Source organism: Temnothorax curvispinosus, unplaced genomic scaffold (genome assembly GCF_003070985.1).
Source record: "Temnothorax curvispinosus isolate PA1 unplaced genomic scaffold, ASM307098v1 QBEX01004657.1, whole genome shotgun sequence".
NCBI classification, from domain to species: Eukaryota; Metazoa; Arthropoda; class Insecta; order Hymenoptera; family Formicidae; genus Temnothorax; species Temnothorax curvispinosus.
In genome coordinates, this window is record NW_020214437.1 from 1 (window position 1) to 69,699 (window position 69,699).

General features: G+C 37.7%; 8 protein-coding genes and 1 long non-coding RNA gene across 18 annotated transcripts; 5 read left to right on the top strand and 4 right to left on the bottom strand.

Annotated features, from left to right (window-relative positions):
* Window positions 1–5: 5 nt before the first annotated feature.
* On the bottom strand, window positions 6–1,968 carry LOC112453745 (tankyrase-like; the record flags this gene model as incomplete). Its single annotated transcript, XM_025014654.1, has 7 exons — window positions 1,695–1,968; window positions 1,429–1,523; window positions 1,188–1,342; window positions 952–1,082; window positions 745–880; window positions 291–669; window positions 6–170 (listed from the first exon to the last, which is right to left on the bottom strand). Coding segments are annotated over exons 1-7 (1,140 nt in total), but the record flags the coding sequence as incomplete, so codon positions are not given.
* Window positions 1,969–2,169: 201 nt separating this feature from the next.
* Window positions 2,170–5,091, top strand: LOC112453738 (ubiquitin-like protein 7). Its single transcript, XM_025014646.1, has 4 exons — window positions 2,170–2,870; window positions 3,227–3,432; window positions 3,555–3,691; window positions 3,831–5,091. Exons 1-4 carry the CDS (start codon window positions 2,495–2,497, stop codon window positions 4,438–4,440), a joined length of 1,329 nt encoding a protein of 442 aa, XP_024870414.1. The 5' UTR covers window positions 2,170–2,494; the 3' UTR covers window positions 4,441–5,091.
* A 1,225-nt stretch (window positions 5,092–6,316) lies between these two features.
* Window positions 6,317–26,128, top strand: LOC112453735 (bumetanide-sensitive sodium-(potassium)-chloride cotransporter). 5 transcript variants are annotated; one of them, XM_025014638.1, is made up of 18 exons: window positions 6,317–6,404; window positions 12,784–13,265; window positions 19,873–20,032; window positions 20,109–20,204; window positions 20,575–20,766; window positions 20,863–21,039; window positions 21,152–21,291; window positions 21,557–21,856; window positions 22,055–22,280; window positions 22,363–22,484; window positions 22,569–22,704; window positions 22,780–22,991; window positions 23,068–23,309; window positions 23,392–23,540; window positions 23,642–23,966; window positions 24,042–24,196; window positions 24,320–24,428; window positions 24,529–24,664. In XM_025014638.1, exons 2-18 carry the CDS (start codon window positions 12,996–12,998, stop codon window positions 24,662–24,664), a joined length of 3,147 nt encoding a protein of 1,048 aa, XP_024870406.1. In that variant the 5' UTR covers window positions 6,317–6,404; window positions 12,784–12,995. The 5 variants fall into 5 exon arrangements, with proteins under 5 accessions (XP_024870406.1, XP_024870405.1, XP_024870408.1 ...); XM_025014637.1 differs by lacking the exon at window positions 6,317–6,404 and adding an exon at window positions 6,566–6,722; XM_025014640.1 differs by lacking the exon at window positions 6,317–6,404 and adding an exon at window positions 6,752–6,772.
* On the bottom strand, window positions 6,368–17,864 carry LOC112453737. Of its 2 annotated transcripts, none has more exons than XM_025014645.1 (3): window positions 15,284–15,409; window positions 14,169–14,290; window positions 6,368–6,572 (listed from the first exon to the last, which is right to left on the bottom strand). In XM_025014645.1, exons 1-3 carry the CDS (start codon window positions 15,346–15,348, stop codon window positions 6,391–6,393), a joined length of 369 nt encoding a protein of 122 aa, XP_024870413.1. In that variant the 5' UTR covers window positions 15,349–15,409; the 3' UTR covers window positions 6,368–6,390. The 2 variants fall into 2 exon arrangements, 1 of the variants encoding a protein (XP_024870413.1); XR_003040650.1 differs by lacking the exon at window positions 15,284–15,409 and adding an exon at window positions 17,643–17,864 and having other exon boundaries at window positions 6,489–6,572.
* Window positions 26,129–26,497: 369 nt separating the features above from the next.
* Window positions 26,498–29,659, bottom strand: LOC112453736 (N(G),N(G)-dimethylarginine dimethylaminohydrolase 1). 2 transcript variants are annotated; one of them, XM_025014643.1, is made up of 6 exons: window positions 29,302–29,659; window positions 28,978–29,080; window positions 28,763–28,860; window positions 28,029–28,085; window positions 27,184–27,279; window positions 26,498–26,992 (listed from the first exon to the last, which is right to left on the bottom strand). In XM_025014643.1, exons 1-6 carry the CDS (start codon window positions 29,557–29,559, stop codon window positions 26,738–26,740), a joined length of 867 nt encoding a protein of 288 aa, XP_024870411.1. In that variant the 5' UTR covers window positions 29,560–29,659; the 3' UTR covers window positions 26,498–26,737. The 2 variants fall into 2 exon arrangements, with proteins under 2 accessions (XP_024870411.1, XP_024870412.1); XM_025014644.1 differs by lacking the exon at window positions 28,029–28,085.
* Window positions 29,660–31,412: 1,753 nt separating this feature from the next.
* LOC112453741 (fukutin-related protein) lies at window positions 31,413–34,731 on the top strand. 2 transcript variants are annotated; one of them, XM_025014648.1, is made up of 4 exons: window positions 31,413–31,639; window positions 31,710–32,154; window positions 32,256–32,513; window positions 32,950–34,731. In XM_025014648.1, exons 1-4 carry the CDS (start codon window positions 31,581–31,583, stop codon window positions 33,718–33,720), a joined length of 1,533 nt encoding a protein of 510 aa, XP_024870416.1. In that variant the 5' UTR covers window positions 31,413–31,580; the 3' UTR covers window positions 33,721–34,731. The 2 variants fall into 2 exon arrangements, with proteins under 2 accessions (XP_024870416.1, XP_024870417.1); XM_025014649.1 differs by having other exon boundaries at window positions 31,414–32,154.
* A 17-nt stretch (window positions 34,732–34,748) lies between these two features.
* On the bottom strand, window positions 34,749–38,334 carry LOC112453739 (dynein intermediate chain 2, ciliary). The gene is made up of 14 exons (XM_025014647.1): window positions 38,080–38,334; window positions 37,881–37,997; window positions 37,614–37,815; window positions 37,466–37,549; window positions 37,187–37,359; window positions 37,015–37,098; window positions 36,640–36,826; window positions 36,409–36,570; window positions 36,195–36,338; window positions 35,901–36,007; window positions 35,623–35,800; window positions 35,330–35,561; window positions 35,039–35,272; window positions 34,749–34,936 (listed from the first exon to the last, which is right to left on the bottom strand). Exons 1-14 carry the CDS (start codon window positions 38,134–38,136, stop codon window positions 34,759–34,761), a joined length of 2,139 nt encoding a protein of 712 aa, XP_024870415.1. The 5' UTR covers window positions 38,137–38,334; the 3' UTR covers window positions 34,749–34,758.
* Window positions 38,335–38,751: 417 nt separating this feature from the next.
* Window positions 38,752–40,458, top strand: LOC112453742. 3 transcript variants are annotated; one of them, XM_025014650.1, is made up of 5 exons: window positions 38,752–38,837; window positions 39,136–39,251; window positions 39,449–39,527; window positions 39,648–39,831; window positions 40,041–40,458. In XM_025014650.1, exons 2-5 carry the CDS (start codon window positions 39,183–39,185, stop codon window positions 40,234–40,236), a joined length of 528 nt encoding a protein of 175 aa, XP_024870418.1. In that variant the 5' UTR covers window positions 38,752–38,837; window positions 39,136–39,182; the 3' UTR covers window positions 40,237–40,458. The 3 variants fall into 3 exon arrangements, with proteins under 3 accessions (XP_024870418.1, XP_024870421.1, XP_024870419.1); XM_025014653.1 differs by having other exon boundaries at window positions 38,797–38,852; XM_025014651.1 differs by lacking the exon at window positions 38,752–38,837 and adding an exon at window positions 38,859–39,033.
* A 648-nt stretch (window positions 40,459–41,106) lies between these two features.
* LOC112453743 lies at window positions 41,107–44,919 on the top strand. Its single transcript, XR_003040651.1, has 4 exons — window positions 41,107–41,659; window positions 41,808–42,305; window positions 43,435–43,522; window positions 43,680–44,919. It is a non-coding gene; the product is annotated as an uncharacterized LOC112453743 (long non-coding RNA).
* The last annotated feature ends 24,780 nt before the right edge of the window (window positions 44,920–69,699 follow it).

Consider the following 69,699-nt stretch of genomic DNA (forward strand, 5'->3'; position numbering starts at 1 on the left):
TCCGCAATGTTAAAAAGGTTTCTATTTACGATGCATTCGATCGTATTGTCGTTGAGCAGCTTGCCGCAACTAGGTTGCACTTCGCCAATCTTTACATCATGACCCAATTCCAGCAGATGAGTTCTGCTAATCTCCCATACGTCTAGTATTTTATGTACAGATTCACTGCCCTGGGGAATAATTTGTAAGCACAATAAGAATTTATATATGTAAAATTGAGAGAATTCTCTGTCAACAGAACAGAAAATTTTATGAATGTCTTAGAAGCGTCAGTGTATCCTGAATCTTACCTGTATTATTGATATAAAAAGTTCCTTTCCAGCGATAAATGGGGCCGTGAAGTTTTTCAGTTCGTTCACAGTCTTCGGTTGTGGCCACAGCAAGTTATAGATACTTCCTTTATCGGCGATAGATTTGCTAGGACTCTCTTTGCCTGCATCACGCGAAGGCACATCATACGCCGGATCCGACGACTTGGTAGATTCGACCGACAGTTGGCTCATATTGCACGTGAGACCCTGATAATAGTTCGTATCTGGGTACAACGTAGTGGCACTGTGTATTGTTTCGTTCTCATTCAGCATGAAATTCGATATAAATCTTAGAAGGAAAGAGTGTAGAGATTGCTTCTTTCTGGACAATTCGTACGGCGTTTTCCCCGCAAATGTTCTGTAAAAGAAATATATTGCCATTTTATATGTTTGCACACCTGAGAATAATATATTCGTACAATTAATCGCTCACCCTTTGGTAGCCCGTATAAGAGGATTTGCGCCAGCCTGCAATAGTTCCTGACAGATAGCGATGTCGCCACGATTCACTGCATCGTGTAACGGCGTTGCACCGCAACCATTCTCGGCATTTACATTCGCTCCTTTATCTATGATGAAGATTCTAACATGATGAAATGTTATTTTCAGGTGTCAGCCATCGCGTCTGTCTATACATTACCAAGTAAACACGCGATAATGTCTTTGTTCCCGTAACATGCTGCCCAATGCAGTGGTGTGTTCTTGCTACCCTGCGAGTCCCACGAATTAACATCCAATCCTGCATCTAGCAACTGCACTACTCTGTCTACTCTGTGAAAAGATACGTACCCATTGTTTTGCGATATTGATTATATAAGTTATACCTCACAATTGAAAAAGAAGACCAGGAAAATAAGGGTCGAGATATTTACGTACTCAGAAGCAGCTGTTGCCCTTAACATTTCATCTATATAAATACGTCGTATTGCATCGCTCGAGGCAACATCTACCGCATTATGTCCATTCGCGTTCTGCACAGCTGGATCGGCACCGCAATTCAGAAGAGTTCTCACAATGTCCGCCTGGTTAGTCTAAACATAATAGGCGTGATAATTCAAATGGAAGAATTCGAAGAGAAAGAAAATTGGAATTGCGACACTGAGCAGAAGCATATTACCTTCGAGGCATACGACAAGAAAGTCCCTTCTTCCAAGATCGGTTGATTCAGTATCTTGTCTCTCGTGATGCCCTCCGTGGCATTACCGTTCTCACCTGCGGCAGAGGAAGACCGACAATGTAAACAGCAAAAAACGAAGGACGTTCATATCCCTCCCGTTCGATCTATCCCAATACAAAGGCAGTTCGCGCGAAGTTTGAAGCGAAGGAAGGAAGGAAGGAAGGAAGGAAGAAACCGCGGCAAACACATATCCCTGAGATACGTACACGCGTCCAGGAGCGACCTGATAATGTCAGTACGTCCGTGTTCGATCGCCGTGCGAATGTTCTCGCAGATGCCTTGCATCTCTGCTCGGGTTCGGTCTGCAGCTCGGAGTACGGTGGGTCAAGCCGGCGCGTCGCCAGACGTCATCGGGCTGTCATCCCGCTGTCAGCTGTCAGAGAGACTCGCGCCGGTCGTATCGCCGAACTCCCGCACGGCATAGCAGCGGCAAGCGACGCGCCCGCACGCACCAGTCCACGCACACACGGCACACGCACCACGATGACGTTTGCGCGCGCGCAACCGGTGCAGGTGCACCGCAGGGCCGCCACGAACTGCACCTCCGCTCCGTCATATGTTTAATTACGAAGGAATTTATATTATTATTTATTTTTACAGAGTTACTTATTATAGCGATAGTAATATATAGACTATTAAATTAAATAAATTTTTTTATTAATAAATTGCATAAGTGCTAAACTGACTTGCACGTTTTTGAAAAGCGCACCATGTTAGTTTGAAAATGGCGGATGTGCAAACTTGTTACTTGAGGAATCATAACATTACATTTTTGGACGCATTGTCGACTGTGAAAATAAACGGGCATTCTCGACGTCGTCGATCCAACGGCTTGGAAGTATTCCTGTAGTGAGCATTATAAATCTCATTAAAATTAAGACAGCATTTACGAATGATGGGTATTCCCTAGAAAAGACGTCCAGCTATTTTCTTCTTGATCGTGCGGCGCAAGAAAAAATAAAAGAGTGTTCCCTAGGAGGCACATATACAGCTGCTTCTCTCCCCTATGACTCGTGGTGTCAACAATGACATTTGTTCGTTCGCCCGCATAATTTGCAAAACGGTAACCTCCGTACCAGCTCGTCGCGTGTGCATTCACCTCGGAACGGGAGAAAAGCGAGAGCCCAGGAGGAGATTCACGTGCTCTGGAACCCGAGAAGAGGCGGAGGAGTCGAAGATTGAATATCGTGTTCAGAGTAGAGTAGCCCTTGGAATCGAGTCAGTCTATTTAATTATGATAGCCATGGAGCTGTTGTTCGGGGTACAAATAAATTCCGAAATGGTCATGCCAATCACGCTCAGCGGCGTAAACCTGAAGACGAAAGTGGAGACGCTGAAGCAGGAAGCCGCGGAAAGGTGGAATCTGCCCAAGGATTCATTTGGTAAAAATGATTTTTGCTTTATTTGGAGATTGAGTCTTTTGTCACATGACTCTTTGTACTCTTTGTTTACTCGATCCTAAGTTTAACATCAGATTCTTTGAATCTCTGGTATATCTGAAATGTGTATCGAGGCATTTAGCTATTACAAATTTTGATTGAATTAGCTTTGTTTTCAATTCTTAATAGATTGGCCTTGTTTTTTTTTTAAGGAAAGATTAACTCTAATTTAGTAAAAGAAAATATGATTAAAATTTAGTGTCCTTGAAATATTCTGTTTAAAACAATCTGTTATAAAATAAATTCAACTAATCTTTGATTTAAACGTGATACTGATGATTGTCTTCTTTTTCCTGTAGAATTTATTTATTGTGGGCTTGTACTTGAGGATGACGCAACGGTGGAATCTATTGGATTGAAAAATGGATCTATGGTACATGCATTACAGAAGAAAGAACCAGAATCATCAATATTGAACAAACATATATCAGAAGATTGCATATTACAATTGGCATCGGCATTTAAGTCTTTCAATGAGACACCTGCGTTTAGAAGCGCTCTGCATGTAATTATCGTTTAAATAAAGATTCTGCTTGTTATGTCTTTTTATATTAAATTATATGATTAACTATTGTCATGTATTGTTAGAGGAAACTTTTATAAATAAACATTTTTGATGTGTTTCAGCGTTTAAGTAAAAGGCCAGAGGTGATAGACAATATAATTTCTTCTTCTCCTGGATTACACGAGGATGCAGTCGCTATTGCCATGTTACAGGATCCTGATTTAATGGCGCATTTCATAGATGTTGACACTGTCAGAAGGTGATTAGTGATTTTAATCAGTATCTCTCTGTGTTCAGAAATTTTATGCAAACAGCACGTTTCTCGAAGAAATACATTCTTATTTCACATCTGGTTTGTAGCGTGAATATGGATTTAAACTTTTTTTTCATATATTTAGAATTGCAGAACTGCATCCGGTATTAATTGAGGCGGCGCAGAATATCGCGGCGGCTGTGCACGAGGAAGCGCACAACGCAGCCTCCAGCGGCTCCTCCAGCAGTTCCGTGGCCAGTTCGCAGCCCACCACCGCACGTTCCTACAGTATGGATAGTATGAGCCTCGAAGAAGAAATGGCGCGTGACATCGCTCACTTTTTCGCTACGCAGCCTGTAAACGATAGCAATTTGCGTTTTCCTAACGCGTTGCCGGCCGCAAATTCACAGCGACCGGACAATCCACCGTCCTCCACATCCGAGAGCGCCAATCAACCCCCGGCCGAGAATCAGAGCACCGGCGTGATAACGTCGCAGATGTTCATGGAAGCTATGAGACAAGCCGCGCTGGCGACCAATTCGAATCCGCAGCAGCCGGTCACGTCGCCCGCGACCTCCTTGTCACCGGTGTTACCGCTATTTTCGCCACCGATCAACGATCTGCAGCGGCAGTTGGCACAGATGCACGAGATGGGTCTTCAAGACGACACCGTGAACATTCAAGCGTTGCAGTTTACCAATGGCGACGTGCAGGCGGCCATCGAACTCGTGTTTAGTGGTTTCTATGATAATTAATGGACAGGAACGATGAAACAAGGTAATATAAGTGATTACAGTTTGTACAAATGGTGTCTCAGAAAAAACAGTGTTTTCCAGATGAATCAGCTTGGACATGACACGTGTTCTCAATTTGTAACATAGGTTGATGCTGAGTCATAGAGAATGTGTTCAAGATGTTTGTGAAATATACTGCTTAACAAAGACTTTTTTATATAATTTTTAAGGTACATTGTTCATTGATGCTAATAATATAGAAAGATCTTTGAACTTTTATCTTTCAAGAACTCGTATAAAGACTTATTCTAATTTCTCAGAGTGCGAAAGAATACGATGTACTTCGTTATTAACATCGACGCAGAAAATATATCAAGAAAATTGATGTTATGTATATTAAGAAAGTTTTGTTTAATGAAATTCTACTTTTGCTAAATGCTATGTATGAATTTTTATATTTCCGACAATTTTGCATTTATGTATATTGTTCAAGCGAAACTGACTTTTACTTCTTCCATGTAACGTTTTTTTACTGTTACCATATGAATGAACCAATACATTCGGACATATCACACATATGTTGTAGTTATCTCCAAATTCTAATCATTACTGATATATAGTTTATGAAATTGTTATTTTTTTTGTTTTTTTTTTGCAAAGTCGTCAAATTCAATCGAATAACATAAATTTAACATATTTGAATAAAAATCAATGTAAATATACATATGTCTGTATGCGCATATATACGTACATATGAACTTTGATAAGTTTCTGTCTTTCTTTCTCCTTTTTTTATCTCTCTGTCTTTATCTCTATAACATTACTATCGTGGCAATTTTTTTATAGCATTGTTATTAATTTAAATGCCAAACAATTATATATATATATATATATATATATATATAAGAAAATTTTGCTTCACAGAACTGCAACGTAAAAATTAAAATTGTGATAGGGGTTTTTGTTCAGCACATGCGAGCCACGTGGAATAACGCTTCAATATGTAGATATATCAGTGCCAAATGCTCGGGATAAATGCGTCATGCATGACAACAGTGGTATAGCGCGGTTAACGCGAAATCGAATGCGTCGCGAAAACCACCCACACAACCACATGTAAGTGTCACATCTTTAAGTACCGAGTCATCATTTGAGAATCTGTAGGATTTTAAGTGACGTTATAAATGACGTTCAATTAAGACTTATCTGATTATTCACGAGAGATCTAAGAACAGTTACATTGGGAAATGCAATTCTGACATTATGCAAGTTGTGTTCTGACTCATTAATGATAATTTTATTTATCTCTGTAGGATATCTGTAGAATATGATTATAATAGTATATGAAATTCATGAGAAATGTATGTTATTGCCAGTTGGAGCAAATTCTACACAAATAAGAAATTCACTCGAGAAATTATTTGAATGTATTTTGGGAGATAGTTTATATATAAGTATATATAAAATAATCCACATGAATTTCAACGATTGACAACAATGACAACGTTTTCTTTTTAAAAATCAAGTTATCCTAGTTTGTTTTCTAGGCACATATATATACAACGTCTAATCCTATACATAGCATTTTGAATATTATACAATTTCACGCAAATTATCAATGAAGATATCAGACATGGTAGGACTGTATCTACAGATTGTGTAAAGAGCGAGTTCACATTACAGAATTTGCAAGAGGGGTGCAGTGCCCGCGCGATACAATACTGCCCACCGGCGACGCCGACGGTGCGTTGGTGCGTGTGCCGGTCTGCCGGTCCCTGCTCACGCATCGGAGCGAGTCAGCGAGTGTCGCGAGGCCCGAGGTAAAGGGGATTTCTGCAACGGTCCGTCACGTCAGTAAGAATCGGGATTTCGCGTGGTTCGGACGTGCAGAGACGGCGGAGTCTCCCCACAGTTCACAGTCGCAAGTGACACGAGCAGCACGTGCTCGCGACGTCTGGCGTGCACGCGCACTCATCGATTCACACGTACGTACGTCGAATACACACGCACACCCGAGGCACACGTGTCTAGTGTCGACCCTGCCGCCGGTCGGCGGTCAGTGCCGGTTGAAGAGACGCGCCAACAGCGAAAGGCTTTCAATCGGTAGTCCGTTGTTCTCGGCGCAATGATCGAGGTTTCGAAAAGCCCAGTAGCTGGATAGAGCACAGAAAAAAAACGATACATTATATCTCGACAGGAACTGGAGATAAATATATATAGGGTGCGAGGTTATGAGGAAGCCGCAAATCTGACGCTTGGGAGGATTCCTTGCCTACAGGATTGCGAGTTTAGCGAACGAGAAGGTGAACAGCCAAAGATCGAGTTTTTCGCCATGCATTCGACGCTAAATACGGTTTGCGGTTTCGAATTTTATCTTATAAATATGCAATTCTTTAACTTCTCCCTTTTAGCAGAAGACATATTTCTCTTCTGCTACCCAGAAATTTTACGCTCGGCTGACGTTTAGAGGCGACAGGAGACGGATGACCAGTCGGGACACTCTGGACTGGACCAACCGCGTTTAGCGTCGAATGCGCGGCGAGAATGCGGTCCCTCGATTTCGCCGGGGCGGGCGGCCAAACGAGCCGGTCGCGTGCGAGAGCGAACGCGTGGAAGCACAGGGCCGGTTTAAGATTTAAGATACTCTCTGTTATTCGTTGAGACACCGTTAAGCAACTTTCTGTTTTTTCCACTCCTGTTTTTCATTAGTAGTATCAATTGGAGATTAGACGATGACAAAACAGTTTGCTCAACCAAGATTATCCTTTGTTTACAGAATCACTCCTATTATACTTGTAGATGAAAAAATTATTCAAGACTGTATATGTCCTTTCTTTAGGATATCTAGATTAATATTATTATTGTTATGTGAAATGGTGTAAATTGATGTAAAAGTTTTCTTGGAAAAAGTCTAGCTCTTGCATCAAATTTTAACTAAACAACTAAAACTCAATATATTACTTTTTCGATTACCGTTCGTTTTCTTATGTCAAAAAAGACGGCTATATCGTTTGCTGTTAGCCTTGCACCGGCCCTGTGTGGAAACGTTTGCATTCGCAATAAAGGCCGCGGCACCGTTCGCGATCGGTCGGCGTTGCTAAGCGCGCCGACGATTTTTAAAAGTCCGTCCGCCTCTTCTAACATCCTCTGTTCCGCGATTTCGCGCAAAGTGATGTTTTACCCTGTCTCTTGTATCTCGTTTAATCTCTCAATTTTTATCTGGCGCAATCGAAAGAATATATTAATTGTCTCCAAAGAAGCGAACGAAGTGTTCGGTTTCTACGCTTTACACTTCTTTCTATCATCACAATCTTCATTTGAAAATTATATTATGAGATAACGTATAAGCAGGATGGTCTCCAAATTCTAGAATGTGCTCCAACAAGATGCAATGAATCTTTGATGAAATTCATGTTGGTTAGTTCTTTTTAAACAGATTTTTTATTTCCTTTGACTCGCTTTTCTTCACCAGTATTTTGAAACTATTATATGTTGTACAAAGAAAGATCGAGACCCTGTCAAAATTAAAGATTCATTTTTTTATAAAGCCACTTCGTAAATCTCGCTCGTACCTTGTTCTTAAAACAAAACGAGAGCCGAGGGAATAAACGATATGCAAACAGATAGAATCGGTTCGAAGAACAACCTTCGATTCGTAAGAGCGAAATCTGAAGAGCAAGCCGAAAGCCCGTAAAATCGTTTCGCGAGACGGAGAGCACTCGACCTTCGTTTATAAAGACAAAATTCGAAGAATCGAGCGAAAGGCCGCAAACTCGACGCCGTGAAGTCGACGCCGCGAAGTCGATGCCACGTAGAACACATAAGACGTGGATCTTTGATTGTAGAAACAATCCAAGGTACTGGCCTGCCTACGGCGATTGCAAACTTTCGAAATAAATGGTAGTTAGCAACGAGATCAAAGAACGACTGAATTTTACAGTTCTTAATGCCTCATCCATCTTCGGACTAGCGCTATCTGAGTTTAGAGTTTGTTTAGTAAATCATTGACCACTGTGAGTTACATTTTTAGCAAAGTTATATTTAACGATATGTATCATTTTTTCTCATTGTAATCTTTCTTCATTGCAGCTGTTTATACGATGCATTGCTAATTGTGGCCTGCACGGTGGAATTTTTAATGTCACTAGAATTTGGTTCAATTTCTTTTTTTACTTACATTCTCGGATAAATTTAGAAAATGAGTTCTATGGAAACTTTTGAAGATATTATTTATACTTATAACAAATTAGTTTTAGGTAGTGTCCATGTTGGTTGAATTTGATAGAAATATGCAGAGAGAGAGAGAGAGAGGGTCGCGTTTAAAGCCATTGCTACTAGGAATTTCGCGGTCGAATCGTTGGGATAAGATTCTTATCTTACCTAATGGGAAATGATGGGATAGGAAGCAAAAAGCGGTAGCACTGGCCGAGAATAGAGCAGATTACAGTTCGAGCTTCTGGAACGTTCAACCTCTCTCTCATCTTTCTATGAAAAAAGAACCTCGGCATTTCCTCGAAGTCTTTAGAATTTCCGGCTATTTGTAAACCTCTGATGTAGCTTAATTCTTAGGAATTAACTTCCATCAATGACAAAGTGTTAATCTAATCTTTTGAATAACGGATTATCTAAAAAAAAAAAATATTTTTGAACAGGTGTTCATTCTTGCTTCTGATTTTTCCTCGGATCTTTTTTATAATCTGAGAAACATGATTAATTTTATATCGAGGCTTTTAATCAATTTAATTTGTTCAATTTATTAATTTACTAATTTATTAACGCATTCAATTTATTAAATGCATACCAATTTAATAACACCTAAATTACAACAGAACATGTAATTTGCGCTCTAATATAGATATTAAAATATTTTATTTTCCTCCGGTATGAAATGATACAATCGTGCGACAGTAATAATTCGCGTGTAGATGATTAAAATATCTATTTGTTTCGATAAATAATAATTTATAGACAGCCACGGGTAGGCTCGTCAGTGAAAACATCTTCCCCGTGGATTTCGGTGACGCCAGCTGATGATGCTCGCAACGCTTCGCTGCTAGCGATGAATGCTCCCATAAAAAAAAGAAAGAAAAAAATACAAGAGCAGGCGTGGTCTACGAGGACCACATGGCTCACGGCCGCATTCATGCGAAAGTTTGTAATTCCAGTTGCACCGGCAAATGGTTGTTTTACTTGTAGGTCTCTTTAGAATAGTTAGCGCAGCATCGGCATTGGATCATGTCTTGTCGGAAAGGACGGAATGGCGGTCTCGATCAGGATGCGCCAGGAATGTCCATTGTCCAGATTGTATTGTTCCGCGATGGTTTACACGTAAATGGGCCTGCTGGCGTCATCGAGATACGATTGTCAAATAAATTGCAGGCTGCAGGTTGACGCGCTTTCGTTTTGCAGGTTTTTTTTTATTGCAGTTTTCTTGCTTCTCTTTTCGCGGCCCTAAAGCCTTATGTCTTGCGTTGAAGCACCAGTTAACGGTTTACGGTTGAATAATAACGCGTCCAGTTTGAGCTCGCCGCAAACTGGTTTATTCAAATTCGAGCCGCGGCCGGTTGATGGCCGATACAGAATAAAACCCGGCGCGATCCGCAGGCGGTTTAATAAAGATTCCCGTCAATTAAGTATGGATTTGAATCCGAGCGTGAACCGGTTTAAACCACTCCTCGGCGGAGTTAATATCCGGTTATGTCGCATTAAAACCCTTTACGCGGAATAGAGAGCGATCGTCAACGTAACATTGTTAAACGATATTTCTTTTTTGTATGCGGTGAAACTGAAGTTAATGAAACGTTACAAGAAACGATACACAATTATCGCTAATCAAGGATATTTAAGATTAACGGCACATACGTCCGTTTCATTTCAAGAACTTGTCGGGATTTAGATTTAAGAGTTTGTTATTATTATTTTACTGTGGCTTTGAATGGCTTCTAACATCTGTAATTTGTAATTTGTGTGATTTAAGAGTTTATTATAATTCGGGATAAAAGCTGCCGAACGTCTCCCTGGAACTAATCAGGATCAGGAACTAATCGGCAATTCTAAGAAATATCTAAGAAATACGAGAGGACATTAGACATTCTTCGCGCATCGCCGCGCTATTAGATGATAATGATTCGAAAATCGTCGCTATCTATTCGACGATTAGCATATTTCGTCGCCGGGTAATCCACGATTGCAAGAATAACTGGGAAAATCATTTCATCAACGAACTGATTGGCAATCTTTCAATTTTCGATAATAATTCCCTCTTTTTTTCTCGGTTCTGGCGCAGAAATTGAGATGAAGACGCATTTCGGAAGTCGAAGAGGAAAATTGTCTCAAAAATTTCGACTGTACCATTCAATGGCGGGACTCGTCGGTCATCGCGCCGTAGATTTTTATCTCTCTCAAGATTGGTATTCTTTTCCATCAGAATTGCTTCTTTTTATTTTCTTTCAACGCAATCCGCCGACGATTTATCTCGGGCTGATTCGCGCCTCGCGGACGCCGCGAAGGCCTTAAAATCGACGCGATCGCCAGCGATAATAAAGAGGCGCGCTGTTCGACGAAGTCAAACAGTTCGATCCCGCGATTCGAGGATCGTTTGCCCTCGCGTCGTTTGTTTAGCTGCTAATAATTAAGACATGGTCGCGGCACTCATATGCGGCCGATTTGGTGCCCGTTGGCGCGGCGCAAACAATCGGCGCGATCGGAGGACATAATGAGGGAAATTACGTTGACGCTCGCGTCAACTCCTCGCGAATTAAATTCAGATGTCACGTCGAATTAATTAGTCACGCTCGCAACGCTAGTCGATTGACGCACACGTGGAATATCGGTAGCGTATTAACGTCAGTCGACTTCGTGCCTCGCGATGATCGCATACATTATAAAAGGCATTAATCGTTTCACCAGTATAAAGATAAAAAACTGTGTTAATTTATCTTAAATTATATAAAAACGCGACAGTAATTTTATCACTGTTTAAACTCTAGAGCTTGTGGAAATACAGAAAGAACTGAGAATCTTTCTATCTATAATTATGTAATGATTGTAATTGTATTGTCATTTTCAAATTTTTTTTGTATTTTCTTTCTGTAGTTTTAAGAACGAAGAGATTTATCACGAGGTCCGCTGAAGATATATAATTAGTATCCCTGTTCGGGATTACAGATGAACACTTCGTGTTTGTGCAGCGAGTGCATACGGCGTAGATCCTTGTACCGCGATTAAGGACGACGATATTACCGGCTTTGTAATCGCCACGGTGACAATGATTCGATAGTCTGACTGCCGGAAAGCGCTGTCACACGTGCATCCGCGTGGGAAACGAGGCGACGTGTCACGGATATGGAAAACGACCAAGCGCGGTCTGTTTTTTCAGTAATTAGATGAATTAGTGTATTAAACCCACCAGGGATTAAAGATAATCGCGAACGACGAGGCAAGGGTAATTTCATAATAATTGACACACCCACGCGCGGTGTACCTTAATTGTCGCGAGGTGGACAAGGCCAAAGGTCTCCGCTTTGTGTCTCACCTTGAACCCTTGAGGGAAGCTTTTTTGTTTCGGACTTCTCAGAAAAGATCTTTCCCAGGAAAAAATTAATCTCTTACTTTTGGGGGCAGGCTACTGATAGCAACAGTTTGTACGCTTATTCTGTAGCGCTCGAGTATTAAACATTAATTTTCAGCAGTAATCGACTTTTAATAACATGTCGTTAGAAACGAATATTAATAGCCAGTGATATTGGTTCTGGTTTTAATTGTGACACATTCATGCGTAGGCTATTCTAAGAAAATTTATCTGAAGATCGAGCTCGTCTTGTAGATAAAATTGGGAATTCAATGTTTTGTCAGAAATACCTCGTCCATTAGATTCGCTGAAATGTCCACTCTTTTAATATCTTCCATGTCGAGATATTTCGCTGGAATTACAAATATGGACACGATTAATATATATAGACACAAGCATTTCGTATGAGACAAGCGTATTTGATTAAGTCTTATCAAACATTATGTCAAGTCGAATGAGCTGATGTATATGCTTTAATTTTTAGTAGGTGCGGCATAGTATTTTATTTATGTTTTTTAACTATCGTAATTATATAATATCGAATCAATCTATTAATTTAAAATATTATCTAGTACTGTTAAGTATAATGTTTTATAATTAACAGGCAGAATCTTTTTGTAGATACGTGATATTACATTAAAGTATATCTTGTAAAACAACACGATTATATATCATTTAAAATGTCTTTTATTCAATACAACGATATATGTTAACATAATAATAATAGTTAGTGCGATTAAATTTTTCTAAAAACGAAAGGATAAATATAACATTCGAATAATGATTGTCGACAGGTGACCGCATCGGATGTTATCGGGCGACCGCCTTGGCGAATCGATAAATTCTCGAAGAGGAAACCGGAGAGAAATTAGATTGCCGTTTGATCGACCATTGTACACACGGCCACTCGATCCTCGGAGCTACCGAATCGCAGTGCGGTGTCTAATATAAGTCACTGTGCGAGCAGAAGGAAAGGAAGAAGTGCAAGTAAAAAAGCAGCAGAGACATGGCGCACGAAAACGGAATAAACGGCGGCGATACCGACTCGGAGTCGGTGGAGTTGAATCCTCTGAGGAGAACCAGATTCCACGTGAATCGGGTCGACAGTCTCGAAGGTCGGGCCAGTCTTCTGGGCGAGCAGGAGACCAAGAAGTCTCTCAGATATATGACCAGAGAGGCCCTGCCCAGGCTAGACAATTACAGGAACATCATGAGCATCCAGGCGGCCCACAGACCCTCCTTGGATGAGTTGCACAATCCCACTCTCCTCAACAAGGTGAGGCCTTAATGACTTCTCCGAAGGCAACATTGTTGCCGCGCGAATCGAACACTTTTTCATCATTGATACAATATGTTTTTGGCGTGCGAAAAGTTCGGTACGATATCCGGAATTTTCCTCTCGGCACAAAATTTCGGACGTAATTTTATATTATACAGTTTATATTATACAATCGCTACTTTGCTTTTTCATTTACACGCTCGATTGAATTTATCTCTACGCAAAAAAAAAATAAACATTTGCGAGTGTCATACAACACGCTGCAGTATAAAATGATTATGATATGGTCTAGAATTTTTATTTTGCGAGACGCTTTACACAATGACGACATAGCAAAGATTGCAAGAAATGTTAATATTCCATATGATTACGGTACAAGAATGAAGCGAAAAGTACGGGACATTGGCGATAAGCCGAAACTCAATAACGATAACGAATGACACATCGCGAGGAAAGTTCGCGTATTGCGTGTCGTGTTTATAATTGTTCGTTCATTAATGTGATTAAAATTGATAATTTTGTTTACGATAAAAATCTGCCAGGTCGACAGACATGCGAGTGTCGAGTTGCATAATGAGCTTCTCGGAAGGATAAAGTTCAGTCGTGAAGAGAGAAATGTTCAAACGTAAGAAAGCTTTACGTGTGGGAAGGGTTAAGCCGCGGCGCCGCGGTAAAAGGCAGATACACGCATGTACACGCATACGGGTGCGAGATAAATGTAAATCTATCAGTACACCGGTACGCATCGAGCAAATCCTTGAATAATACACGCGTTCTCGCGTGGCGGAGATGCGTCACACGTGTATTCTGACATTCACCCGCTTCTCAATTTTTCGCTCGTTATCTACGGCCCCGTTCTTTCGCGTAGAATGAATATCTAAAATTAAACAGGAATCTTACATGCGGGCTGTGTGTAATGTGTAGTATCTGCCGCCGTATGATTATAGCTCCACGCGTTTCTATGTATATGCTCCAGAAGATAGCCCAAGGAAGCGTACACGCTAGTAGCACGATCGGATTTCCTGTGTAATAAAATTTGATCTTTGCCTTATTAAATTATTTAAATTAATAATTTAAGAAAGATGCAGTTGCATGCGTAATAGTTACAAATTCATTTTAATTAATTTGTTTTTTAATTTTCTTTAAATATATTTCGGTCCAAGCTCTGCAGAAAGTGACTTCAGAGAAATAAAAACTTATTTATGTTTGTTTACGACTAAAAATTTTGCTATGTAAATAGAAATTTTGTTTTATCCGTTATCACCTCGGCTATCACTGATGTTATCACTGAGCTCTTTTTCTAGGATAGCGATCAGTATACAGCGCGTAATACGATAGCACGTGCGTGCCCCTTTGTTTTGCCAGCGTGGTCGACACACGGTATTAATTACGCTCGCTCGAATGATTCGTAAATCATCGCACAATTGCAGAGATTGTTAATTGTGCAATTAACTCGCCGTTGAACGCAAGCGTGGCGCCGAGATTCCGTCCCCGGCAAAAGTCAGGCGGAAAAGTTCTTCGATTTATTTTATCTGTCCGTTCGAGCGAGAATAGAAAACGCGATACCGCGAACGTAAATATGAAACGTACCACTGAATTTTTATTGCCTTATGTGATGATTCGTCGACAACGGCACGACTTTACGATGCCACGGAGCACCGTTATCAAGCGGTGTAACACCGGTGTAACGCGACGTCAAATATTTGCAGTGACTACTTTCGAGCACGTAGTTTGTATTTTTAGGAGTATTGTTCCAGATATACGACACACGGATGTTGCACTAATTGCAATTGCACAATGATGACTGAAATTAAACAAGTCTAATCTCTAATTTAGTATTAATTACGTATCTTCTTTCTTGTAATTTATTATTGGAAATAATATTTTTTTACAAGCATTATTTACGTGACAAATATTCATAGAATTATTAATGGTTAAAATCTATGGTTCTCTGTTTCTCAATAACTTATTAATTTTTTTCATGTAATTTGGATGTTTAGTTTTACGTCACTTACAATTGGATGGAGAGTCTTGTCCTAATTCGGAATGTCATCATCGATGTAGCAATGATTGCAATCATACATGTATTGCATTTTCAAGCGAATTAACGCGGGTAGAGAAGATGACTCAGTTAGATTCATTACGCGCAACATTCTTTTTGTGCTATGAATCAGTCTGGTACGCCCAAAAACGTTATCCAAGCGTGAAGCGAATGCCAATTGTCCTTGTGATACTTCAGATACGAACGTATATCGTACAGTCGGGTTTGGTAATGCTGCCCATTTCCGCTGGGCAATGCCCGTAAGAATTTTTATTTGCTCAGCAATTTTAAAATTCTTGCAAGGCAAAAATAATGCAGACTTTTATCTATCTAACGTTTTGCATGCGATAAATATTTGCACTGTTGCGAAAAATAATACGGTTCCATCATACATATTACTTTTTAAATTCCAAAAGGACACTGCACTTTTGTCTTTTAAAATAATTAACGCTCTTGCAATTGTAAGTTGGAGAGATTTACATGTCGCGCAATTAGTAAAAAAAATATACAGGCTGCTCGGTACAATAAATTCAATCAAATAGGACGATGAACATAAAGGATTTCTTTACTGTCAATATTTTATAGATTATAAAAAGCTATTTAGACAGTTCATACGAGAAGAGACTCACGACTAAAGAGAAAGGGGATAAAACTACACGATTGACCGCTTACGTGAAGGAATGACATGATTGCATACTGGGTCACGGAGAATAAGTATATATGTATTTAAACAAATTCAGAAAAAACGTCACGTAGGCCATGGCTTACACTCTGCATGGCATAAATATTAACGAACCGTCTTGTGCCAGTAAGAAACTAATCGGAAAACACTCACACGCGCGAACTCTAAAATGTTACGAAATATATTTTGGAATCTATTGAAGAAATCAATATATTTTATTAATAAAAAATGCATTCTAATATAACGAAAAAATATCAACAGACATTAAAAAGATATTTAGAAGTGTAATTCAGAGTGTACTATAAATAATAACTGAAAAATATGTATATAATATTAGCGTAAATTGCGAAAATAGCGAAAAAATTTTCGATAGCGGATATGCTTGCAATGGACAGATAATAAATAAAATAATACATGTACATTACAACACACTGTGACGCAATGCGAGAAGTATATGGAAAATGTCGAGTTCAACGTGTTAAGTTGAATTATCTATGCAACAGATGTTGCGCCGTTAGTCACGCTTCGTTAATGCGAGCGAGGAAGTTTTTCAGACGTGGATTACAGAGTACACGTTGCAATACAGTATACATGTGACTCGCCGCGGTACATAACTGTTGGGTCAAAACTGAGGACCCGTCACGTTCGCTCGGGCAATTAAAGCCCGCCGCTCGAGATGATGACAAATACCCCAATCAGCTCGCCACGCGCTCAAGACGACGTAATTCCCGTCCGAGGAATCAATCCCTACGAAAGATCCAGAATTGTGACACTTGGAGGATCAAATGGACCCATTTGTCACGTGCTACGTTGATAAATATCGCGATAATTAGATAAACGAATTTATGTCACGAGTTCTCGTCGTAACTGGACTGTTAATAATTGAGCGACATGTCTCTCACATGTCTTGTCATGTGACTCACTTTTTCGGGTCAGGCTGATGTAGTTAATTGGCTGTAATTAGCGATTTTCTACTTCTATTTGGATCGTAGCTCTATGCGATACAAATAAGAGAAGTTGATTACCTGCACTAGAGTATTAATGGCCATTGTTATACTGGGTTTAAGTGTTAATTACATTTGAAAAGATAGCGAGACAAATTTAACAGATTCACAATAAAGAAATACCTTCGCAAACATTTACAGACACATTTCCATAAAAAGAAACGTTATATTTTGATAAGAATCTGATGTAAATTGAACCAAATGGATCTGTATCTATGTCCTGCACTCAACGGGATATACATTTGTCTTAATGTCAATATCGTTTACCGCTATTTACACGCGAGATTGATTCTTAATACACTACTATATCGATAGCGTGACATGTTATGTTGAGTTGGCATATTGTAAAAGAAAAATTTAAATTTAATCCCGTGATACCTATCATTATAAAAAATTTCCGGAATTGCAAGTAATTATAATTACTAAATGAGAATAGTGCAAAAAGTTTCAATGACTACATTTCGCGATCGCAATTGACAGATCGGCTGTCAGTCAAAATTAGATCTATCACGCGAGGTGGATTTCCGTTCAAATCTTTAAAGATTGTTTCTTATGCTTTACGTAAAATTGATGCAACATAAAGAGGATACATCAGATATAGAAGTTATGCTGTCAAATATTTTTTTTTAGAATTCTCTGTTACTCACATGGTTTTGCGAACGACTTGAACGATTGAATCGTACGTTTACACTTGTAGCTCGATGTGGCAGTGTCAATGGGCACAGTAAAAAGCGTACTCCGAATAAATCACGAGCCTCTGACAGATAAGCGTGTTACATTATTTGAATACGCTCGTGGCATATCGTAGTGGAAGATATGAGCATATCGCGAGGAGCATATGTATGAAAGAAGGCTTACTGTATAGAGGGTCTTTATTCTTTCTCTGTGTCGTACACCGTCGTAAACCATTTATGCTCCTTGTGTGCGTACGATACGTACGATGTACATGTAAATGCTTGATTGAAAAGTTTCGGGTTTAGTCTTTGCAATTTTCGATCGACTGTACTCTAAGGGTTTCAAGAATTAGTAAATTAAATTTACAGCAGTTTCCTGTGAAATTACTGAAAACACGAAAAGATAAATTTTCAAGAAACCTTGATGAAACTAATAATTATTTGCGATAATTCATGTAGTAAAACTTTCACGTGGAAAGATATTGACTTAATTTATTGATAAGAAGATTCTCTTTTACTATTGCTGTTTTTAAAAGTTTGTCTATTTTTTAAATAGTGTTATATATTTTTTACAAGTTTTTACGATAGGAATAAAAAGATAAATTTTTTGTAATATAATAGATGTTTAAATAAGAGAAGGGTCGACTTATAGCAGAAGAATTAAGAAATTCGGCAATTTAAAATGCAGAAAATGAAGTAGAAAGACAAAATTGTGAAGTTGATTTTATGGAGATGTGCAAGGATAATTTTACACGATAATACCGGAGCTCAATGCAAGGATATTCGAGGATGTAATGGAAAATCACGGAATGGATTAATCTGAGATAGAGAGAGTTCTACATAAGCCTTCAAGAGAACAAGTTGCAATCCAATCAAAATCGAATTGACAACAATTGATCCAGTCCTTGTTATTAATCACTCATCTGATGATGTAAATTATTATACACAAACGATTCTCTACAGCATCTATTCTCTACAGCAACCACGTTTGCGTTGATATTTTAAAAGTTTCGATTTAACTCTTCGATTACTCATTCGTTTCCGAGGCTTCTGTAAATGTTTCAGCAAAGCTCGTTCCGTCCGGAAGTCATTAATCATCGATAACGATTGTTGGTGCTTTTAAACATACGTTATAAGACAAGAAGATGACGACTTAAACGTTTTTCAGACACGATGTCTCAGGGATATTTCCAATTTCTTTCTAATTGAGCAATCCTACGTGCAATTCGCGAAAAGTTCCGCGACACCAGACATCGCTGTACCGTTGCCGGTTACACGAGGCTCGGTTACGTAAATCGTTAAGACTTCATTGGCCGAGTGGCGGACCCTTCCTCGAGATCGGAGTCACCTTCAATGCCTTCGATAATCGCCTCTGAATCTCAATTTACGCGCTAATCCGCTCGCCGCGGATCTTACCGGCCAGCTGCTCGGTAAGACGTGAAATCGCCGCCTCGACATCTGTAAGAAATCGTTTGGATTCATTTAGAGAGCTGACCTTGAAGCTTCTCGGTACGTCGATTATCCCATCGGATTGATGAAGACATTATCTCAACGACACGGAGCATAATTACGAACCGGTCGTATCCTTTATAGGCGCGATTACGCGATACGCGATGTGCATGGAAAAGCAGTCGACTCTGATGGCATACGAAATTGCAACGCTTTGAAAAAACTCTTTCTGAAGAGATTTTGCTAATTTCTTTTTTTTTTTTTTAATTTTTTTTTAGCAACTTTAAATCTCGCATAGTTACATGTTCTCACGATGCGCGTGAACGCGGAACGGCAATCCGCAGATCTGCTGACAATGCAGCGGAATAGAGTAGAATAATAGATATGCAGAAATAAAGGACAATGCAATGTGGAAAAGAGGAGATTAAAATGTAGGATAACTATTGCAGATGCGATATAAAAAATGTGATAAATGATGCATTCTTGAAATTAAATGAGAATTACAAGAAAATATTACATTAAAACCGGATAAGAATTAAATAAAAATCTGATCAAAATTAAATAAAAATTAAACGAATATATATGAAAACAACTTCTACTGATATTGCAAAATCGATACAAAAAATTATCTCTTATATTTCTGTAAATTTATAAGCGTCAACTTTTTCAACGTTTTACTTTGTTTATCTCTATACTATTTCTGGGATAAGATTGGTCCTCAGAACATTCAGTTTATCGAACGATTTATTTTCAGGGTTCGGGCTCGCATACGTTAACTGTTCCGCAACTGAAATCCATGGCGCCAGGAGTGAAATTCGGATGGATCCAAGGAGTCCTGATGCGATGTCTCCTCAACATCTGGGGGGTAATGCTTTTTCTGCGACTCTCCTGGGTCGTAGCACAGACCGGAATAGGTGAGTGTCTTATCGTTGAATCATCCTTTCGATTCATTCGATTCTTGAGACTTTAATGTCGTCGATATTGTTTCAGGCCAGGCTATTTTGTTGATTCTCACGACGACAGTAGTCACGACGATCACATCTTTGTCGATGTCGGCGATCAGCACCAACGGTCTCATCAAAGGAGGTAAATAGCCTTATCAAAGAAGCGTTAAATAACGGAACAATAAATATCTACTACATTGGAAATGAAAGAAGAATGAACAAAAAAATTATTTTTTATAATTTGAGGAGAACTCACATATTTAATTTAAGTCTGACAGAGAATTAAATTAATTTAATTATCTCACTGCAATATATTCTTTATCGTTGTTTAAAGGTGATTAAAGTCAACGATCGCCTTCTTATCGAATTTTTTTATACGACTGATAATGTTACATATACTAGACTAAATATTTTCGTAATTATTTGCATATGTGCAAACTGTCTCGACAAATTATTGTATCGATGCAATGGCAACACGGTTAATCGAAACTTGTATATTTCTCCTTTTACAGGTGGAACCTATTACATGATTTCCAGATCCCTGGGACCTGAGTTCGGTGGATCTATAGGTCTTATATTTTCCTTGGCAAATGCTGTCGCTTGTTCCATGTATGTAGTTGGTTTTTGCGAGAGCTTGGTGGACTGCCTCCGTCCTTTCGACGCCTGCATAATCGATTGTGCAACCGCAGACATCAGGATCATAGGTATGTAAGCGTTCGATTGAACTTTATGGCGCTTTTAATCCCCGTTCTAAAGTCATGTCGAGCGCGACACAAATTAAATTTGCATTGGATTTGCAGGCAGCATAACAATAGTTGTACTTCTGATAATCGTTATAATCGGCATGGAATGGGAAGCAAAAGCCCAAATATTGTTGCTGATAATTCTCCTTGTGGCTATTGGCGATTTCATTATTGGCACCTTTGTGGGCCCCAAGAGCGAGACGGAGAGGGCTAAAGGATTCATTGGATATAACGGTAACGTCGCGTCAACATTTTTTTTACGCGTATTTCCGGCATTACTATCTTACAAATCTATCGTAATTAACAGATATAATTATTAATTTTGTCGTTTATTTTTAATTTACAGCTAAGCTGTTCAAGGAAAATTTATATCCGAACTATAGAAGCCACGAAGGCGTGAAACATAATTTCTTTTCAGTCTTGGCCATTTTTTTCCCCGCGGCAACAGGTATCCTGGCAGGTGCGAATATATCTGGTGACTTGAAGGTGATTTAGTCCTTTCGTCTATGGAGATATTTATAGTTAATGCTTGACTCATGATGTAATTTATGCATCTATTTTATTATTCATTAGTGTTTGCATATTCGATTAAAGTTATCTTCTATACTGTGATAAATTGTTTTTTCTGTAGATAAATGATAAAAAAATTCGTTTTTTAATCATGATTATTGCTGAAATCAGCGAGTATTTTTTGTGATGTCAACACGGAAGTTTCGTGCCATTTTTAAATTTCTTATCTTGAATTTGACAGGATCCGCAAACAGCCATACCGAAAGGCACGCTACTCGCGATTCTCTTGACGTCGTTGTCATACTTAATGATGGCAATTATGGTCGGCGGTACCGTTATGCGAGACGCGTCCGGCAACGTTACTGATTTATGGACGACGTACAATAGCTCTCTTTTGGCCCTGTCAATGCTCGGCGCAGACAATGACACTGAGATTGAAAACAGTACAGTTATCGAAAATATCACTCGCAGTTGGAGTGTATATGGAACGGATTTTAACTGCACCGCAGGATGCAAGTATGGCAGCCACAACAGCTTCGAGGTGCATAAAATTATTAATACAATTCACAAATAAGACTGATCTCTGAAGATATTAATTAAATAAAAATGAGAATCACTTTTTAAACTAAAATAAATAATTGCTAATATTTAAGGAACTGTAGTAATAAAATTATCAATTATTATGAAATGTTAGATGCAAAAATCAAAATAGACAAGTGACATTGTCAACTATTCGTAGGTGATCCAATTAGTTTCTGGTTTTGGACCTATTATCTATGCCGGCTGCTTCGCGGCGACGATTTCAAGTGCCTTAGCATCGCTGGTCTCAGCACCGAAAGTATTTCAAGCTCTCTGTCTTGACAAATTATATCCAGGAATTTCGTGGTTTAGTGGAGAAAAAGATAAGGAGCCGATTCGCGGTTATTTACTAACTTTCATTATCGCCGTCGCTTTTATTTTGATCGGTGAGTAGTAATTCTACAATACCGAATTTTCACCGAAAAATTTATTTCAGAAACGAATACATCATTTTTTTATTTTTTTCAGGTGAGTTAAACGCGATCGCGCCGCTAATTTCAAACTTCTTCTTGGCTGCCTACACTCTTATCAATTTCAGTACGTTTCATGCTTCCTTGGCTAAGCCAATCGGATGGCGACCAACCTTTAAGGTATTTTAGCGTAAAAATATAACATTTTTACGGCGTTATTATACTTTTTGTTATTTTAGTAATAATATTCTGTTCTTTTTTTAGTATTACAATATGTGGCTCAGTCTCGCTGGTGCTATCCTTTGCGTTTCTGTGATGTTTCTGATCTCATGGTGGACGGCTCTAATAACATTATGCGCAGTCTTAGCACTGTATTTAGTAGTCTCATACAGAAAACCTGGTAATTTCACACAACAGAAATTTATTTAAGCACTGTTTTTTCCCGCACTGTGTTCTTTACGAAAACATATTACAGATGTAAATTGGGGCTCGACCACACAAGCCCAGACTTACAATAACGCGCTGACCGCTGTACAGCAATTGGATCGGGTGGAAGAGCACGTGAAAAATTACAGACCGCAACTCTTGGTTCTTACTGGCGCGCCTAACGTGAGATCGTCCCTCGTCGACTTCGCTCATCATATTACTAAACATCAGAGTTTATTTATTTGCGGCCATATTATTGAGGTATCGTCTATTTCCATTCCTATCGACTTTATGTGCCCATTTGACAGATAATATATCTTGTATTCGTGTGTTTTAGACACCCATATCATACAAAACGCGGAACAGTATGATGCAGAACTGTCCTTCCTGGCTTAGGGCAAACAAGATCAAGGCGTTTTACTCGCTAGTGGACAACTCGAATTTCCAAGACGGTGCTACTTCGCTCTTACAAGCCGCTGGACTTGGGAAAATGAGGCCCAATATCCTGCTAATGGGTTACAAGCAAGATTGGGCCACCTGTCAGCGGGAAAATCTGAATATGTACTTCAACGTCATGCAGTAAGTCTTCGTGTGTCACATTTTAATTAACTTGCAATTTCGTAGAGAGATTAATTTGGTAATCTTTTTTTGTACTTTGCAGCAAGGCTCTAGATATGCATATAGCAGTGGCGCTTCTTCGGCTTCAGGAAGGCTTGGATTGTAGTGCGGTTGTCGGTGATGTCGAAGATCCAAGGAGACTCTCACCTACTTCGATACCGGGCAATCAGAGTTTCTCGCAGCTTAGTCAAGGTTTTAAAAAAGCTTATATTTTCTTGTTCTTTTATATATATCTAATGTATCTAATATACTTTATGTATATAGCTATATTTAATGATAAATTATTGTTGCAGCTAGCAGCACGTCTGACATATCGATCCCTGGAAGTCCCGCGCCGAGACGTTCGAAAACAATTAACGAATATCCCAATCCGTCTTCTGAAGAGCAGCGCGAAAATCGACCAAATATAGTACCAATTACGAATATACTTAATGTAATAACAAAGTTTCAACGGAAGCATAAAAAGGGTACTATCGATGTATGGTGGCTTTACGATGACGGTGGCTTAACGCTTTTATTACCTTATATTATCAGCACGAGGCGTAATTGGTCTAACAGCAAATTGAGAGTATTTGCACTTGCTAACAAGCACTCTGAACTGGAGTATGAGCAAAGGAGGTAAACATTTTTGATGATGACTTCTAGGAATAATCGCGCGGAATAATCCTTTCGATTAATATTAATTTTTTGTAGTGTGGCAAGTCTCCTGTCGAAATTCCGGATAGACTATTCCGCCTTAAAAGTCATATCGGATATCTCGAAGCCAGCACAAGCCAGTACAAAGACGTTCTTTGACTCGTTAATAGCTGACTTTCAGGAAACAGCCGATTCGAAAAATTCCGATGACGGTATGAATAATTTCTTTATGAGTTTATTCTATGAATAGGATAAAATAAAATAGAACCAACTATATAATATATTGCTGTTAGGCTCTTGTCAGTGTATGTAACAATTTCATCTTTTCATTTTAGATGTTATTAAAGATTCGGAACTTATGGCGATGAAAGAAAAGACCAATAGACATCTCCGTTTGCGCGAATTATTACTTGAAAATTCCATGGAAGCCAATTTAGTCGTTATGTAAGTATTTATGTCGTGAATTTTATCGTATACTGTTTATATAAACACTTAACTATTAACTTTATTATATATTGTTTTCAATAATTGATTTTTTTTGTAGGACACTACCGATGCCTCGGAAAGGTGCTGTATCAGCGCCTCTTTACATGGCGTGGCTAGAAACACTTACACGTGACATGCCACCGTTTTTACTGGTTCGGGGTAATCATACATCGGTTTTAACGTTTTATTCATAATATTAATGTGAAACCGATTGACGAGACGTTTTATACGCAAAGATGTAGAACGTCACAACAAGTCACAATAGCGATATCGCAGTATTATAAGCGAAAAGAAAGACTTAATCATTTATATATGCAGAAAAAAATTGATTCGACCATGGCAGAACGAAACATCCAGTGATATATATATGTAATAGTGACAAGCTATAATGACAAGTATGCCTTTATTATAATGTGTGGGAAAATGCGTTTGTGAATGAACCACTATTGAAGAATGTGCCTATAATAAGCAATCTCTTGAAAATGTTCAGTCATGTAGTGAGACTGTATTTTTTTTTACATGACTGAAATATTTCTCGATTCCGAAAAATCTCGACAGTCTCTCTTTAGATGTAAAAAAAGATCAATCATATATTATAAATATTTAAAGTAAAGTGACAATCATAATTCATAGCATTATTTTATCGTTTGTCAAGCAAACTTTTTGTGCCTTATCTTAAATAACGCTGTGTTTTATATGCAGAAGTATTCAAAACAATTTCGGAAATGTTGGTATTGGGGAATTTAGAAAATTGCACCTTATATATTTAAGAAGGCCAACTATCTTTTTATAAAAACTTTTATATTTCTATATATATTGAACTTATAAATTTTTGACAATCTTTGAATACAGAACACAATTGTAATAAATTTTGTAAATACTACACAACTCTCTAATTGCATTAAAAGTTTTGCTTATTTTTATATGTGTGTTTTATAATCTCGATATAATACTTATAAAAGCACGAAGTTCCGTCATGAAAAATAGTATAAAGAGTAAACGCCAATGTTTAAAATAAAGTAATCGTATATAAAAGTTGTAAAAACATTACAGACGTATAGACCTACTATAAGATAAATTAAACGTTATTGTAGTACAAAATGCTAAACTGTCATAGCGACACTTACAGTGTCAAAGTATATCTCAATTCTATTTCATATCTCTCATCGCGATACTATCAGGGCATCGCCATCTAAGAATGTTTCAAGTATGTTGCACAATGTTTCATATATATGTACTAAGTTTTATACAGAAATTTTATATCGATTTCTGTTTAAACTTTTAATTACGTAACTTCGTTATAACGTAACAACTATCAGTGCTTTTACATTATCGATAACTTTGCGATACATCATTAGATGATACAGAGATATTTATTTGAATGCTTCGATGTGAACACGTTTCAGACTAGTTGCGAATGCATTGCAGGAGTCAGAATACTGATAATACATTATAATATTCTTCCTAATTGCGTAAGCTTTGCAAATTACAAAATGATCTATCGTTGCGCGTGTATGTAGACGTTGGTGCAGTCTTAATTATAATTTGAATTACAGATTAATTGTCATACAATTCCATATCGTAATAAAAGTCAATATTCCAACCCTTCTATATGTATATATAATGTGTGTGTATATATATATATATATAAAATCGAATTTTTGTGCCATATTGTGTTTACGTGCCATATCTGTTAAGATCCTGTCGAGAACTATGAGATGTAAATGTAGCCTTATTCTATAATGACTATAATATATTTTTTGGAATATTGTAGGAAAAAAGATGGATAAAGTAAACAATAAATAAAAGAAAAAACGCACAAAAATACTTAGTCATCTAAATAAAAAATCTATAGCTGCAGCTGGAAAGGAAAGTTATATCGTTATATATGTAAACGAAAAGTTTAAATAAATGACAAGAATAGAGAGATTATCTTGCAAAAAAAGCATAAACATAAATAATTAATATAAAATTAGAATATATTACTTTTCTAAATATATAAAAATTATATAGATGCGTATATAAATCTTTTCAAATAATCTTTCTCTTTTACAAGATATAAAATGATACTAACTTTTTAAATTAAATAAAAAAATACTTATTAAAATGTCAGGATGACGAATCGTCATTGTCATGCATTGCATCGTATTTCTCCGCAGATTTAGTTCGAGAAAAGAAAACTGAGATTTCTGTTTCGTGTTCGCGGATAGCACGGGTGGCATAGTTTGCGATTACATCGCAGGATAGATCTTATTCTTTTTTCATATTTAAATGCTACGAATGTGACGCGGTCTGCGCACCAACAAGCAACAGGAGGACAAACCGGAGCTAACTTTTGCCAATTCGGACAAACGCAGCGATCTAGTCGGGAACTCCACCTTTTCGGCGAACACCTTACTCGATTGTGGGATCTCGTCTTCTGACCGATGAATGAGCGTGCCGTTCACGTAGAGCACGTTGGCGGCTACATCCTCGGGCACGGTCAATGTTTGGTAACTGTACGTTGCCTCCCGCTCGATTCTCTACATCATAAATGAGAGAAATAAAAATCGAAACTTTTTTGCAATTAAATTTAATTTAAAAAAAACTTTATTAAAAAAAAATGGAAAGCAATATTCGTCGTGTAGCGAGAGTCTGAATGAAAGTTTGTTGCAAATGGCAAAATTTTCGAATAATGTAAAAAATGACTCAGTTTGTATTAATTAAGACTAACCTTGAGTACTTCCTGAGATTCTTTTCCAGCCCCTACGCATATAACATCTGGACCAGCCATTGTAACCAACGATTTTAGGCGTTTAGATTCAGCCACCTAAGCAGAGAAATATTGAATTATTATCTAAAAAATTATGGGAGAAATTAAACAAGTATTGTAGTATTGCAATGCACTATATAATCACAGTGTGTACAAATCTTTTTATCATTTATTTCATATATCATGTTCTTAATTCATTATCATATTATATGAGTAAACTAGAGAATTATATTATATCAACGAAAACTACACACTATTTTATCAATCAAATTTCTCTTTTTCTTTCTTTTTATAAGTTATATTTTTATAAATTTCTTTCCAAAATACTTGATATATATTTATTATAATCTTAATGCGTTATAGTGTGTATGATAATTTTTAATGTGCCAGCAAATCGTGCACAGTGTTTTGTGTAATGTATAGTAAAAATATAAATATATTCTTTGAAAAGTGCATACACACTAAATTCATAATATTTGTACAATGATTGGAACAAAATGAGTAATCTTTAAATATTTCGCTTAAAGTTAAATGCTTAAATCATATGCATGCTAAGGTGAGTGAGTAATATTCGTGGTATTGTTCAAGTGCACGATTCAAGTGCCAAGCCGGAACTTGTGTAACTTGTCACAACTCCAAAGCGATTCATAAAATTCCGAAATTATTACATACGAAAAGAACTTTCTCAAAAATCGTGCAAGTTTGCGTTTCTAGCCTGTGAAATTATTCATTTTCTTTGTTTTCTTTTTTTTTTTAATTCTTTCTTTAATGACATATTAAGAAGGGTCAGTTTAGTGCACCCAAACCTGAAGAGGGGCTGAGGTAAGACTCTCCACTATCACCTCTTCGCCACCATCACCCACCTTAAATGAACATTAGAAAAGTAAGGTGAGTGAGTATGATATTCTTGCGTCAAAGTTTGATGCAAATCCGCAAGGCATATATTATTATACCTTCTATAAATATACAATGTGTGCTGTGAATAAACACAAATTTTCGTTGTTACTCATGGATCGAAACATGCGTTAATATTACATATAGAGTGCTTCATTTTAAGAGGAATTTACTTTCAGAAATTCAACACAAGCAATAAAAGAAAGTTGATACAATAAATATAGCAATCGCATCTTGATATTAATCTAGTGGCTTCCAATAATAATGAAACACTCTATCCTGTAGTTAAGATATAAGATATAAAATGCTTTCAGAAATAGACACAGAGATTAACAAGGTAACAAGGTATTACTAATATTTGACAAATCTTATAAAAAAAATATTTGTAATAAATGTAGGTACATAGGTATAGAAGATTATAGATAAAATATCTTCCCTTTTTCAATTTCGACACATATATAAGTTCTAATAGCACACGCATACATGTCTTTGTGACTCTAACATCAAATCTAATGAGTTGAATCTAATGAGCATGCGATGTTCAGTAGATAACGAGAAATTTGTGATTGTTTTATGTTTAAAATGAGATATTAATAATTCTTAAATGTCAGATGATACGAATGCGTTGATCTACAAAATTACCGACCTTGATAGGTACGCATGGATATTCTGGAAATGCCACAGCAACCGCTCGTGCTCCTGCTTCATTCGTAAAATGAGACAGCCCGACAAAGAATTCTCTACCTACAAGATATTTTCATACCAGTAAATGTAAAAGTTTAAAAGATTTCTGGTATTTATATGCATTTAAAGGCACATGTAATATCAAGGCAAATATTAAATACACAAAATAGAATTTACCGGTGAAAAGCACATCTCCACCATCCAAGCGGGCATTCTTGTCGCTTATTTCTATTAGTGGTATCTCTAGCTCTTTCTTCAACACAGCTCTGATGGTATCGAGCTGAAAGAAAGACAAAACAGTATAATTATAAAACAAACAGTAAAGAAGCCAGATTTAAATTAATTATTACAGTCATCAATATTAACTCAGTTTTTTGCATTAAAAATCTGAGCATCTCTTTCTCTATAACGACTGTAATCAACATTTTTATGTTTTATCAATTCTTTTATTCTCCTGTCATAAACTCAAACAGTCAGTACATAATATCTTGGACAAGGTACCTCTTTGAGGCGAGACGGCTCGCTCGGGTGGGCGATCAGGGCGATGCCGTTGCAGACGACGGCGATGTCCTCGACGAAGACGCAGAGCGGCGAGTTTTCGTCGGGCGGCATCTCGATGACGTCGATGTCGAGCTCGCGGAGAAGCTGCGCCAGGGCCAGGTGCTGCGTCCTGGCCTCGTCCAGCGTCAATTCGCCCCGCGTGCGCAGCGACAACGGGATCCTGCAGAGGATCGCGTGCGTATACCGGTGCAGCGGCATTGCTCGAGGTTCTCGTCGTTCTCGGTTCTCTTGCCGACGAGCAGGAGCACGTAAACGCACGTCGCGCGCCCGGGATTTGACGTTCAACGCGAAATGACGGGTCGACCCGGTCGACGAGCGCGGAGAGCGGGAGCGGGCCTGCCAGCCGCGAGAGCCGCTAGGAATTTCGCAGAGCAATGCGTCGCTAGGAAGTTCTATAACGACTTCCTCGCGCGATGAAAGATGAGAGTATACAATCTGACAATAGCGGCGCGTAAATTGATTTATAAGGCGCTCACGAAGATGACGTGACACTGATTTTTCTCAATTATTAATTAATATTAATAATTGCGCGCCGTATAATAATTAAAGTGGAGATGGGAAATAACTGGTGCGAGTGTAATCCGTACGGAGTAGCGGAGATGTGGAATGTGCGTCGACTCCGTGAGCTCTCCGAGTCCGAGAAATCGTCACAGTTACTAGAAAAGCATACTATGGCAGGAGGTGTTAAGAGGCAGCGAGGTTAGAATACGCATCTCTTGGGAGCTACGAAAATCGTCGGAGTTATCAGGAGACCACATTTGCGAGGAAGTAAGCGGTAAACTCCGGGTAGGCAGGGCGGGACTTGAAATTCCCTCTCTACGCGTCCGCGCGGTCATTGGTCGGGCTTAGGAGGGGGTTACCATGGAGACCGCAAGCGGCCATTACTTCGGCGCTTTCATGGGCGGGGCAGGATGGAAGGGGGTTGCGGTTGCTATAGCGCGCTGATTGGCCGTGGGGAGGTGAGAGCTCCAGCTATTCCGAATACCTACTTGCTCAACATGCATTCCTGATACCTCCTGATATTTTTCGAAGCTCTCGTGAGACGCGACGTTTCAACGTCGCCATCTCCTAAAACTTTCTGCCGCAACATGCTCTCCGCGTAATTCTGACGATTTTTCGAAGCTTTCGAGAGACGCATCTTCCGACTCGCGTCACTTTTTCTCTGTTCATGTTCCTCGAATAATTTTCGTGCAAGCAGGACGCGGTAATTATTACTACGCGAAAATAAAAAAAATCGTGATAACTAATTAACTTTTTCTCTTCTGACTCAAAATGGCGTTTATTTTAAGGGAAAAAATATTTTCTTTAATTATTTTTCTATTTTCACGAACAATTTACAAAAATCTATAATCTTTGATATTATTAGATCACGGACGATTTCGCTCAAACGGATTAACTTAATTAATGATTTTTAATTAGTCAATGAATTTAACTGGTAAAATCGCTCACAGCAAAATTTCCAGTATGTATATGTTGTTGTCTTGATATTTAATCTTTCTTTCTGATGTCAGAAAATAAAACTTTAACGTTTCCATGTTAACAAAATGCTACACGTATTATTTGATAAGTTAATTGCCTTAATTAAGTAATAATCAGAAATTTGTTCTAATTTTATCTTTTTAATGCAGTTTAATGACTCGATATATGTAAAACTCATTAAATGTTTTTCAAATGTTGACTAATGCATATGAGGAGAGGTCAAGGATCGCCCTTTTTCAATCAAGCGCAATTACGCTAATTTTCAGTACGAGACCAATTATGTGCTTTCGTCCGTGAATTCGTATGCCTCTACGATTGCGTCAGGTCGCAATTTTAGCGCAAAAGGAGTCTTCGGGATCTTCGGGTAATTCGAGCAATTTAATTAATGCAATTTTATTTTTTGACTGCTGTCCTTTTCTTTTCAATTTTAAACAGCATTCATAAAAAGAATTTTATTATAATCAATATATGTACATACGTATATATAGTATACAATTATTACAGCCTGCGTTATAAAAGAGGATAGTATAGACTTGGAATTGGCGGAATTGGCTAATGAACGCGCTAGCGTACCCTGGCGTACCCTAACCTCAAAGGTTGACGCAAACGCTTCGTGGGCGTCCGCCTCTACCGAATAATGAAGCTTTATTTGCGTGTTTGTTAACTTCGTAATGACGCGAGAGCTCATCGAGCCGTGATGACCCGCATGTAAGTCCGTCATCGGGAATCGCCGTTCCAGCATGATCAGAATATCCCGAGCTGTCAAACGCTCGACGCAGGAGCTCGACGCCGGGACGTTGTGAGAACACACAGAATAAATAAGATGAGACCGCGTCGCGTGCCATAATAATGCGCCTCCGATTCGTCAGGGCGGTCCTGGTTCTCGCGCTGCTAGGCAACATCATCGTCTGGCACAGGATATGGCGGCTGTTCGCGGCGCAAAACACCCTGGGCCTGCTGACGCCGAGCGTCGCGACGAACGAGCCCCCGCAGAAGTTCCACCGGCGTCTGGCCCGCCTGGTCACCATCGTCATCAGGCAGTTCGAAAATTTCGAAAACGATGTGGCGTCCATGGTGGAGTCAGTTTTGAATTCCTTCCCAGAGATACCCGTCTTGATAATCTGCGATGAACTGCCGTACCCGCCGCTGGAGCTGGACTTTACAAACGAGAGTATGAGGAACGTCAAGCTGATCAGCTTACAGCCCGAATTCAATAAGTCTTTCGAGGAGAGAAATCCGCTCTTCTACATACGTACCAAATTTGTTCTGTTCTTACCGGACGCAACAAGATTGTCCACTAAGCAAGTTATACAGGTAAACTTTTTGTTGCGATATGAGAAGATATATGTTTTATCTCGCACAACAAGATATTTTCAGGATTTTATTCATTAATTTCTTTGATGTATACCTTGCAGGAGACTGTCTCGCAAGTGTCAAATTTAGGGATAGTTATTGTACCAGTGGGAAAGATGGTTCTACATTGTCTTGAATTAGATTTAAAAGTGAGAGAATGGAGCTTGAGGATAGCGCGAATTACGGGAACAGTATGTGATAGTGTAACGGGCAAACACGTAACTATGCTTGAGGCAAAAATTTTGAGAAGGCTGTCAGATCCATTCCTGCTGCCCTTTACGGATGCATTGTACATTCAGACCACAGCTATCGGTGCAAAGGTAATTCAGTTTATTTAATTTAAGATATTTATTACTTTTTGGTTTGTTTCTCTTGTAAATATAAATTATTGATCCGTCGCCTCTCTATGTGGCAATGATATAGTTCTGTTATTTACTTATAATTGGATTTATAAAATTAAATATAAATGTGCGGACATTATTATATTTACACGAGAGAGGATATATTTTGTGATTAGTTTGTGAATATTTTATTTTACAGTTTTGTGTTTTTGTGTCAGTGATCATTAACATATAGATTTATGTTTAAATTTTTTGTGTTTAAATCTTTTAATTTGGTGAGTACTTCCTATTCATTGTGTAGTTCCTTTAAGAATTATTATTATTTTTATTTTTCTGTCAGGAAAAGATTCAAATTGTTTATTGTAAAGTAAAAATGTTCAAATACACTAATGTTTCTTGTAATATGTGTTGTTAGATACATATACTGAAAAGCTACCAGTTCAACGAGGGAAAACCATTGTACAGAAACCAACAAGCACAAGCCAAGATGCAGCAATTTTATCGCACGCGAGAGCGATTGATGTTCGAGAAATTGGGGATAAAGAAAGTTACAAGGGCTTCTGGTTCTGTGGAGTGGTACGGTTGTTCGCGGGAAACCGCGAGATGTTTCGGCTCAGTAATAAACGGTATACCGTCATATCTCTATCAGCATCGATATACGCCGCCTTGTTGTTTGGCCGGATTGAGAAAAGTCGCTCACCACGTTATTGACAAACTGGAGGAGGTCGGCATACGGTTCTGGTTAGAGGGTCAGTCGCTGTTGGGAGCGATGAGACACAGCGATATTCTACCGTGGGATCACGAGGTACAAATCGGATTGAACAGAGACGATCTGGCGAGATCGCCGTGGCTGGTCAGGGCCAGAAGCAAGCCGGTCGTCGACGATGACGGTTTCATTTGGGAGAAGGCGACGGAGGGCGAGTTCTTCAAGGTACAGTACTCCCGGGTCAACCGTTTGTATGTGAATCTACTACCATTCTACACGCGCAATGGATCCATGACAAAGGACGCGTGGTTCCTGAAAAACCGGGACTTCCCAGAGCACTTTCTTCATCCGATGTCGAGCATCGAGTTCGCTGGTAGACAAGTGCCATGTCCAAATAATATTAGAGACTTCCTAGAGCTTAAATATTTTAAGGGGGTGATAGAGAATCCAGAGTTACCTGGTAGATTTGTCTTTGATTAGTCCGTTTCCAATTAATTGAGATTATTCACGGTAGCGTATTGTTGCTTGATTTTACGCAGAAATCGGTGCTTCAAGAGTTAAGCCGCGTTTATCGCTATCAGATTAATATATATACCGAAACATTACGCATGTATCTAACGATACTAGGAATTATCTATGCATGACGACATTAATATTTAAATAAAAATTACAATTTGTCTTTGATCTGAGGAGAAGATTTGCAAACATTTATATTTGCCTTATTCAGACCCTGCTTCAATAAGAAATAATGACAAATAATTGTTATTAAATGTTATCTTTATATTTTTCAACAATTCGGCTTGGAATAGTAAAAGTCACAAACTTCCTTCTTGCATGAATTGACCTGTTAATACATTGTGCCAAATAAACTTAGTGTTTTTAACTAGATTTACAGATTTAGATGTTAGTACATCTTTCAATAAATTTTCATTATAGTACTAGGGTATATTGTATTAGAGATTTAAATATTTAAGATTAAGAATCCTATATATAAAAAAAAAGACAGATTTGATCTCATAATATTTTAAAAATATTTTATTTGAGATAGAGGCATTCAATGATATATCTTGGATTATAAAATGTGAAAAATATTTCATAAATATTTATATAGTAGGAATTTGATTGTTCAAGTTTTGCAATCAAAAATCGCAATTTTAAAGAGAGCGGGAGAAAGCACTCAAAATAAAAGTTATGTCTGTCGTATTACGTTTAAAAAGTTGTGTAAATAATATAATATTTTATCTAAATTATTTTTTAATTTAAATCAATTTATTTAGTTTTGCTGTATTAAGCAGTGAGTGCTGAATTATTTTATTTGTTACAACAATGTTTTTCGGCAATAAAAGTTCAGGTACATAAACTACTTCGTAGAACTGTTTGATCTCTCTATTGCATAATAATAGTGCCAATTTATTTGTAAAAATATAGATATGTATATGTATCCGTCTGTTATAGCAAATATTAATAAAGCACTGTTGTTTACAAAAAGTTGAAATCCGTGTTCTTGTTTGATCAATTTTAAGTGACTGTTCGTATGTCTTTAGGTGGAATCAATACCGGAGGCTCTCGCACAAAGCTGAGCAATTTTTCTAATTTCATAGATTCTAATTCCGTATGCGACAAGTGTAGTTGCTTCTTCGTCGGTTTCACCTTTATTCGTAAATTTGGAGACAGTTTCAGTGTATTCACGGTACCTCTGCAAAATTAAATATTGAATAAATGAATTACAAAATACTTGAAATACATTTTTAAAACTATATATATATATTTTTTAAATTAAATAGATAATATTACTCACTTGTCATCGCCAACTATTATAAACGGCAATGTGTTATTAAAAGCTAATCGGGTCAGTTTGTTTTTTCGTTTACTGACAACCTGTTGACTGCAGATCGGCCTGTATTTATTAACATTCAAATCAAACACTGTAACTTTGCCATCGTTTGATACGCAAGCTAGCACCGTGGAGCTGTACGGTGCCCATTGAACATCCCCAATCGGAACACCCAAATCGAACATGAACAGCGGTTCCCTGTGTGCAAAGTATCACTGTAATGAGACTTGTGCAATTATTGAAGATGTAACTTACGGTCTTTCATCTTCCCAGATCTTGATTCGCCAATCTCCTGAACAGCTGGCAAAAATGCTGGAATTGTACTTGTTGAAGACTATCCGATACACCGGCATAGTGTGTGCTTCATGATATGTCCTCATGTAAATACTGCTGTACGCTGTATTGCATTTGTACATGGTACCCTCCTCTGTGCCCACCAGGAAAACATTCTGATCGGCGGGATGAAATGCGATGCACGTTCCACATCCTGGAAACGATTGGTATAGTCACGAGACTCTAGTTTCCTTTTAGTATTTGACTGTCGTCACCTTTCAGTGTAATCATCGTGCCATCTGGTCCCGGTATGGGTGGTCGGTCCAGGAATAATGTCATAACGGTGGTAAGGCCGAGATCGTTCTGATTTAACACCCAGTGATTTATTTTACCATCGATACTGACGCTAAAGAACGCCAGGTTTCCTTCCTCCGTATCAGGTGCCCAACGAATCTGTAATCAGTATTTGTTTTTTTTTTTAATTTTGTTAAAAGTGTCCCGTAGGAATTTTCAGTTTCATTATGAAGTATTAGAGCTAAAAGATTCAACAGACCTCCCATACTAACCCTCCATGCTTCTGCACAACGTCGTTGCTTTTATATTGTGGTGTGGATGGTGGTAACATTACGTTATAAACCGCCACTGCTCCGTCCATGGTACCTTTATTATTAATTAATTAATTAATGTTAACATACAGCAATATATTACAGCAATGCCATAACAATTATTTCAGAAACTAGACGAACTAATGCAAATATTTCATCGAAATTTTCAGTGAAAATATTTACACTTCTAAATAAATATCTATGTCATGCGTTTAAATACTTGGGATGGTATTATTTCACACCAATAACTAAAAGATGTGGATGTTGGGCGTTAAAATCTAGGCACATCACGGGAGATTCTGTCGGACAAATCCATTCTGGATACGATGGATTCTTCAAGCTGAATAAACACACCGTGCCGTTTGTTATTTGACTGTTAAATGACACTAGAATACATTAAATTCTCATTTACAGCTTGAACATTTATAAAAATTAAAATATGCATATTCTACTAACGTGATCCAAAGGCGACTGCAAAGAGATCGTAATATCTGCTGTTAAAGCACATGTCTGTGATGTCATGTTTCTTAGTCTTTTCATAACAAAATTTCCACAGAGGTAATAAGGAGCCTTCGCCTTCCTTGAATTCATCGCTCGGATCGTCCCAATATCTATAATCTAAAAACAATTGAAGAAATATATACTTGAGACTGAGATTTCTCATTGAAGAAAAGATCAGAAGCCTACCTTGTGATATATCATCGAAAATGTTTTGGTTCACCATTCGCTCCAACGTTTTTGCAGCTTGTAGCATTCTGTTTGTCATTGCTGAAGATTCCATTTGGGCTTTTTTCTTCACATCTTCTTTCTTTGGTTGTGTCACCGGTACCTTTTTCTCCTTTTCCTTCTCGCGTTGTTGTTGAGCATAGTCTTCCTGTCAGCAGAATAAAAGAGTTGAAACTTGTATAATATTTCTCTACGTATATGTCTTTCATACAAGAACAATAAATATGATATTTTGCATAGTAACATGCTAAATATAATACGAGATGAAGCATTTATAATGCTCTGCCAGAAATAAAACAATTTAATTAATAATTAATTAGAAGAGATCTTTTGTACCTGATACTCGTCAAAGATAGTCCATTGAAGGACATTGGCATTGAAAGTTGCGGTAGGTGGAGGTATAGTTTGTGTACTCATGTCCTGCAAAAGGTGTATTTGATTTATTTTCTATATCTGAACAAAAATTTTTAAATATATTTGGTATATAGAAAAAATATAATATACATGCCCTCATAGGATTATCATATGTCAACGCTGCTCTCTCACAAAAGTTGAATTGATTAGGTATTTTCTTGGGTTTTATCTTTTCTACTTCATCTTCCTCAGGTTCTGGCTCGGCTTCCAGCTCGTGTTCACGTTCAGCCTCGGCTAGCGCTTCCACCGTTTTATCTATTTCATCTACTGTTCTTATGGAATATACAATTTATATTTTTATTTAAAAAATATACGAGAATATCAAATGTGATTTATCAAGTCTTATATAAATATCAATATTTTCTATACCTACCTTCTTCCGCTTCTTCATATTCTGCTTCTTCTTCCGTTTTATCACGCTTTAATTTCTCATCTGTTGCCTCCTCTTGATCTTCAGCTGCATGATAATCATATAATTATTTTACATATATTAATTATTGCAATAAATAAAGAAACCTTACTAATTGTTCCTCCTGCCAATTGCACTTTGGCTTCTTCTGAGTCTTTGTATAATATAGTGCCAGTTATATCCAGAAGAGTTACTAAATGCGGTGGAGGAGGTAATCTTATAAATTCGCGTAATTTCCATGACCATTCGACTAAGGAGTCTGGTATCCTAGTATTATGTATAGTTAACACTCTGGCAAATTCCTCTTGTAATTCCTGAGGCAATAATTACAGAGTTTTAGTATTATCCAACAAAAAATTAATAGAGACATTAAACATACTGCTTCCGTTAACTGCAGTTGATCTTCTGGTCGCAGCAAAATCTTTCCTCGCATCCAGTCCATATCACCAGCACCCAAATCTAGTCGTGATGCATAACTCTTTGCTAAAGATAAATGCTGGAAAATTTTTATCTTTCAGTTTTCTCTAATATGACGAGTTATTTCTTTTGTTTATAAAGATATAACGACGAATATGTACCTCTTTACTTATTTCTGACACTTTGGAGGGCATCTTTTTGGGTATTGTCGGTGCCATTGTTCCTTTGTGTTTAAAAATATACTAAAGTAATCTCAACAGTCTCTGGCAATTGATAAACTGATTTCTCGCACTATTCTGTTTGTTCTGAACAATGTTGATCTATTTTATAACTCAACAATATTAATTTTCAATAATTTGTAATACATTATAATAAAATATATAAAGATATAACAGATAGAAATCTCAAACACTCTTTTCTCATCATTCAACACTGAGAAGTCTGTTACAGTTTCCTAGGATACGCCAGCCAGACCTTGATATAGAAATGTCAATATTGTCAATCTGTAATTAATTGATGTATCTATTTGTGATATGATTTTAATTTGAAGTAATATTCTCCCATGCCCTAATTTTCAAATATATCCAATTTCTCTTTACTTGACAATATATGAGTAAATTTATAATTTATTTAATATTTATATGCATGTGTATATGGGTCTAACGACAGACGCGTGGCATGTGAGAATCAAACGTTGGCAAAGTTGCCAAGGATGTAAAACGTCCAAAATTTGTATAAATTGTATAATTCTGTTCGTACGCAATATTCTGATCGATGTCATGCTAGTTTTTTTTGTTTTTCGACGCCGGGACAAGCATGCTTTCCTCTTTGGGGTTATTCTACGAAGAAAATCAATAATGGACTATACCACGTAATGTTAGCACTCCAACAAGTTGTAGAGCGATTATTACATAGAATTGTACGAATATAATTGGTTAGAATTTGTAAAACAATAGTTTACACAATTCTCGTAACAGGGAGTGACATATATACGTCATTAAGTTCTGAAAAATCCTAAAATAATACATAAGAACTGTGACATATGTACTCAACCTCTTCATTGTTTGCTTGAATACCAGTATTTTGTTAATTACAGTGGTGTTATTAATTGTAACGTGTGTTTTATATTTGGGACATTTCTGTTTTCATGTTGATCTTTTTACGTTTGGCCAGTTATAAAGCAAAATAAATAATGCAAACGTTTCTTTTTGTTTCAGATCAATTAAGAGAAGACAAGCTTCTATATTTCTAAATGTGTTGAATCATGGAAGATAGCGGTATTGATAGTGATCCTAAAGCTGTTAACCACGTTGAGGATGAAAGACTCTTCTTGGTAAATATCTTGGTAAACATTTATATTAACAGATGAAATGCTTGTCACTAGACTCAACTAATAGAGGCATGTATGGTTATGAGACTATAATATATAATTGTGAAATATAAATAATAATTTATATACAAGATAAAAATTGTTTAGGTATAAATATATCTTAATCCTTAGGTATAAATATGTCTTAATCCTTTTTGTAGGGCAGCGATAGCAGTTGCAGCAGTAACCACACACAGGTTTCTCAACGGAATACAACGAAACAGCTGCAAAAGAAACTTGGTACGGAAACAATCTTTTATCTTCTCATCTCGTTTTATTTTAACATTGTTGCTACAATAATTAATGTGACTTATATGATTGCTTTGTTGCAATTATATATGCAGTAATATCGTTCTGTAGAGACACGTATCGAACAAGCGAAACGAATCCAACGCAACTCAGATTACATAAAGCTTCCAAAATATGACAATGAAAATGCAAGCAGCACCAGTTCCGGATTGATATCAATTCAAAGATTGCCTATACCACATAAAAATAAGGAACATCTTCCTCTAGTCGAATACTGGCATAGCGATAGTGAAAGGTATTAAGCAATAATATGCGTAAAGAATTGTCAGATGACATTAACACGTTGTATTATATTTTAAATTTGATTTTTGATCTGTCATACGTATGATTTTTATTAATTAAATATAGTAAAATATATGTTTATTATTATATCATATTTTTGATAAAGAAAATGTCTGTATGTGATCAAGTTTAATTGATATATTCCATTTGCTATGTGTTTAGTGGGGATGAAATGACTCTCTTTCCGGCGAAATCTAAGGATTCCTCAAAGCACAAACAAGATCTCACAGACACGTTCAGCATCGGGGAATTAAGCGACGAAAGCGAGGACTCTTTGAATCTGGATCCAGCGCAACCACCACGTCCCTTCATGCGAACTTACGTACCTACTGGGTGTTGCCATTGCCACATATTATAATGTAATATAGTTTGCACACTGGACTGAGATCGCTTTAAATCGATCGATTATTATTTAAGTATCAATATGCCATTGAAAACATATTTACATATTATAAACTTTTACCAAGTTATGTTTTCTTCAAGTTTATTTTGAGTTACGAAATCAATTTATTGTATCACATTGAATCATATATTGTTTACGGAGAAACACGTGCTTAATTATTAAAATTATTTTATTAAACTGCTGTCTAATAAGTTTTTTTCATCGTTATTGTTATTTAATGGATCGAGGATCGACCATCTTGTGAAGAAGCACAATTGCGACGTTCGAGCAAAAGGATTAATCGGTTCAATGAATGCAACAATTCATTGGGGACATCGCTTTCTTCTTCGTGACCGAAGCAATTATTGTTAAGGATATTATTCAAACGGAGTTTCTCAACGTTCACTAGCCATTGGTAACATTCGCAATACCTATTTTGCATGATATCACAGCAGGTAATATCCTTTAGGTTTTATTATGCAGCGTATTGCTCAAGTGCATTTCGATTGAATTGTCAAATTAATGAAGGAAGCATCAACTTAATCTCTTCTCTATTTTCAATTAAATAAGTAATAAGATTTTACACGAGGTAATAACTTCAATCAAGGAAATAAATTGTAAGAAATATTCACGTATATTCAGAATTATTCGTTTAGATAAATGCTCTTTTTTATTCTTGTTTATTAAATAATCATAAACAATTTATTTAACCATAATTTTTTTTCTATATGAACAAGTACGACAGTGTTTTTGTAAAACTGTTTTTTTTAAATGTTTTTTAATAGAATAATAAAGGAATATATCAAAAACATTTTATGTGAACGAGAGTCTTACACACAAAAATATTTATTTCTTAAATATTATAATATATTAGAAAGCCATTAATAGAACAGAAACACAAGTTGCTTGGCGACTTTTAGTTGCACGAGATATACTTTTTTCTTTCGTAAATTCGTTTCCTTTGATTATCCTGTACAATGCTGCATTACGAAAGAGTACGAAAAAGACTGATACAAGTGGATTTTGAAAGATCGCCAACATACAAGGCGGAATTATAAGTTTGTCGTGCGTTACACTTTTATTAGATTGCAATGTACGTGAGAGGGATTTGTGGCGCATCGAACGGACGCTTGGTCGCGAGTGTAATACAGGAAGACATTTCGTGTACGAGGACAAGAAAAAATAACCGTAATTGAGCGTTATAATTGAATGCGGACGGGCAACCGATATTTTTCTACAATCCTGAAAATTATACGGAGACGTTCTTCGGCAATCTCATTGCTAAATATCGATGCGACCTTGTGGATTTTCAAACTACAGGAAATTATCAATTCAACGAAGATCTTCATGTAATTGAAGAGTTCCTTTTTGTTGCAGATTAAGTAATTCTTGGTAAAAGGTCATTACTTCATTTTATTCTAAAGTCTAACAAAAAGCAATAGTCTCTCTTTGCATCTCTCTTTGTACAACAGACGTTTATATGTTTAATAATGCAATTTTAATTTAAAAAAATTCGTTATTTTTACTTTTGTGAATTTAAATTTCAGATACTGACGTAAAATATCATAGAAGAAATTTCACACGGTCCGCGTGTACTAATTCAAGAGAATAGAAAGAAAGTCTTGTTTCTCTCGGCGGCCCTTAAAAACTTGGCGTTCTAAAGGCACGCCTAAGCGCGCCGTTGCGTAAATCATAGCTTTTCGCGTGTATAAAATCGCCGGGCGAGCGAAACAATGCCGCGCACGCTTAAGAGAACTTTTCTAGGCACGCACAATGTGCGCCAGATCGTACCGGTGAGATACTGCGTGCGGAGAATACCGGGAGGATGCCGCTCTAAAACGTGCCCGAACGCGCTCCGTTACGGAACCCCGAGAGAAACGGCCTTTTTCCGCTGCTTGATCTCGATCGTAGTACGAAACGCGCATTGCGTATGCATTTCTTCCAGTCGTAGGAGTCGAGCAGCTCCCTTGGGTGAAGAATGCTGGTGGAACTTTTTCAGCCGCTCGCCGGAATTTTAAATTTTTCCTTCGTTGAGCTTCGAATAGGTATATATTACTTCATCAACGCGGAAATCCGAGGCATCTCTTATCTTTATTACTTTTGATTACGTTGTTATTTGTTTAAAGATTTGATTTATCACGTTTATCCTAGGCGTTACGAAATTTCTGCTTGATATTAATTTATTATATACCGAATATTTTTTATTATTCTATGAAATTTCCCATCAAGTTTGTTAATACTTTTAAAACAATTTGTATAAAAATGTGAAAGAATTCAAGTGATTCAAGTGTATTCTTACGTATTTACTGTTTATAAATATCTACGTTTTGTAACGAGATTTTTATATAATTTTCATGGTTAAATTAATTTTTGCATATACATATAACAATTAAATCGGAGTTAATACAGAGCTATTGTCTTTTTTTGAAATAAGTAAAAACTACACATAAAATAAAACTAATTATATTCTAATTTTTGATCATTGTTATGATTTACATATTCTAAGATATAATTGTAAAATTATTGCCATGTTTATTTTAAATATTATCGCCGACTGTATATGATATATAATGGATATTTTTCCCTTCAAAGGACTCCTTCTGATCGTAAACGCGAACACGAAAATGCAGTGTCGTGCTGGTAGCGCGATAGCGTTCTAATTAATGGCCCGTGTATCTGAAATTTATTCCACCTCCCCGCGGTATTCCGGCGAACTCGATTTTTAATTAAGCCTCTCGACAAGCGTACGCGCATTAACAAACCGCGTCGGTTCGGCTCGCCACGTGAATAAACGTTTTGTTGCGTTAAATTCTCGTATCTCCGCGAGACGCATGATGCATCGCGTATGAATATTTAGCCGCACGTATATGCGTTCTCGTATATTACGCGTGTCTACGCAGTGGCCCAAGGCATTCCGGGGCCTTCCCTTCCTGGTTGAATGCAAGATTAATTTATTCCTCGCGAGGAACTCCCGACAACCGCGATAAAAATTTCTCGGTGACGTTTTTCGGGCGCTTAAATATTTTGTGCGCGTCTCTCTGTTGAAGCAACATGTGAAATCGGCTGGACTACCTGTTTACGATATTCCTGTTATCTCTTGTCGCCTAACTAGGATTTTATTAATTTTGTTTTTAATTTTGTAACGATACTTCAATATTGCGTTATTATCTCCAGGGTGTTCCCTGGTCAAAGGGGAAGAGAACGAAAGAGAGAGAGAGAAAGAGGCGGTGAAGCTGGAACACCCTGTGCAACATTGTGGAGGGTATGCATCGTCGACGCCACCGATGCGGCCGTAAATCGAGCCAGACTTATGGCATATTTAGTAACCAATTTAATGCAATAAATTTCGTCCTCTCCTAACGAGAGCGCGGTAACCGGTAATGCGTGAGCGCCGCTAATGTTCTTCCATTTATTCGCAGGCTCGACGGAAGACGGAAGGCTAGTCGGCGACGGAAATGCGATGCTTCCTGGAGCTTCCACCCAGATGTTTATATTTATTTTCATCGCACACCCACGTGGTGAACGACGATCCCGATTTATGTTAAAATCGATCGATTTGTACGCAAACGACTTTCATGTCACTATAAAGATGATAATGACAATTCAACAACAGATCCTGTTTGAGAATCTAATCTCCGAGTTGACGAACGGATCTGTGATCGTGAGAGTAACCCGGTGGCAATGGTCAATAAAAGTGCCAAAACCTCATGCCACCCGAGTAACTTTGTCTGCCAATTTAATTCGGAAACCAGTAGAACCGGCTTTCGTGAGAATTTGTTCTTCGCGCTCGGGAAAAAAGAAGAAACTGCGAGAAAAACGAGGGAGAGAGGGAGAGAGAGAGAGAGAAAGCGACAAAGACGTAAATTTACATATGATCTAAGCAAACCAAAAAAGCTTTAACAATCTTGCTTTTTTTCGAAAGCATAGCGTTCGGCTGCGCCGAGTTCTACGGCGCGAAAAGCGAGTCTTTATTGTTTACAATAGATTACACCAAGTCGGATTATTTGCGGTAATTATGATTAATCCGAATTTGCGAATCGAGCGAGCTCGCATCCCGAAACCGACGAGGGTCGGATAGGACTCGATTCGTTACATTTTACTTATTCGCGCGTCTTCGTTGGAGCCCCGTGGTTTGTGCATTCTATGTGTACATCGCATTACGTTGCGCATTAGATATCGCAGCAGATTATCGCGCGCGATATCGCGATATGTACGATGGCGCAGATCTGAGGTTGGCAACGAGAACGATGTCTTTTTCTTCGGGCTGACATGGCACGCGGGATATTCCGTCATATTTACGAGCGCTCGGGGAATGAATCCCCTTTTCGGGACTCGCATAAACTATGAAAACGTATTCGCGCGGTCACGAATCGAAAGATTCTAAAACTGGCGCCAGATTATGCGCGATTTGTGGCGATTCTTGCTCTTTGATTTCGTAAAAAAAAAAGAAAGTTGCTGGCATTGATACGAATGATAAACGATGAATGCGAACATGCCCATTCACGCTACTTGCGAATCTCATACGAATAACGAACAGTAAATCTCAAACCTCGAATCGCGCATAATCTAGCTCTAGCTGGTAATTTAATCACACTTTTCCAGTATTTCGTCAGAGACAACGTAAAGACTCGCTATTTTTAGAATCTAGTTAATAAAACACTTTTCAAATAATGAAAATCTTATTTCTCGTTAATTAAAAGCTGATTTATGAGTTGTTATCGATTGAATCTATTTGATAAAACATTTTTCCAACTAGCATAGAGAATCGTATTTCACATTAACTAGAATTAAATTTATGAGTCGTTATCGATTTAATCTTTATAACGACGTTATTTGTCAAATATCGTTTGCATTCATATCGTAATGATTATCGGTATACTCACAATCAGTTACATTCATGTACATCAGTTATAAATAATAAGAAAATGAAAGAAATTTCTCAGATTAATTTAAATAAGAAGTGCTGTAAATACTATATAAATACATTTTCTTTATCACTTTAGATATCAATAATGAATAATGGCACAATGAGCATTTATTACAGAGCTTATTCATTATATCTCATCAGATCTCTGCCAAGATTTCCATAAATATCACAGAAATCATTATTTGTAAATATCAACGATTCCCGCGCGCGTATTCGCGCCGGAAAAGCCGGAAGGGCGAGGGGGAGCGCGAGTGCGATTCGAGACAAACATCACACCGTTGCCGCGATCCAGGTGCATCGACCGGGCGTCCGGGCTTCCTCCTCGGGATAGAAAACCACAGGCCACCTGTCCGCCTCGCGGTCGACAGAGAGAGCAAGAGCGGACAGAACAGAGAGGGAAGGAGGAAGGAAGGGAGGCCGATAAGGTAAACGCCGTAAACGCAGATTAACCGGTCCGTCCGTCGCGTTTACGGCGCGTGTCGAAAATTTTTCAAGCGAGTACACTCCGTAAGGGAGCCGTAGAGAGACGAGATTCTTCGAAGAGGCTAAAAGCATAGTTTGATATAATTTAATAAGCGTGGAATTATCGCGTTGTCGTCTCTCTCAATCCTGTCTACAAATATGAGGAGTCGTTAAAGATATCGGCTGTGGAAATAATTTGGGGTCGGTAGCGAAAAGGGATGAAGGCGCGAAATGGCGTTTCTTGAAGCGCCGCGCACTTCAGATCGCACCGCGCGGCTTCGATATCAATCTGAATCGATCGACGCGCCACTACGCCAATGGACTCGTCCGCGCGCATAACGGGGCTGTCGGGGCCCGGAGCTCGAGCGGTCCGCTGCTTGCGCACTCCGAAACCCATCGCGCTTCCTGCATCAACGGCTTTTTTCTCCCGACCGGGCTTAATTAAATCTCGGTAGGTATGCCCGCTTAGCGGCGAGGGAGACTCATAATATCAAGGCTGCTGCGTGAATTCCGTTTGCCGTCGCGAATCAATATATACCGACGCGACGCGCCGCAAAAAGGTGTTCTGTCCCGCCGCCATTTTTCGGTAACGATTTAGGACGCCTTGCTCCGTTCTTAATTTTATGTTTCCGGATTTTCGATTTAAAATTGGTATAACATACAAGATTTAGAAGCCATATTTTGTTAAGTATTATATTCGCGTTTCGATATATCTTGAAGAGAAAGAGATCGGAAAGTTGGAAATATTGACAATCAATGTTAATCAATATTAATAATTAACTCCTTTCTTGTGCAACTGTGACTGTAATAGAGAGAAATGCTCACTTTTAATTCGCGCAATTTTTATCATATTAATTCTGTATCAAAAGCGCTTAATATAATAGGTAGTAAGAACAATTGTGCTGGAAACATTTAATTTCTTCATATACAGATATCTGAACGATGTTGCTCTTTTATCTCTCCGTCTGATCGTTAGGCGATTTGCGACGTACGATAAAAAATGGCGTTAAGTAACATAATCGTACGTGCAACGTACGGCGAGTAGAAGCGGGAAGGGGTGCTCGCGCGCGCGCGCTTACGCATGCGCGGGCGAGCGGGCGAGGGTGGAAGCGGAGCGAAGTGAAAAGCGCGCGCGTTCCCATGAATGAAATTGGCGGCGGGTCGCCGCGGGGGAGACGGGCGTACGCGGCTCACTTCGGGGACTCGCGGTTTGTTCGCGCGCGCGCGAGTGCGCGCAACCGCTTCGGTGAACGTTCGGGAGATGTCGCGGCTCGCGTGGCGACTGGTTCGAAACACCTGACCGCGGTATAGCGTATAGCGTGGTATAGCAGTGCGGCATGGGCTGGTGTGGCGGGCGCACACTTCTTTCAAAACAGGTAGCACGCGCTACCGGCTGACAGCGCGCGGCGTGGCGATATTCTCCCGGTTCTTCCTTCCTCCCTCCCGACCCTCTCAGCCCTTGTCCGCGCGCTCGAGGTACAACGGAGTGCGGTCACGTGATACTCCGCGATTTTTACGCGGCGCGCGCGCGCGGGGCTAAGTTCACATGGAGCACCGTCGCGGTGCGCGACATCGACGTTCGCGAAGTCGTTTCGAAGTCTTCGTCCTCGTTTCGAGACTCGCTCGCTCGGCCGCAAGTCTCTCGGGTAGAACGTGCCCGGGCGCAGTGAAAAACCCACCGCGTGTCGGACTCGCGAAATTGTAGTAAAAGAAAATGTGACCGCGATCGACACGACGCGCGGTGACCGCGGCGCAAAGACCGAGTGCGGAACAGTGGTATTTGAACGCGCGTTCGCCGAAAAATGACGCTCGTCGGTCGGACATCGGTTAGGACAGTGTTGCTGACGTCGTTGCTCCCGATTTCAGTGGTGCTGGTGCAGCTGGTGGTGCTGGCGCGCGCTGGGGATGTGGCGACCTTGGAGTACGGCGTGGAACCCCTTCCGGCAGCCAGGGAAGAGCGGCCGCGTCCGGATATAGGTGAGTCAATGAGTTTTAGCATTCCGCTTTAATTCGCTCTCGGCGAACGGGCGAAGTCAACATATTAATCAGCTCTCGATTGTTTCTATGAAAAAGTAAATACATTCTAATTTAATTGTAAAGGGATCAAAATATTAGAAAAGTACAGTACGAAAACACAAGAATATCGTATATTATTTTCTCTTTAATTCTATATTTCAGTTTTTAATTCTGCGAGCGTCTTTATATTCGTGCTTGCTTGTAATTTAATATAGCGACATACATAGATTATACATATATCGGATTCGTTATGATACCTGAAAGATTAATAGCTGAAAGTTTCTATTTGAAACATTGACAAATGAAATAGAAATTTATTTGTGAAGTGGGATATTAATTATGATATCAATTACGAGAGGCGCAACAAGAAAGCAAGATACGATAAAAATTTGAATTCAAAAGCAAATCAATATATAAGAAGAATAATTAAACGTAGATCGATAATAATAATTGGAAAAATTATAATGCGTTTTCCTTTTTATCATTCTCGCATTAGTAAAATAATAGTACGTCTCACGGTCGATTATATCTTCCTCACAGTACTTTAGGATAGGGAAAAATTGCACCTATATAAAAATATAATAATATAGAAGGGTGAAAGGAGCATCTACAAGACATTTTACCGTCACTGCATCCTTATCTATCTTCTTCCTTTTATTCTCGCGCGAAGATGCACTCTCCGGCGATCATTGCAATGACGGTGAATGCCTGAACTTTGTTGCTCGTCTCAGCTTTGCCGATGAAGAACGACCTTTGCACTCGGTTGCTTCTGTGAAAGTACGCTCGCGCATCCTCTATTCGCTTCGCGGCAATACTTTACGTCCCGCAGAATTCTCGGCAAATCCCGTAGATCCTGAAATTTGATTGTGAATTTATATTTCCAAAAGAACGAACTTACTAAAATCTACTTTACGTTAACCAGTTAAATTATTTAAGTTATCGATATTTATAATTATTATTGATGATGTGTATAATTTGTTTTTGTCAAGTATCGAAAAATTGCGGTTCATTATAACATGATTTAGCAATGGTACCACAGTTATATAATATATACATATGTATATATTAAAATTTTATTTTTACATTCTCACTATTCTCTTCTCCACAGATTTGTTGAAAAATACATTTATATATTTGGATTTTATTATTTGAATTAAATACCAATCAATTTCGACGATTTCACTGGAATCGTCGGACTCTAATTAATTCTATACGAAGCTCGTCTGCTTTTCAAATGCTATTTCTACGGTTCGTAGAAGCGTCTTCGACGTGTACAGTATCGCAATTAAAACGTCCGATAATAGACACGGGTCGGAAACCGTTCCCACATGGTCTTTAGAAATGCGCGACGCTCATTTTGTCGGGCCGCATCCGTCGTCTCGATCAAATCGATTAATTTGCATGCACTTAGAAAGGCGGAAGCACGTGTGTCGACCGCAAAGCCGATGAATCCTCGCGAGGGCTCCTTTGTGAGTGCAGATTAGTCGCGCGACTGCACTTTCTATTGGCAGTCAAACGCGATGAGTGCAGCAAATGAATTTTAACGCGATCAGCATACTGAGATCGGCGGCCGAGCCTTTTTCCGCGACGATTGCATTTCGCCTTTAGATCATTATAGGCCTGTTCGTTTTAGCTGAACTTTTTGCACACCTCATCTTTCCTCTTTTTCTTTTTATGAAAAGACTTCATCTTTTCTCCTTTTCATGAAAATTGCAATAATTGTTCAGCTAAAACGAACAGGCCTATTGTCAACATGTGTTTATCACGATTCGATCCGTCAAGGCGTTAATAAAAATATCGCCTCGCGGATCTCGTGGGTTGAAATTAATGGACTATGATTCCCTGGTAATGACAAACGATTGTTTGAACTCTTTTGCGCTGCTCGTTACAGTTTTTCGAGCGCGATATTCGGTGATTATTAGAAAGAAAGCAACCGGCCTTCTTCACGGCTCGTTGAACTTATTGCACGCCGTATTTAACAATAATCTAATTAATTTATGATCAAGTTTTATCGACCAAAATGGTAATTACTATTTAGCTTATATTTTTACGATATTTCTTTAAATATATGCACAATATATATTTTAGCAAGGGACCTTTTGACGAAAGTATTTCTTTTTTTTTATTTAATGGAACTAATCTCTGAAGTTTTACATCCAAAAGTTTTGAGTTACTTTTGAATTGCGAAATTAAACTTTCCTCATGTATTTGAATTACTTTCTCCATATTAAAATAGCTGAAATAGGGGAAATCAAGTATTCTTAGGTGATCGCCGAGAGCGAATAGTTTTCCGCGAGTGGATGGCAGATTCTTTTTCGACGTGCGACAATGTGTCGTACGGGGAATGCATATGTATGCACCGGCGCGGAAAATGTTCCTGGCATCGGTCCGTGTAGAATCCTCTTTCAACCTTGATGCGAATGGTACGTACGTGTCGAGGCTGCTGTTAAAAGCGGGGGACCTCGTGCGAACGTAGCCTACGGATAACTGTTCGCCGGTCGCGGACGTGCCGCGAGCGTTTATTTAACGACCGCGAATTTACGATATCCTAATGTTATTTACAGCTCGTAAGGTAATCCTTAATGAATCACGTGATTCCAATTTGGCGCGGCTCGGGCCAGTCCATAAGACATCTGTGAAATTTAATGACCGCGCTTTGTAATTGCTTGTTCTTTTGCGCCGCCCTAATATGAATTTTCGATATAGCGCGTCTTTTTTTCAAAAGATGCTAGCTCATTATCTTGTATTGTGTTTATCTCTAACGAGTGGATGGCAAAGATAAAAAAGATTGAACAAGCAATTTTGTTTCCGATATGAATGATTTTTTCATAATTCTGAGAAGAAAAGGTGTTTGAAATGGAAGCAAAAACATAGGATTAATATTTAAAATAATAATTATAACATGCAACAATCATAATAACTAGTTTCTTGTATTTTTGCAGGTGAGTCGATGGCCTAGCAGCTATAGTTTTACTTTTACCGATGTGATTCCGAAAAAAAAACCCGAAACTTGATATTGGTAAGTTATTTTTCGCTTCGCATTACATTTGAAAATTTCCTATAGGAGTGCGAATCCGCACAATAATCACATTCATCCTCTCAGTTGGTTCAATTTGCACATTGATTCAATTTCCCTGTCCAATGCGAACCCTATGCGAACCCTATCTAACGAGTGACAATATTTTTCTCTATTTTACGATCACGTTCTTGCTGAAATGCTCTATTCTACGAATTTGTTTTATACATTACACCACATTATCAAATTTGAAATTAATTAAACAAAATTATCATTCTCTTTAGTAATAGTGAAGTGAAAGATGGAATCTTTGCGAAAGAATAAAATTAATTTAGACTTAAAATCTTTTTCTAAGTAATATTAATTGCAAATTGAAATGCAAGTGTGACATTTCATATCTATATTTAATTTTCGCGATTAATAACATGTACACATTTTTTGTATTAAAAGTAAATGTACTTTGAGATCTTTTCAGTTGCAAAAATAATTTTATTAGAAAATTGATGAAGGTAGATATTAATTAAGAACGCGAACGAGAAGTCAAAGGATAATCACGTAAAGGCGGGAATTCAATTTATCCCCGACGAAACGCGTTACGTTTCAAGTTGCAAGTGCAACGTGTGGTTTCCTTTCACGGTTTTCGATAAGAGGATTTATATTATGAGATACAGTCTACGCGGAGCCTTATCAGGGCTACTACAACTGCCACGGCATTCGTTCGCGTGGCTCAGCAGGGTTGCCGCGAAGAATAGACTGCAATAGGATGCAATTTTCTAGGAAGATTCAGAATACTCGGCGTACACGGAACATTAGATAGCCGTGGGAGATTTAATTAAGATTACACCGCTTGGCAGCTTGTTCGATTCGTCCTAATCGTTACTGCGAAATCAAATACCAATGCACGATATACTTTATTTCTTCATATTTTCGCAATAATCTGCTATTGAAAATGTCACGTACGTTAGAAAAGATATTACTGAAAGCATTCATTTATAATGTTTAATGTTATTTTATTTCAATTTATTAGGCGAGGAAAATAGAATTATATACGATTTAATAAAACGAGAGATTAATATTAGAAAATAATGGAATATAACTAAAACTTTGTATAAAGTTTTTAATTTAAAAAAGTTGATTTTCTAGATGTGTATTAAATATAAAATTCTACTAGCGATAACAAGTTTTTTGACCTATATTCAGCTATTTGAAGGAATGATGCAAAGTTATATTGCACGCAGAGATAACGCTCTTATCTTTTTCGATTACGCGATGTTTGTTACCTGTTATTGTTTTTAACGATTTTCAAGGATGTGCATTTCGAGCAGGAGAAAATTCGCGAATTGATTTATGCCAAGTAAGCCGCCTTATAAAGATTTAAGGACTGATAAATCTGTTCGGGATGCAAAATGTACTTGAAATTCTGGCGGTGGCGGCCGGTTCCTTCTTCGTTTTTAGAGAAAATTTATGATCTGCCCAGAACGCGTTCGGTCACTCCTACCCGGGTGCGAAGGGTGTAATTTTATAACCGGTCATAATTAGAGACATTAACTCGCTTAGGATCCTTTACTCGTGAGTTTTACCGCGAGCTCGCCTCCTCTTTGGATTGTGTGGCGCGCGGCTATTTCGTTCCTATTATTATGCCAGAACAATGAATAGTTAAAATCTCTTTACTGCCATGTGAGTAGCCGGTGAGAGAACCTTTTTTGAGAGAACGAGATGCCAGCAGGCTTTATGGAAGGACCTCGTGTTTCCTTTTTTGCCTTCTTTCTTCACGGTTCAACGTGTTGAAATGTATCGTAATGCGTTGCCTTTGTTTGGTAACTGAAAATTGTCGATATTATTTATCGATATTAGTGGCACGAGAAAAAATTTTAATATATACGATATATGAATATAAAAGCAAACAGAATCCACAAAAAGGATCAATTAGCTAAATATAAATAAATTTTAGCTCGATATGGTAAAAACTTTGCCGAAGTATACACTCTCAGAAAAGAATTCTAGATACAATACTATTAGGATCGAAATAGGGCCAATCATATTTAGCATTAAAAGAAGAATATTTTAATCTTAAATAGAGGAATTCTTGAATCTAGAATAATTCTGAGAAAATTAGAGGGATAGCATCAAGATTATTTTATTCTAGATTTAAGAATTTCTCTATTTAAGATAAACAATATACTATCTAGAAGTCTAGATAGAATTTAAGAATTCTTCTATTTAAGATTAAAATATGATTGGCCCTATTTCGATCCTAATAGTATTGTATCTAGAATTCTTTTCTGAGAGTGTAATTTATATTATTTTTAATTCAAAGATAACAAGATATAATCAATTTGTATTATTTTTATTATTATAGTTGCAAATAAGATTTAGCTGCTTTTTTCCCCATTTGTGTTAGAACTTTGCGGATATGACTCAATGCAGTATGATTTATGCCAAGAGTAGAGCACGCTTTAGTTAGATATTACGAGGTAATGTCGAAGAGAGAATGAGCTAAATTCCGACGAGAGAAACACGTGGCAATCGGAAAAATCACTGTTTGGATTATATGCAAGTGGCAAATAAAAGTTATCTACGTATCAATAATAGCTCTTGCTACTTTTACGATCGCGTTTTTAAGACTGTTCTGATTTATTTAAACATGCAGTAGAGTGACATATATTTATTTAAAAGTATCACAGCACGTAATAAAATTTTGCCACGATAAAATTGTTTAATGTGTCAAATTTTATTACATTTAACTTTCACCATTTAACGAAGAAACAGTTCAGAGATACTTAGGAAGACGTAATTGCAAAATAAATCCACGGAACATTATCATTTATATCATAAATCATATCACAGTTGCAAGATTATAGATAAAGAAAATTATAATTTAAAAAAAAAACATTCTGTTTTTTTTACTTTTTAATAGACTATTATAAGCTAAAGAGGGAACTTTTGTATTCGAGAATAAAATTAATGAAATTTGAAATTTGTATTAGTTTAATGTAAGTTTGAATCGCGCGAAATCAATCTCTTCGATGAGTATCGTGGAATTATTTCGATTATACGAACAAGACTGCACACTCTCGCATAATCGCAGGATTTCGACGCCTCGGGCGTTAGCGCGGAAAGAAAAAGATCACGGATAACAGAGCGGCGCGCCAGTTATCAACATGCCATAATAATTCGCCATCTCGCTGTAATAATTATCCATCTCGCAACTCTTCCGTTGTTCGCGACGCGGTACGGCCGACGTGTTTTCTTTAGGCGCGCGGTTATTTCGACCGGGCTCGCGAATAATGTTCGTCATTTCGCGCGCCGTTAAAACTATTCCATTGGCAGTACAATGGCACATAACTGGTGGCAGTAAACGCATTCCTGCGTCGACGTTAAAGGCCGTAATAAGAGTATTTTTGACGAAGCAGGAAAAACGCGTGAATCGCGTGTCGCGTGTTGGTCGAAATGTCGAATTCTTGGATAGAACTGGATATATGTTTGGCTTAATATCTTCTGTTTTCATGAAATTAAAGCTGAAGAGCGAATATGTTATTTTTAATAATATATTGTAGAGTATATTAAAATGATATATATTTTTTATATGTATAGATATTATATTCTTTATATATTTTATATATAAAAAATATATATGATATATCTATATATTTTTTAAATCTGTTTTTTTGATACTTAATTAATTAATTTTACGAGAAAAATTTGCGCACATAAAAAGAGAAAATCTGAGAAAATACCTTAGAGAAGAATAATCATTACACAGAGCGCTATTTATATAATTCTTCAATTATCTCTTCTCCATTAGAGTCGTAAGAGAGGCTTTTACATGACGAGCGTAATGGGGACCGCCGTACGCGCTAATTAAAAAAGAATGCGTGGAGTAGTGGGATGATTATCGGCTAGCAGTCAGCCATGCATAAATGAATGTAACCCTTTCGCATCATCTTAGGTACTTACGTAGAATGGAGAGAAATGGAAGTCGCGCACTGTCTCTTTCTCTTCATTATACTAAATCGACTCTCCAAGGCAGGGGTCCTCACTAGCATTCCGATAAGTTCTCGTGAAATTTGTGGAAACTATCTGTAAGCTTCGCAATAATGAAATTCATATTAATCATATTACCAGGCTTATCTTAGCATTTGCATTGATTTAGCTCACATCTTTCGCGATTAAATTGGCAATAAATTACACGCATGCATATTAATAATTTTCTAATGTATTACTATACTTAACTATTAAATCGAAAAAAATTGCGATAATGATAAAAAAAAAATATTACGTGTTTAAGTAATTTTAAAATGTTCAACTGAGAAATGGAACAATTAATCACGTGAGAAGTTTGACGTGAGATTTAAAAGCAGATTTTTAATGCAAACTAGAATTTATAATACATTTTTCTAAATATCTCGTAAAAATCGGAGCTAAGAGACGAGAGTTTCATTATTTCGTGATATTTAGAAGCAATATAATAGTTCTTGCATCCGTATTTGCAATCCGCGTTATACATTTCATCAAGTTTATATGTAATTTGCCCATATATATGAATTTTGAACATAGACCGCGAAGTAACGCGCGAGTCGGATCACGTTCATAAAACGCAGTGTAAAATATATAAAATAAATAGCCCATTGCGATCGATATTAAATTATAATATGAGAAACAATATTCGGCATATTTTACGGAGCACCCAGTATTTTGAAATTCGGCGCGAGACCTTGGCCTTGGTAAACAATGTAACGCATGTGACGCGTTGACTTATAGACTAGGTCGCCGCTCGATCATTTACGCTTGAACGCTCGGAGCTAGCACATCGCTCCGCGTGTCGCCGCGTTATCTCGTAATATATCGATCATTTTTGTGAATAATTATCGTTCCTTGGTGACACGATTAATTAATGTACCACGATTAACGTATTCATAGACATATTACGACGGTAGCTAATTTCGGAAACATATACATGATATATTTTATGTAGTTTATTCATGTGAAGTAAAAATTGAAGAGCGATAAGGGATATTAATTATAAATTACTGTTTCACTGCGACGTTTACGAGTAATAAATATTTTTTGAACGATGCTTGGAATTTGAACATATCTCAATTTAAGTTTTAGTGGCGATTAAGAATTAAGACATGATTCGTCCATCATCATTTCTTTGAATTGTAATCGCAAATTAAGACTATTTGCCAAGCCATTTGATTGAACTATTCAATTAATAGAAAACCGTGGTACAATAATTAATTATTTATTAATATTTCGCATTAACGTCGCGAGTGTAATGTCGCGCAATTAAATCCCATGCGGTCGTAATTAACCGTATTTCGGCAAACGTGTGACTGTGTGCAATGAAGAAATCTAAGAACAGGCGAAGGAAAAAGAGATCTATGAACAGAGATCGAGCGACAACTTCACTACTGCGCATTGTATCACCGCTCTTGAACCGGTAAGTCGTTTCGCTTGTCGTCGCCTTATCTCTCGATATATTTTGATCGTTCTGTGAATAATTAATTAGGGGTTTATAATTTGAAGCTTGCGTTCGGCTTTCTTCATGGATTAAATATTGTATATAGATATAACAGTCGCAAAAGAATTAATGTCGAGAGATTTTTTCGATATACATATACACATGTTTCTCACAAGCACAAATAGAAGAAAGAAATATTTCTCACAGAATCACATCGTCTCTTAATTTATTTAATGAAAAGAGAAACGCGCTAGTGATTATTAATTTCATTTATTTTTATAATGCGCCAATTTTCTTCTAATCTTTCTTAGTCTGTGTTGATATTAATAATTAATATCGACACAGACACAATTTATTTCGTTTGAAACAAATTGAAACGCAATGTGAGATCTAATAATTATTTCGTCATATATTTACGTAATATTGCAAGACTTCTCACACAATCGCACGATATTTTAGGCCTCAGGTTTACGTGAATGATCGTTCCGCTTCTCAGTTGACTCTAATCTCGGTTGCGATCTCTAATTAAAATGTGACTGTTGAACAATTCATATTCCAAGATATGAAATTAAATTCCGTATCTTATTTAATACGGTTTTAAGTCTTATTTAATCTAATTCAAATAACATGATTAAATCAGTGGAGACGCGGTGCAACACGTTTCGTATATGTGTAACAAACATCTCGATGCGCATACGTACGTTGCATAGGTGAACGCGCTCGTCCGCGGTGAACGGACGCGGCGCTCTCGCCATTTTATATTACAGGAGTTAGCCGCGTCTTCCTCTCTCTCTCTCTCTCTCTCTCTCTCTCTCTCTCTCTCTCGTTTCGCGGCTTTATACGGCCTATGTCATTATCCGTCATTACGGCGTTGGACAACGGCGAGAAATAGCTTCGGCCCGAGAAGGCATCCGCCGTGTAAAATCTTGGTCGATCGCGCCGCGGATTCGCGCGAAGGTACTCATAATACGGTTTGGGCTTCATTGGGCTTGTAACGTGTTATTTTGCCTGTCATTATCTCGGTGCACTGACTTGCCTTTTTATCATTCTTTTATCATCATGCCTTTTTATCTGAGTTTTGCGAACCAAACCGAATTTTTAAATATTTTTTTTAAAGTGCCTCTATTTATGGTGTAATAACTAGACGTGCGAATAAAAAAATTAAAGTTAAAATTAAATTATGCAATATTAATATGTTATACATATATGAATTAATTTATTTGTGAGTTTAATGGGCTAAGATCAATTAGTAGAAATAGTATATACATAGATAATAGATATTACTCAATTTAAAAATAATTACTTTTTTGGGAAAGTTTTTTTTAAATTATTATATTTCTTAATCGTATATATTTCGAGCATTATCTAACATTATCTAGTAAATGGATAGGTTCACTCTTTCTCATGATATTTTCGCATTAAAAGTCTTTTTGACGAGATTCTCTTTCATGTCGTTATATTGCGCCAGTCGAGACGTCATCATACTGATGATACCGATGATTACTTCGATTGCGGGAGGATGATTAGGAATCCGCGCGTCTCGTGAAGGTTTTGTTTTGTGGTGAAAGTTTCTTTTTCGTGATTTTGCAGTATCAGATAGGTCGAGGAGTTTTTCCTGATTCCCTCAATCGTGGTCCCGTACGAAAGGGAAAGTTCTGAGCGCACCACGGATGCGCCAGGAAAGATTCGCGATTGCAGTTTCCCCGCGGCGGCGAGCGGGAAATTATCGTTCCTTCTGCCGTCCAACGTGACGGAATACTGATGAAACTGTCAGGCGAAATGAATAGCGGATGCGCGATTATTAATACCTATATTTCTTTTTTTTCCTTTCCATCATGCTCCTATTAGATATATGAGGCTAATTCGATGATGACATTAAATCGTACTCGAAATTACATAAAGGCTCGATTGTCTACTTTCTAATATTCATCATCAAATTTAGGTTGATTATTGTACATTGATATATTTCCTTTATAGAGAAGAGAAAGCTAAGTGATGAAAAAAATACGATGAACCAGATAGAGATAAATAAGATACTTTGAATAGGTCGACGATAGATTAGAAACGTTCATTATTTACGTTTTATTTTAGCTGATACAATTTTTATGAATTATAGACACATTATTTTCTTCATAATTATTTTTCTTGCATTTATGCAAGTTAAATTCTTCCTTTGTATATATCGTTAGTTTATCTCACATAATATAAATAATGTTCTGGTGAGAATTTTAGTTATGCTAGTTGTTAGATGAATTTTTATTCATCGATTTACTTTTTATATTTTCTCATTGAAGCATTTTCATTCTCTTCAAAATATTCAATGATATTTTGTAAGACATTTATTACGCGAATGATATTGAGTTATACTACGCGGAACAAGAACAAAAAAGATTGGATTTGACTGCGCGAAATAATTAATTAAAAATAAAAATCTCATCTAATTGCAAGCGGAATATCAGTTAGTATAATTTTCCGGCAAGTCACCGGTCGATATTATGCGCATTTATAATTGCGACGGTTCTAAACAGGTTTCCGAACAGTGATGAAAAATTTATATCGTTTGCGATATGGGCGCGTTTCTCGGATTACCCGAGCACGAGTCGAACTCGAACTTGAAATTGAGACCGGCTCTCATTGCCGCGAGCGTTTTTTTTTTTATTACACTTTCACAATTGATAGAATCGCGATATATTTTTCTCATGGTTTTTATTTGTTTAGCAAACACTGAGAAATTTTACTGATAAAATTGAAGGGTGATAATGAGTTACTCGAATATTTAATGACTTTCCTCGCATTTAAATTAATATCGCTGCTAGCGATGAAGAGAGTCGCTTTCTTAGCGAACATTTTTTCTCGGTGAAAGGTGTTCCTGCATACGGGAGAAACTTAACGAGAAAAAATGACAACCTTGAATTTGTTTTTACCGGTCATCGTTTCGTGTTCGGGGAAGTCACTCGCTAGTCAGCAGAGCGTACATATATGTGCACGAATTCAAGGGAGGAGAATCGAGACCTGGAGAGTCAGCAAAGCTGATTCGCATGCCGACTATATTACGGCCGCGGATCATCCATCAACCGGATCGAAGCCAGACGAGCAAAAAGCTCGCGGACTCGTCTAAATCGATCGCTACGCGCCACACTCTCACGGTCTTGTACGTTCGTTCGTTTCAGATAACGTGCGGTTCGCCTCGCAATCGCGTACGTGAGTTTCGTTGTCGTTCTGCCTTTTTATTGCTATTTATGTTTTACGCATGCACGCGCCTATGGCTGAGTCTCGGTTCTCAACGGATGATGAAAATGTTGGCTTAAATAGAAGACAAATGTGTTGGATCATATGAATTTATTTTTTACTTAGGGATAAAAGATATGTATATATATAATTATACGAGTTTCATGAAAAATTAGGTTATTACATTGCTGTCAATTTTATAGTATATTATAGTAATAATTGTTTTTTGTATTGAATAAAATAATTATAAACAGATTTCATTTTTTAATAAGGAATATTTAATAGATAATGGAACAACAATCTGCAAATTAAATAATTTCTTTTGATAACGTTACGAAATGTTGAGTTTTTAATACTTTATTTAAAATGTCAATACTTTATAACAAATGTATTTTGAATTTCATTTTGCAATTATATTTGTACATGTGTGAAATTAATTTTGAATAATATTCCTCAATATATTTTACTTAAAAAATTCTATTTAATCTGTAAAAGTTATCATTGTCTAGAGACAATTTGTCACTATGACAGGTTGAAAGACGAGATCAGCCAGAAGTGGCCCTGATTCTTATCGATATGTAGAACCGGATTTTATAGTATAACATTGATGCGCCATTTAACGCGAGAGAAATATATAAATCACTTCGCAAAACTCCACCTCCACATCGGTTTCTAAAATGAGAAGTCCTCAAGGTGGTCAGCCGAGCTGATCACGGTCAACTACGTGCGTGCAGCGTGCAACGACACGAGGCCACCACCCCCCATTAGATTGCCATTAACGATTCCCCGTTTAATAGACCCTTACGTAATTATGCGTCGAGCCACCCACGCGCGCCGTCACGCACTGCCTCTCCTCAGGGTCTCTTGGATCGTTTCTCCACCTCGTTTTCTTCTTCGAGTCTCTGCATTTCCTCTCGAGGTAAATGCGCATACAAATATGTATGTGCATATACGTAGTTTTCTAAGTCCGTCTCACATTTTTTCGTCTGCAAACTTGAACTTTTGCTTTACCAAGCCAATTTTGCATTATCAAAGATTTAATAAGATATTATTTATTAGCAATTTCCCCTAATTCTTAATTTTAAACAATCTTGTTTTACTCCGATATGTTTTTATATTTTATTTAGTCATATAATATTAAAAGTATATTAAAGTAGAATTTAACTTCTTCTTTAGATATTGTTTTTTAGTTAGAGGAAAGTTTTATTAAATATGTCATAAAGTAATAAAAAGTTTATAGATGTAAGGAAGTACGGAAAACCTAGACTTTATATATTCTTTTTGTGTATATTCGTAGCAGTGTCAAGTAGAGATACTGTCAGCATTTATTGATAAAATGCAGACTACCCCCTGCCAGCGTGAATTAATTAAGACGATCGATGCTTGTCTCGATTACGCTTCGTTGCGCTATTTCACGCGAGAACAACTCCCTATCTTTCTCAGTATCTTTATACCTGCCTTCAGGCTCGAAATGTAACGCTGACGATCGAGCGTGAGAACACGCGTCGGTCATTGACATGAATCAAGTGGCTAATACTCATTGACTTTGTAGCAGAGCGGAAAATCAAAATTTAGAAAGTTTGTCATAAAGTTTACATCAAAAGCAATTAATATTTTAAACGATAAAAATAGAAATGAAGAAACAGCGACGATTTTCCAAGTTCTCTGTCAATAATATCAAATTTGAGAAAAGAGTTATTAACTTCATAAACTTGAATTAAACTCACAGTGTTAACGTGAGCAGTAAGAGGGCAAATCGCGAGCGACACGATGGACGGGTGTTCCTGATAATGTCGTGGGTGATATTTTAACGGCGTGAACGGCCGATTGTTCTCTCTCTCTCTCTCTCTCTCTCTCTCGGCGGAAAGGTTAGTGCACGCTCGCCGTCGGAGATTCAGGACGTAAAGCGTGCTGAATCTCCACCGCCTAGCTATAGCCACAGTTATATGCTTGGCGGTATACCGCGACGCGACCGCCGCCGCGCGATATCGTGCACGCGGTTTGAAACGAGGGACCATACTCTGCGCGAGTTGCACGCGCGTACAATTACTTTTAGTGTTACAACCGCTCCTAGGATGATGCATGTTGTACGAGCGCGGCAGCGCGAGATGGAATTGTCCCCGACACAAAAAGCCAGTTTACTCGGCCGGAATACTGCGCGCGGGGGCATTGCGATGCAACTCGGCAGTCATAAAGCAAGAATTATTAAGCGGTTCTTCAGAGCGGACGAGTTTGCGCTTATGTGCGGTTAACGTTCGAGAAGACAAAGGGCTCTCTTGTCCACCTCTCGACCGCTTATACGCGGGTCGCGTAAAGTAGACGAAAAAATGGGCACGCCTTAGACATTGACGTGTCATATAAATGAAATATCGTTCTTTACGAAATTATAATTAATTCCGTGTATTCGTAGTAATAAATCGTCATACATCGCGAAGGATTAAAAAGTCCTAATTTTCTTCTCTCCGTTTCGAGAGTGACACTATCAAGATGCTCTTCGACGAACGTTCAATGCCGCGTATCTGAATACCGTGATAACTCGAGAGAGCCCTCGACGGTCTCGTTTGCGAGCTTCATCAGCGGCGAGAGAGGACTAATGCACCGTCACAAATAGCCGCGTATCGATGTTCATTTTTCAGGATGATTTATCGAGTCGCTCCGCGTACAATCCGTACAATTCAGCCGACGCGATCCGATCTACCTACCGGACATTGTCCACTGCACTTGGACTCGATCGTGCATTCGTTTCGTAGCATCCTATTTGATTGCGTTCATTAAACCTGCCCGGCTCCCAGTATCGGTTTCCTCTTTACTCGCGCGAGTTGTTGTCCCCGTTGGTCCGCGATATCGAGTCAGCGAGATCTGGAGCATGCTCCCGGTCTCTCGCAGGGGAAGGCTCGAAAGGATCGTGATCGAGGACGGTAGAGGAGAGCAGGAGAGAGTTAAAGTGAGAGAGCGGAGAATGGAAGAGAGAGGAGAGAGCCGAGAGGAGAACAGCGATCAGATCGTAAGAGGGTCGTAAGAGGAGGACAGTGGAAAATGCTAGGAGAGGAGGATAACATCTCGTTAGACTAGTCTAGCAAGCTCTCCGGAGAGCGCAGCCTGGTTCCACCGCTTCTTGCGCTACGCTCTCGAGATTGATCGTCTACGCGCGCGTTGCCATATAGACATACACGTACGTATACCCGAGTTCTTCTTCCTCCACGGAGGAAGGTTCGACGAATGCCCCGCGGGACAGCCTCTGCGAGCCTCTTCTGTCGAGAGCCGCCTCGTGGGAAATCGTTCTATCCTTCCACGCGCGTTTCACAACTTACCTTTTGACTTCTTCCGTTGCTTCGTACGCATTTAGTCGCGATGATCTAGGCGGACAAAGACGTGGACACGAAATCATGAGATGAAATAGAAGCTATGTGCTTCAAAAGTTGCTCGTTTTAGAGCATGATAATGCGAAAGACAAGTTTTGATATTTTTAAAAATTTATTCTTCAAGAAGTTATTCTGTAATAGGATACTTCTGAATTTATTCGCAGGATTTGTAGAAATTCTTTTATTTTCTTATTTATTCTTCTTTAAATTAAAAAAATGAAGATTTAATATAATTATTAAATATAGTTATGAATATTTTAAACAATATAAAATTTATTTTAAAATATTACTTTTGACAATGATATATGTTTAGTTTTTTGTTGTTAAAAAAATTATTAATTTATATCCACTGATTGATAGATATATATTGTATTCTGTATGATTTATATGTATATTTATAAGCACTTCTCTCTGTTTTTTATGTCTCTTTTTATGCATTGTTCATCATAGTTTGCGATAATTAGAATTTAAATCGGATTTATCCTTGTGCGGACGTAAAAGCGAGCAGACGGAAGGTGTGTTTCAGGGCTGCGCCCGCTTTTGATTTATAGCGCGGCCCTGCACAACACGAAATGGCGATGTAACGGCGCGCAGACGACATGGGGAGTCCCAAATTACCGTTTCTTCTTCTGAGCCTCATCCTTCATCGGTCCATCGTAACTCACGCGTGCATTTCGCATTGTTCGGGCGCGAAAATTGTTGGCGGAATTTCAATCAAAGCGTGTCATTCGTAACAACCCGATGAAGCTAGTCGCTATATTGTTTTATAATCAGGAAATTTACAATAGTCGTTTTATTAATTCGTTTAGTATCATGATAGTATAGTAAGGGCTTAAGCAGAATGGCTGTCTTGGCAGTGCTTTATGCCTTAAGTCTTTGCCTTATGTATATAACGCACAATGCTGTACAGTATTGTGCGTTACATATAAGACAAAGACTTAAGGCATAAAACACTGCCAAGACAGCCATTCTGCTTAGGCCCTAACTCTGTTAGATATTATAAGAAAACTTTATATCTCTTTCTGACAACGCGTAGAGAATCTTTCTTAACATGAAAACTTCATCTATATGCTCTTAATTTTAATCAAGTTGCATAATATATTCTTGTTGAATTAAACGGATTACTGTTTCAGAGATTTCACATTTAGTCGATTTCTTTCTGGAAACGTGCAAGCGAGGCGATAACGCGAACTTGATTAATCTTTATACCGTAATTAGGACGTTCGAATAAATGAGGATTAAGATTACGCCGGTATTCTTATATCTTGCGTTTTATTCGTATATAATTACGAGATTGTTGCGACCGGTTTGTTTCATCTGTGACGTAGGCGTACCGTAACGTGTCGGACCCTATCGGTATCAAATACTTGAGACATTAAATACATTATCTATTCGACTACCCCATTACGTACGCGCGAATGATAGTAAAGAGTAAAACAGAAACAGAGCCTTATACTCGTACACGAATCGGCACGACGAAGATCCGCGATAAGTCCCCTTCGCCGGAGATTAGAACGAGGATGGAGAGATAAAGGCATATAATTTGAATTGTTGTAAATATCAATTTACGCGTATGTTTATGCTCTATGCGGATACTTTGTATTTCGAGGACGTTAGTAATTTACATGATTATTAGCCATATAATGATTTTTAATTGCTCCGTCGTGAGAAATAATTGAGATATGTTGAAAAGGATTATTTCTCAGAATATTAATTCTTTCACATCTTAATTAATCTAGATAATAATAACTCAAATTATATAATATTCTTTAAAAATGACTAATATTAAGTTGTAATTAACTTTTACTTATACTTGTTGCAAATTAAAAAGAATATTCTTGAAAAAACCAACTTTTCTCTAAAATAATTATTAAAGTAGAGGTTAATATTCTTTTTCAAGATTCTTTTTTATGGCACATAAAATCTTTGATACTTTGATTCAAATAAAAGTTGCTTTTATATTCGTTATTACCATTCTTGCTAGACTGTTTGAAAGATTATTTAATTTTTATTTGAATAATTTGTCGTTTTTCTAGCGTGATTAGAAACAATATCTGAAGACTCGAATCGATCGTAGAGAATTTTGTCGAATTCGTGTCCATCATATCCGAAAGCTCGACCATCGAATCCAATTTACAGAACATAACAGGGCGATTACATCGCTACACGAACGCGTACTTCTTCTTTCTCTCGGAGTCAGCTCTCTCGTTAGAGTTGACTTTCGGGTCACAGGTTACGTCTATCACATTGTAATTCGAGCCTGTGCGTGCTTGTAGATGATTGCCCATCGTTTGTACAGTAATAACGCCGACAGTACGGGCCAGGGATCTCCGGAGATAAGGTCGGGTAATCAAACGGAAAGAGGGAGTTGAGACAGGAAAAAGGCATCGCTAAGGATGCATCGAGAGTTCTCGTCTCTATCGCGGTAATCAATTAATCTTCGTTGTGTCATCGTTGTACGACCGACTGGTCCGTTACGAATGTAACGATGTTTGACTTGTTAGGTAGAAATAGCTTTTTAATGAGCTGCGTTATCGTACACTTGAGAAAAAAAAATGTATATTGCCTTCCTTAATTTCTCCGAGCCATCCGATTGGTAGACAAAAAATCTTCTAAGAATCAGAATTGTGTAATATAAAAGCGAATGGATAAAATCTGAGATATTCAAAGAAAATTAAAATTAACTATTTAAAGTAAAAAATAATTGGAATGTAAGAAATATTCAATTTATAATTTAATTGTTTATTTATAATTTTTGTTGTATTTGTGCTATTGACAAAGAGAGTGGAGATTTTATTTTAGCCTCCGCCGTGTATTCTTTTATTATTTTCTCAAGGTGCATACATATAGCTATTCTAATCTCGTTGACCTAGTTTTCGATTTTTTGACTACGTTTACTCCATATTTTATTGAAGCGTATTCAGATAGCATCGGCTTCCTGCGTTGCTGATTATCCTCGTAGGTTTTTGTCTCATGCTACTTTATATCGCTTGATCTTCAAAATGTCGCAGCGACAAGTGATCAATGATGGCACTACGGTTTGTAAGGAAAACGAGTTGCCGACATTTCCTCAAAAGAAATATTAATTTAAAATTCAAACAAGACGTTTTTTATGAAAAGGTTAATTCCGTGTCGACTTACGTTCTTTGCAAGTGCGCCTCTGATGAATGCATATCCGACGCACGTCTCGCCTAGTGCCGAAATCGTAAAAGAGACGACCGACGTGTCCCACTTGCGGCAACGTGACATAACCGAGAGATGTGCGCGCCCACTATCTTTACATCCGAATGAATGCACGCGCTGCATTTAAAGTAGCCCACGAAAAAATTCCTCCGGCCAATTTCGGGACACAGCTCGATATGAGATTATACTTTCGAATATACACGTATAACCATTCTGAATTATGACGTTTATTCGTGTAATATAATTTAGCCGGATACAATATGGGAGTATTATTCCATCAGCGTAGTCCAACGTGTTAAAAATTTCGACATGGAGGGAAACTTCGTAACTTCGAGTAGTTTGACGTGGGTTGGTTTAGTATACACATGTTTGGAAGCGGCGCAGAAGAAGTATTCATGCATATGTTAAGTTCTAAATATGGTTTGCATAATATTTATTATGCAAGCCGTATTATTAGTTGGCATTCGAATTGATTGGATCATATGATTTTGAAAACGTTTGAAACATAGGTATAAATAGCATTGAAGGCAGTATTCATATAACACCGGATAATCAGTCTTATTTATATAATTTAAAATGCAATTAATTATGAAGAAATATTTGTTTACGAATTTGTGTTTTAATTTAAATTTTTTTAATTTATAGTATTAATTTTATTATTTTCATCTCTGACTCATATCCAATATCCATATATGAGTCTTACACTCCATACCGATAATATGCAAGTAATAATTGCAAATTGATAGAATCAATAATTGACGATATCGAAGATCGAGGTAGTGTGAGATAAAATCAGGTTGGAGCAAGGAAAAGATGATTCTCTCTCACGGTTCTTCTCAATCAAGTCGGCATGGTCACAGCGTTGCTGACTCTTCGACACGGATTACAATATAATTCCACGCTAAATACGTGAATCCAGCGGTCTTGTTTTGCACCAAATCCGGGTCTTTCCACTTATACCGTAGCTTGAGCGCGCCGTTAATCCGCGGGAGAAGTAGCACAAACTTCCTCGACTGGTTCCATCGAAAGTCGGGAAGAAGAAGACCCGGTTTCGAGATCGGAGAAAGCTGCCGTGACCCACCTAGTGCAAATCAAGCACAACGGATCCTGCGGAATGCCATTACGGATTAAAGCGATAGATCCACTTTAATAAAGTAATAAAGAACTTAAAAGAAAAGACTTAATAAAGAGTTAATTTTGAAAGGCTTTGCATTTAAATCCACTGTTGTTTTTTTTTTTCGGACTTTAGAGATTTGCAATTCTTAATCTCTTACCTCATAAAACCTTTGAATTAGGAGAGCGAACTCTTAAATCGAGATGGCGGAGGCCGATATGGGGGCTTTGTAATCGAGCAACCGTAATTTTTCGTAGGTAATTAAGACCGCGCGCGCGTAGGGGTCGATACCTTCGGTCGCTCATTAAAACTCGTAGACGATCCCTTCACAGATCCCGACGACAATCATCTTCTCCGCCCGACTCGCATCTTCGCAATTAAAACCTCGACCTTCGTGCCATGCAATTAAGATGCGCCACATCGGCGGAGGAGGAAACTTTGTGTGTGACTTGAAGAACATTAATATATATTAGATACGATGACATTTTCTTTTAATATACGATAAAAATATACGTCTTTAGCAAAATTGATCGCAACATATCGCAGGATAATACTTGATAAATTAATGTCAAGAAAAAAGAGTATTTTCTCTTACGTATTATTATTGTCTATATTACCTAACAATCTCTATACAAATCAAATCTATAATTTGAAGTCCTGGTTATTTCTAGATTCTAGATAATACTCCGAAATGCGCCTTTATTAAACAGTACCGAGAAAAACTTAAAAGTTTGTAGTTGTAATATTTTAAAAACAAAATTAAAAGATGAAGAAAGAAATAGAAAAACAGAGTTGAAATTATTTTTTGTATTTTTATATTTACTGTATTTTTGTTTAACAAAATATGTAATACATTTACAATACGGATAAAGCACCAACAAAGTAACCGAAACCACGTACTTTCGTTTTATTGGAAAGTTATTCTTGTTCGCAAGCAAACTGTAGTTTTTGCAATTCTTCCTCCAAGTTAGAAAATTCTGCAGATGAACTGCAGGGCAGTCTCCCTTTTGCGTTTCAACTTCTCGGAACTATGCCTTCGGAGAAAACCATTTCCTCTGTTCGCTCGTACTGCTACAAGAACCTCGTAGAAGTATAAGAAAAAGCTGGCTGGCAATCGTAGCGAAGGTTATGTCCTTTTCCTCCAAGGGAGGAATCGGAGCACAAAGACGAAGAGACGAAAAGGGAGCAAAAGGGCGGAGAAACAAGTACCTATCAACATCACTAGTCTCTATAATTGTATCGGTTATTATTTCGATTTCTTAATCTTTGATCTTCTAAAAAATGGAATAAATTTTTTAATATACTAATATCCCAATGGAAAACTTGTTACATTGATCGCTTTAATCGAGATTCTTTTAATTAACTCACTTTGACCTTTCATCAGCGATATTTTCCTTCGGGCAATTTATACGCTGATTATAATTTCTTAAAAAGACAAAAACGAAGGGATTCCTGTTGCTAATATGTCGATATGCCATATAGAGATCAGTGGTCAGTTTCCATTCGCATTTCTTGCTGGGATATCAGCTATCAAGTCTCATTGTAAAAGATGGGGGGATTGCGTTCGAACGGCGGGAACAGGTTGCCATCCGGCTTTTTGCAAGTAGATTATAGCATGACGACCGGTATCTTTAGGCCCGGTATCTCTAACGATCTCCGCTCGGCAGCTAGATCAACTTAGATTAGCTGTCGCTTTGAAAACTGCGAAACACTCCACTTGCATGGTACCCGTATGCACGGCTCTTATCACGCAGCACATCTTCGAATTCGCTTTTGATTAGATTAGAATGATATCCCGCGAAGGACATCGAACGTCCTTTCATATAAAGACGTACGTCTTTTTTCACGTTTGCATAAAATCTGCATAATGCATAAAAAGTAAAAGCGAATAGTAAACGTCTTACTCGTATCTTGTTCGGTAAGAGATAGTGAAATAGATAAACAAGTTAATTTCGCGTAATTCATAGTGTTAAAGCGTGTCATCGTAAATATTTGAATATATTTTTTTTAATTTGAGAGAAATAAAAGAGAGTTTCGTGTCTATCTTTTGCTTAAAAATTTATATTATGATGTAATAATATAATTTATTTAGTACAAAATATTTTTTTATCTTAATCAGTAGATATAGCAAGAATACAAAAATTGAAAGAATATATCTTTAAAATCGTTTTTTTGTGAAATAACATTTCATAAAATAAATGTTAAATAAAGTGTTTATATTTTTTATTTTTGCAAAATTGTTTCCTTCGCTTTCATAAATTTACTTAGGTGTACTTAGTTACTGCCAGGTTGATGAAATGACATAAATAGTAGCTCGGTATCTCACGTATGTAATAACTGGTGGAACTTTCTGCGAAATTGCAGCATACTATTATTTCCCAATAACACGACGTCCGTCGTGTCTCGCTTTTCCTTGCGTGTCCTTTCACTGGCGATAGGAAACACGATTAAGCTACCTAGCTATTGTGCAGATCCGTCACTTATTATTGTATTCGTCCGGCGTATCTCGTGGCCCCATCATATTATAAGAAATCAATATTGCTATCGACAGGTATTTATCAAAATTACAAGTGTAATTTATCCAGCTAAACGTTTTTTTTCTAAATTATCAGACGATGTAATTGCAAGATTACATTACTTTAGCTTTATGTTGCTTCAGTAATACCT

Excerpts from the sequence above, each read along its gene's own strand:
- LOC112453738 (XM_025014646.1), top strand. The coding sequence starts at position 2,495 with ATGACTCGTGGTGTCAACAATGACATTTGTTCGTTCGCCCGCATAATT. Across the intron at positions 3,433-3,554 it reads CGTTTAGAAGCGCTCTGCAT|CGTTTAAGTAAAAGGCCAGA; the intron begins GTAATTATCGTT and ends GATGTGTTTCAG. Across the intron at positions 3,692-3,830 it reads GATGTTGACACTGTCAGAAG|AATTGCAGAACTGCATCCGG; the intron begins GTGATTAGTGAT and ends TCATATATTTAG.
- LOC112453735 (XM_025014638.1), top strand. The coding sequence starts at position 12,996 with ATGGCGCACGAAAACGGAATAAACGGCGGCGATACCGACTCGGAGTCG. Across the intron at positions 13,266-19,872 it reads ATCCCACTCTCCTCAACAAG|GGTTCGGGCTCGCATACGTT; the intron begins GTGAGGCCTTAA and ends ATTTATTTTCAG. Across the intron at positions 24,197-24,319 it reads TTCGAAAAATTCCGATGACG|ATGTTATTAAAGATTCGGAA; the intron begins GTATGAATAATT and ends TTTTCATTTTAG.
- LOC112453737 (XM_025014645.1), bottom strand. The coding sequence starts at position 15,348 with ATGATTGCAATCATTGCTACATCGATGATGACATTCCGAATTAGGACA. Across the intron at positions 14,291-15,283 it reads ACAAGACTCTCCATCCAATT|GAAATCCGATCGTGCTACTA; the intron begins GTAAGTGACGTA and ends TTTATTACACAG. Across the intron at positions 6,573-14,168 it reads ACATTACACACAGCCCGCAT|CTACTGGGCTTTTCGAAACC; the intron begins GTAAGATTCCTG and ends TGCTCTATCCAG.
- LOC112453736 (XM_025014643.1), bottom strand. The coding sequence starts at position 29,559 with ATGCCGCTGCACCGGTATACGCACGCGATCCTCTGCAGGATCCCGTTG. Across the intron at positions 29,081-29,301 it reads AGCCGTCTCGCCTCAAAGAG|CTCGATACCATCAGAGCTGT; the intron begins GTACCTTGTCCA and ends TCTTTCTTTCAG. Across the intron at positions 28,086-28,762 it reads ATCCATGCGTACCTATCAAG|GTGGGTGATGGTGGCGAAGA; the intron begins GTCGGTAATTTT and ends TGTTCATTTAAG.
- LOC112453741 (XM_025014648.1), top strand. The coding sequence starts at position 31,581 with ATGATCAGAATATCCCGAGCTGTCAAACGCTCGACGCAGGAGCTCGAC. Across the intron at positions 32,155-32,255 it reads CCACTAAGCAAGTTATACAG|GAGACTGTCTCGCAAGTGTC; the intron begins GTAAACTTTTTG and ends TATACCTTGCAG. Across the intron at positions 32,514-32,949 it reads CCACAGCTATCGGTGCAAAG|ATACATATACTGAAAAGCTA; the intron begins GTAATTCAGTTT and ends ATGTGTTGTTAG.
- LOC112453739 (XM_025014647.1), bottom strand. The coding sequence starts at position 38,136 with ATGGCACCGACAATACCCAAAAAGATGCCCTCCAAAGTGTCAGAAATA. Across the intron at positions 37,360-37,465 it reads ATATGAAGAAGCGGAAGAAG|TAGATGAAATAGATAAAACG; the intron begins GTAGGTATAGAA and ends CCATAAGAACAG. Across the intron at positions 36,008-36,194 it reads TCCACATCTTTTAGTTATTG|GTACCATGGACGGAGCAGTG; the intron begins GTGTGAAATAAT and ends TTAATAATAAAG.
- LOC112453742 (XM_025014650.1), top strand. The coding sequence starts at position 39,183 with ATGGAAGATAGCGGTATTGATAGTGATCCTAAAGCTGTTAACCACGTT. Across the intron at positions 39,252-39,448 it reads AGGATGAAAGACTCTTCTTG|GGCAGCGATAGCAGTTGCAG; the intron begins GTAAATATCTTG and ends TCCTTTTTGTAG. Across the intron at positions 39,528-39,647 it reads ACAGCTGCAAAAGAAACTTG|AGACACGTATCGAACAAGCG; the intron begins GTACGGAAACAA and ends ATCGTTCTGTAG.